We start from the raw sequence: 72,089 nt of genomic DNA, 5'->3' as shown, positions 1-72,089 counted from the left end.
ATCCATAATATGTATTTTGTTATTATATGTTTATATATTGGGCTTTTCAATAATAATAATAATAATAATAATAATAATAATAATAATAATAATAATAGCTCCACCATCAGTTCTTCATCTATTTAAAATACATTTTTTTAAAATCATAGCACCTGTACTTGTAGGAATAATTTACATCAATAAGACTATAGTAGTACACTGTACCGTTCTCTGTGATTGTACTGTGACTAGGGTGGGGACTAACCCCTGTCTCCAGGTGGATATAGACTATATTAAAAGGCAGAAGCGCGTTGTGCTTCTGTTTGGTACAAGTAATCTTTTACTAATCCAAACAGAGCCGTCCTGCGCCGATGCGGATCCCCGGCCCTCACCATCGCAGGCCTGGGCTGATTGGAACCAGCAGCCCAGAGATCATGGACGAAAGCCATCTTCCTCGGGCAAACAAATAAATGTCATCCCTTGGCACTGTCGAGTGCAAACACGGATGCAAACAGTGCGCGAAAAGGAAAAGAGTAGGTGCAGGTACTCTCCTTGCTACATTACATTTATTTGGCAGACACTTTTATCCAAAGCGACGTGCAGGAAGTGCATACCGAAGGTCATTGGTACAACTACAAAACACAGGTCTGATAAGGTACGATACTCATTTTGTAACAGTTATTCATAGCCATGAACGCATTAAGTCCAGTTCACGCAGTGAACATTACTCTCTGACCTAACCTATGCTAAGTCAAACTAGGAGGCATGACAATCTACAACATCAAGATAATGACACAAAGTACAATATAAGCGCTGGTTGGAGGTGCATGTAACATGAAGGCACTATAGGAACAAAGTAGAGGGATTTAAGTGATAGAAATGATCCCAGATTGGAAGTGCCCCGCAGAATGGTGATAGTGAGCTGGTCCAGGTATAGTCTGAAGAGATGAGTCTTCAAACCACTGCGGAAGATTGGCAAAGACTCAGTGGCATGTTGGAATGCGTATCAGCGAATCATTAAGTATTACATTTTGAATTTAAACTTCATTTTTACTGGATAATGAAGTCTAGCACCATGTACTGTACTACTGCTGACCACAACAGTCTTTTACTGGGGAGAGAATATGGTTGGCCAGGGGTGGGAAAGAGTACGTGGAACTTTAAATAAATGGCGATACACAAGAAAAAGTCGCAGTACTCCAAGCGTAGAAGTGGCGGTACTGTGCAGGAGTAGAAGCGTAGAAATGGCGGTACTGCGCAGGAGTAGAAGCGCAGAAATGGCGGTACTGCGCAGGAGTAGAAGCGTAGAAATGGCGGTACTGCGCAGGAGTAGAAGCGTAGAAATGGCGGTACTGCGCAGGAGTAGAAGCGTAGAAATGGCGGTACTGCGCAGGAGTAGAAGCGTAGAAATGGCGGTACTGCGCAGGAGTAGAAGCGCAGAAATGGCGGTACTGCGCAGGAGTAGAAGCGCAGAAATGGCGGTACTGCGCAGGAGTAGAAGCGTAGAAATGGCGGTACTGCGCAGGAGTAGAAGCGCAGAAATGGCGGTACTGCGCAGGAGTAGAAGCGTAGAAGTGGCGGTACTGCGCAGGAGTAGAAGCGTAAAAGTGGCGGTACTGCGCAGGAGTAGAAGCGCAGAAATGGCGGTACTGCGCAGGAGTAGAAGCGTAAAAGTGGCGGTACTGCGCAGGAGTAGAAGCGCAGAAATGGCGGTACTGCGTAGGAGTAGAAGCGCAGAAATGGCGGTACTGCGCAGGAGTAGAAGCGTAGAAGTGGCGGTACTGCGCAGGAGTAGAAGCGTAGAAGTGGCGGTACTGCACAGGAGTAGAAGCGTAGAAGTGGGGGTACTGCGCAGGAGTAGAAGCGTAGAAGTGGCGGTACTGCGCAGGAGTAGAAGCGTAGAATGGCGGTACTGCCAGGAGTAGAAGCGTAAAGTGGCGGTACTGCACAGGAGTAGAAGCGTAGAAGTGGCGGTACTGCCAGGAGTAGAAGCGAGAAGTGGCGGTACTGCACAGAGTAGAAGCGTAGAAGTGGCGTATGCACAGAGTAGAAGCAATGGCGGTACTGTGCAGGAGTAGAAGCGTAGAAGTGGCGGTACTGCACAGGAGTAGAAGCGTAGAAGTGGGGGTACTGCGCAGGAGTAGAAGCGTAGAAGTGGCGGTACTGCGCAGGAGTAGAAGCGCAGAAATGGCGGTACTGCGCAGGAGTAGAAGCGCAGAAATGGCGGTACTGCGCAGGAGTAGAAGCGCAGAAATGGCGGTACTGCACAGGAGTAGAAGCGCAGAAATGGCGGTACCAGCACACTTCAGGCACTGAACGCAGCAAAGGCAGATATTTCAAACCTTTTTTTGTATTTCCTGGGGATACAAGATGCGTAACTTTGAATAACCTGAATCAAGAGTTTGCACCCAGATTGGATTCTGTAGCTTGGAAAAAAATTCATGTTTGCTTTGAAAAAAAGAAAGAAAAAAAAACATAATGTGCTTCCACCCGCATTTTGATAACTTCTTTCTTTTTGTATTGTCATGGCCTTGGTGCGCAATTTTCTTCTATTCTTAGGTTACTATTCATGAAAACATGAAATTGACAGCATTGGTTTATATTTTGACAGCACTGGTATATATTTTGTTCAGAGGAGGATTCTGTACAATATGCTCAAGGTGGGAATTGGTGCTTTTGATGCAAAGCATTAGCCTGAGTATATTGAAGACTTCTGCCGATTTGCGTAATAAGAGTCTGCACTCTTCTCCCACTATATTGAATCAGCATTGCTCATTCATGCACTCTTCTGACTGACAGAAAGACAGATATTATTGAATTTCAAATTTGAAACTGCTGCTAAATAAACTTAACGTGACGCAGTCTATTAAGAAAATTCCACCGAGGTTATGCATAAATTCTCAATTTATCTGACTTCAGTGTTCCAGGCTCACAGGTTTCTATTAACGGCTCCTGTCTGATCCTCCTATTGTCTGTCAGATTTCATTTTTCATTTATTTACCGTTGAAATTTTAATTATACAGTTATTCTCCATCCAACATGAACGGTGAATTCAGGTGCATTTTATTAGTGTCATTTAATCTCAGTAAATGAATCAACTTGTTCTTTGTTTCAAATCGCACATTTTGCGAATTAAAGTTGCAGTGTCAAATCATAGCTTTGAGCAGCAATTTCAGAAGCACCTTCACGTTATATCGGGAGTTTCAATGCTTATCACATTACCCCTTTTTATGAATAATTCAAAGCTTTTCAATTCCTGAACTGGGCAGACTGGCGGCAGCTGCATTTTTCTCATGCAGCAGATTAATTTTAAAGAACAAACATTACATTACATTACAGGCATTTTGCACATTCTTATTGAGAGCGACTTACACAGATTTTTACATTTACATTGCATTTATACAGTAGGATATATACTGCAGCAATGCAGGTAAAGTACTTTGGTCAAGGGTACAACGGCAGTGTCCTACCAGGGAATCTAACAAGATCACAAGACCAGTTCCTTACCCATTGTACTACCCTGCTGCCCAAGAGACAAATAAGAGTAAGTTGCCTGTCAGTATATTCCAGGGCTGAGTATTGTTCAGATACCTCAAGATATGATACGTATCCCAATAGAGGGGTCAGGTCAAACTCTGAGTTTTTAAAACTGAATCACATATCACTGAGGACAACGTCACTGAGTACAACATGTGCTTACTGTGAACAGTAAAATTTACTTAAGGAAATAATATAACACCAGCCAAAAACATTGAAAAATATATTGAATATCAGTGAGTTTCCACATAATACATAATGAACAAAATGAAGAAAGCAGCAGTGAATACTTAGCTTTAATTTCCACACCAAATCATTTGTATTTAACCCAGCATTGTATTTAACCATACCTCATTGGTAAAATACATGCTTGTGTATTCACTGCCGTATCATTATTTTGAGCACAGCCCTAGTACCTGCAAAGAAAACGGGACTCAGATGCTCACAACGGCAACATTTTCCACCAGTAACGGACCAACAGAAATCCCTCCAATTCACGCTTAGTGTGGTTTGTACTCAGGCAAGCAACATGTGACCAATTCTAGGTTTGGTTATTCTATTGAGCCAACCTCTCTAACATATAGCCACATATTTAGTCATGGAAGGTACATCCATCTGCCACAGCCATTGCAGGCAACTGACATCAAGTTGGGCATGCCATCAGAACCCACTGGTTTCTTGCCTTTCGCATGCCTGCGTGGATTCTCTGTCTCTGTCTTAGTAGTCATGCTGCCATTGTAGAACCTACCTGGCTGGGGTTGAATTTCCACCTGTACTAGGTGGAAATTCAGAGTGTAGCATAGTGGGTAAGGAACTGGGCTTGTAACCGAAAGGTTGCAGGTTCGATTCCCGGGTAGGACACTGCCGTTGTACCCTTAAGCAAGGTACTTAACCGAAATTGCTTCAGTATATATCCAGCTGTATAAATGGATACAATGTAAAAATGCTATGTAAAAGCTGTGTAAGTCGCTCTGGATAAGAGCGTCTGCTAAATGCCTGTAATGTAATGTAATACTATGTAACTTTCTATCCATTGCTCCTCCCTATTCTTATTTCCCCCTTCCACCTGAGCCAAACCTGCCCCACTTCCTGTGTCACATCTGAGCCCCTGTCCAGCATTCCAGCACACCGACCCACCCCAAAAACAATAATGATAGCAAATACATTAGAATATAATGACACTGGATTGTGTAATAACAGTGGCTAATGTAATAATATCGTACGATGTAATAACAACAACAGTTGCACTTGTGTCATAGCTTCCTGGATGATGTAACAAAGTTGTTGAACACAGAACATAATAATCTTATATTATTCAGTGGTTATTACTTTAGCAGGTGAGTAATGACTTGTCTGACTTGTAATATAATTTCAATGAGTACTGTAGTAACTAATCAAGCACACTGTCTTTTTGTTTTAAATTATTTTAAGTGTCACATGCACACACATCCTAGGGATTTTATAATATCTCCAAAGCACAGAAAACCATGCTGGATTGTCCAAAAGATTATTGTTTCTGTGTTTTCTTTTTATTATATTAGCTATTCATAGAGGATTCAGCCACAAATCTGACCCTGACATGATCCTGTCATTTTCTTCTTTTTTTTTCTTCTGAAATGAAGTAAATCAAATATTAGGAAATGAGATTCATCCACAGTGAGTCTTACATGTGAGTAGCCAGTAGGCATACAAACAACAACTTGTTGGATAGATATGAAAACAGTATCACAACAGTTTTGTCCAGCATTCTTGTTTCGGAAAAATTTCTGAGTGCAGGTTTTAGCTGTCAGCCCATACATTTTGATTGATAAAAAGAAGTCCTAATGAAAAGCTCAAGTAAGTAAATTAATTACTAATGTGTTTGCTGCAGCAATAACACACCTTATATTTGCCCTAATTCTACTTAGCACACTCTCTACACACTAGCCCTCCTGTACTCAGAGATGTGACCCCTTTGGGAATGGCCCCTTGCTCTCTCCCCCCCTTTCCAGCGCCCCTGCTTCTAGCCATAATTATAGTCAATCAGGCCTGCCCAGCATTTTGCACATGATCCTGAGCATGCTGAGCTGTTAATTGCTTAATTAACTTTCCTATTTTTGGCCACTACCTCTATATGTTCTTTATGAGGAAAAAATGCTAATGAATTTGAGAGCTGAAAGAAACGAACAAAGTGTTTAACTTTAAAAATGTGTACACATTAGTACGCCATCACAGTACTTCAAAGGCAGAAACCTTCTGCTGACACTATTGGGGATTGTACATATTGATTGTGCACGTAAATACCACGTTCTGCTGTGATGGCTCGATGAGGAAACACAGTGCTAAGTTACACAAATGAATCCAGGAAGCAAAGCGTATCATAGTTTCGGGACATGGCTTGTGTGGTTTCTGTGAATCATTGGTTTAGCTGAAACTGCTGGAATTCAAATAAAGTACTTTCTTTAATAAGCTGTTGAAATTGAAATAATTTAAGCACAGTGAAGTAAAATGGAGTAATTTGATGAGGAGGGGTGGCTGCACTAAAAGTTGACACACGTGTCAACTGGGGAAAGCAATGAAAAACCAGTCCCTTGATGCAATCAAATTCAATTAGTTTAAGAGCATAAGCAATTAAATCAAACCAGCCTTGATTTGTTTTTTATTCAATCAAACAAGCCTTACAGCACTTTAAGACTGAAACATTCAAGAAGAAAATGACCTGAAAATTGTGGACAGGAGGCGGGAGCTTTTTTTTTTTAAAGAGCCAGCAAACTTACCCTTTCCAAAGAATCTGTCTGCCTGTCTCCAACTTCACAATCCTTGTTGTTTTGATTGATAAAATAAAATAAAAGAAAGACATAACTGTAAAATAATAAAAATAGTGTCAAAATAATATAGTGAATACAGGAATATCATCAAACTGAATTCATGCAACACCCTAGGATTAAAGCTATTCAATATCCCAGTGTTGTCTGTAACATTTAGGGCCTATGGAATGTATAAAAACCATGATGTGATAATGAAGAGGAGGTAAACATATGCTGATAGGCCATACAAATCACCTGCTAACATTAGAAACCATTTATATGTTATTTGGTTAGCCACTGTACCTCTGCTTCCTGAAGAGGACACTGGTCAAAACACTCACAAAACGACATGCTGCTTCTTTCTGACAAGTGATCGTCGTGGTTTCTGGCACCACTAGCATTCTTTCATGTCCCATGGCATAATATTGAACGTTCTTTTTTTTCACAAAAAGACAAAAACAAGTTGTTAGTCTCATGTTTACATCATTAAAACAAAAAAAGCTGAAAGTCAATTACCTTCGACCTGCCAGGACCACAGGTTGAAACTGCCGTGCCCGAGACAAAATTCCCTCTGTGTGTAACAGGGCCGAGGAGAATGTACCTGATAGCATGATGGTGCCACCCAAACAGAGCTCTTAGAAAATTTTAATATTTTGGAAGTGTACTAACCTGTGAATCACAACTAAGATTGTCAATCATTTGATGAAAACTCACTCTCATTGCCATGGTGACTTATTGTCACTGTATTTCAATAAGGTGCGCAGAAAAGACTTTATTTTAGATATAACACTGGATTAAACAGGAGGGTTTGATTGGTTGGTTATTGATTGGTTATCAGTTCAAATGTAAGCTCTTGTTTGCCCTCTCACCACCCTGCATCGTAGAACTTCCTGACTCACAAGTTCAGATCAGCAGGCTGTGGCATTAGGAAGGGTGAAACAGGAGCAGCCCCCTCCCCCTCCTCTCCTCCCCTCCTATCCTCCCTTCCCCCTTTGCTCCTGTATCTTGTAGTACGCTGTCCCTTCAGCACTTCGGGAGTTTCAGTGACCTGGGAGCGCTGCAGGACCACGGACAGCGCCAGCCCCACTGGCTGCCAGTCATCACAGCTGCTTCCCATTTCCTAACTGTTGGGCTCTATAAACGGCCCAGCTGCCCCGGCCCGAAAAAAAAGTGCCTTTTTCACCACATGGTGTATCTGTCAGCTTGTGTTTGGAACTTTTTGGACCCTTTCTGTCTCCCCATTTTAACAGCAGTAGTTTTTTTTTTTTTTTTGTTTGTTTCTTTTTTTTTTGTTTATGAGAGCGGACAGTCCGCCTTTATTCAGACAGGGAGAAAGCAGCAGAGAGGGCTAGAGAGAGAAGGGATTATAGGTCAGAAGGTGCTGTGTGGGGGGGGGTTATAATGACTTGCGAATAAACTGTCCTGCGGACTGCGCCACACATCTTGTCTGCCATGTCTTTTTGTTTCCGTTTTTAAATTCTTATTTTGTGGGCCTTTCATTCATGTTCAAGGAGCGAACAAAAGGCAGTAAGTGGTAGTAAACTAAGCTCGTGTTTGTTTTCTCCATTTCCCGCGTGACATGATGGCCATCCTCAGTACTGTACCACAAGGCTTTACAATGCATGGTAAAGGCAGACTGTGATACATGGATGCAGTGGTGCCAAACCAGGAGTAAACTAGATACTTAAAACTGAGCAGCTATGCTATGGTTTGTATGTAGATGTCGCTGTCCTCTCCCTGCCATGCAGTGCACCCAATCTCCATCGGACGGCTTCAACATACCGCTAGATGCCTCAGCAACTGCGGAGAGACCCGGCCTCGCTCTAGCCCAGGGACACTGAAGTCTGGGCCTCGAGGCCAGTAGTACTGCTGGATTTCATTCTTCCTCTTCAATCAGCCAATGATTTAAACCCGGGACACCTGGTGAGTTCAATCTCTGACCAATCAGTGGCATTAATCGATCAATTAACAATCGGGTAGAAAAGAAACCCGGTAGGCCAGATTTCAGTATCCCCGCACTAGCGTGTCGATGCTCGTCAAGGCAGGCTGGCGGAGCAGCTGAACTGGGGCATGCGCTGTCAGGACGCTGAGCTGCGAGTTGTCGGAGTTAGACTAGTCACTTGGCGGAGCAGGGGTGTTAATGAGAAGGATTCGTCACACCGCCACTAAACGGGGCTAACTTAAAAACAGCAGGGGAGAGGAAAGCTCCAAGGGGCCGCCTCGAGAAACACGTCTGCTTGAACACATCTATTTTTCAGCAGCTTTGTCTGGGATTTGCAATTACCATTTTGTTTTGGTTTCAGCAACCATAAACTTTCTCAAACAAACTTTTCTTCACTTTTGGACAGTTTGACCTTTCCTGGCAAGCATGCAGCTGACATCAAGCTCCAATTAGACATGTTGTATAATTGTCAGGTATGGTAAAGTGATTTTCAATCATGCAACCAACAGGAGGCTCTAAATTATGAAATGTTTCATTGTCATTTCTGTCACCTGTGCATCCTTTTTATTCAAATTCACTTTGAAATGAAAGCTATAATAAGACATGAAAAACAACAGTTCTTGCCTATTATTCAAAGATCAGGTCAGATTCCCTAGAGGTGGTTATGGTATAATATTTTTCATCAAGTAAGCCTCTGAGGGCCATTTAATGTTTTCCAGCCAATTTCTGTGTTGTATTTATTATTCAAATGGAACTGGTGGTCATTATTGAAAAAATGTAATGGGTGAGTGTGTATACACAATACACGTGCAAAAAGAACTGAGGAAAGAAACTGCAAATGTGATGTCTGTTTGTGTGTGTGTGCCAATTATAAGCATGAGGGAAACTGTAAATGCTGGGTGCAAGGGCGTAACTTTCGAGGGGGGGGGGGGGGGCAGAGCATAGACACCGAGAACCGCAACTGTCAAGGGAATGCCCCCTCCCCCCTCCTAGAAATTTTTTTAAAGAACAGCCGTGAAATGTTCATTTCTGGTTAATTCTATCGAGGGAATACTTCAGACTACAAATCAGTATATTCCAATCACAACATGAAATCCCCATCTTTCTCATCATTATGCTATATTATCAAGTGGTTATTTACTCTGTTTTGTAGAATTGGAGGTTTATAACCCCCTTATCCCCAAATAAATTATGCCCATGGGTAGGTGAGTGAGTTTGTGCACACTAGAAAGTTGATGCTTGTACGTATGCATATGCATACTAGACTACTGTGGGCCTACCTACCTATTCGGCAAGTGGGCAGCCGCCTAAGTACATGAAGACTTTGACAAAGAAATTAGTATGGGGCTACTTCAAAATCGTTGGAAAGGGCTGTGTATGAGACTTGCCTAGCAATGTGTTAATGCCTGCCGCTGTTCCTTTTAGCTTCGCAGAAGGCTGCCCATGTCCCATTTCAAAGGTCCGTGGCCTTGACTCATAAAAAGCGTGCTACATTAGCATGCCGTCTGCGCAGGTTTTTGTTGCAGCTCTTTTGCTACCATGCTGAGCAATTCAGGAAAAAAACAACATCTGAGACAGAAACAATGGAATGAATTTCAATGTACGCGGGTTACAAACATTAGGCTACATGTCTGTAACCGAAGGCGACCAACAGAAAGTCGGCCTATTCATTAGTGCAATCTTCTGGAGTTTTTACACCCACCGGGTCCGGTTATAGACTGCATTAAAATATGTCCTATTAATAGGCTAGGCAAATTCTAGCCTAAAGGCAGAGATAATTCAATTCAAAATGACACCTAAAAGAGTTAGTATCAGACAGGAGACAGGCGAAAATATAGTTTTTTTCATTTGACCATTATTTTAATAAGCATATCCACATTCCCTTATCTTCATTATATAATTCTGAATGTTGGCATTAAACACTGAATTTTAAAAATTTCCAGGACTTACCTTTTTATTCCACAGAACAGATGGCGCTAAGCTAATGTTTTGTAATAAACGATAGGCTATTATAAAGACAAATGGTAACGGAAATAAATTGATACTAAATAATATAGACACAGAACCACGCCACATTCCAACCTAGCTAAAAACTGATCACTGAATCAGGTGATGCAGTCTGAGCAACTCTGGGCCGCGGCCTGGGGATGAGACAGAAATGTAATTATCGGTAAATTAATCAATCTCGACAAATCTCCGCCAGTTAAACGGAACTTCAAACTCCTGGTCCTTCAGGAATTCAAACAGCTTCTATTTCTGCCGCATCATAAACCACGATGACAAAATTTTAATGATGCTGAAATTCAATATTTATATTTTTAAGCAGTATAATTTCTCCCTTCATCTGCGTTTTTTTTCTTCTTTTTCTTGTGGAGGCTTTTCCTTTTTTCCACCAGCTGCCAAATGCTTGTTGACGTTATGTCATCCTAATATGTGGGAGCTGAAATGAGAGTTCAGCCTCGTAGTTGCATTTCGTTCATTTTAACTTTCGCAGTAAGTATGAGCATTAAGTAAAAACACCGAACCGCACAATTAGCTCCATGCACTGTCAAAACAGATCCTTATCACAGATTTTTACCCCGTTCTCACCAATTAGCAGATGATTTCCAGATGCAGCTAGAGCCTAATGCAAATACAAAAAGTTAGCACAAGGTGTTCATTACTTGCAGAGGATAGCGTTGAAATATGACAGTATTATCACACTGTGCCATCGTGCCCTGCAAACACCTAGCCTTCTAAATAGTGCTCATTGTGTACAATAGTGTCATCACACAGCAGCGATATGTAGAAGGAGAAAATCTCTCACACAGCATAGTTGTAAAAAACATGTGGTATATTAAGACAAGTGTGTTCTTTGAAGGCTAACATCATTCTGTCTTTTGAGTTACTGGAATCGCCAGAAGACTTTCTTCTGTTCCATTGAATCCATCTCCCCAATCAAGCCACTGGTGATATACTGGAGTGGGAAAGAATGTAACAACATATATGTTTGTCCTTGGTTCTGAGATACACGCATCTAGTGCAGACCTGGGTCAAATACTTGGTATACACATGGTATTTCACCCAGGTATATCTACTCATACAAAGTATTTGAATGTATTTGGAAAAAATTCCAAATAGATCCCTGAAATAAAATACTATAAAAATATTGTGTAATGTTACTTCAAACATGTTACATTTTGATGACTTTCAAATATATTTAAATAATTTCTGAACATATGTCCAGACACATTCTTTAATTAATACTGTATAATTTGATGCAAAAGTATTTTAAAGTCTGTGAAATGCTTCAAATACCCCCTTGGACCCAGTTCTGGTCTGGTGTTTCACACAATGTAATAGGAATGAATACTGTAAGATTCCCTGCAGCAATTAGCTTGTACTGTACATTGTTGTAATACATTTCACAGTATGTTTACTGTAATAACCATTACAGTACTGAAATTATTATTGTTATAATACAGTACTTAGATGTATTTACATTAAGCATACTGTGAAGTGTATTAATTCAACTTACAAGCCAACCGCTGCCAGCAAGTTACTGTATATATTTTTAATTAGATCTTTTACTTAGGTCGGATTATATCCATCGGATTATATTATCTAACCCACTTATTCTTGGCCAGGGTCAGCAGGGGGCTGGATGCACTGGATGAGAGGCAGGAATACGCCCTGGACTGTTCATCAATCCCTTGCTGGGCACACATGCCATTCACTCACACCTACGAGCGATTTAGAGTCTCCACTCAGCCTAATCTGCATTCTTTGGACTATGGGAGGAAACCAGAGTACCCAGAGAAAACTCACACAAACACGTGGAGAACATGAAAACTCCACACTGAAATCCCACATGGCCCTTCTTGCTGTGAGGCAACAGTGCTATCCACTGCACCACAGTGCTGCTCATATTTAATTATACATAATTAAACAATCTGGTCTGTAAGGGGGTCTTCTGGGTAGGATTTGATCGCCCCTGTAATGTCCTTGTCCTTTGACTGACAGGTCTTCAGACTTAAATTAAAATGTAAAGAAAGTTTGCATTATTTGAATTTTGCCAGGGTAGATGCATGACCACACTAAAGAGAATTTGCAAATAGCAGAACTAGAGCAGAATTTCATTTATGTAAGCTTTTTACTGTGAGAAGTTGATTGGCCTTCAAACATGGCAAGTAAGATGACCAATTCAATTATCCTTTCATTTTTGTAATCAGTCAAGGAGAAGAAGATGGTACTTCAAACAATTTGATGTTTTCTGTTTGCATTTTAATTATAATAGCTCATAATTAAAGGTAGTGTCAGGTAGTGTATGGAAGATTAATAGTGAAATGGACTTTGCATTTACAATTTAGCCATTTTCAAATTGTCAGATAAAGTTGTTATAAAAATGAAAATGCATACAGAATTGTTGCATTTGAATTATGTCATGTCATTTTTGCTAACATCAAATGAAAATAAAATGCAGTTGCCGATTTGCATTTTAATTTAAATTATGACCAGATTATGCTTCCATAATAAACCTTTATTGTGTGATGTAGTATGATCACACAACAAACATTTGTTCATGTTACTGCCGCCTGCTGGTACAATTTAGAAATGGTCACTAGGTCTGGGAAGGCTTGTTACAGTCAACCATGTCTACACAAACACTAATGTAATTCATCCGGGCAATGTTTACATCAAGACAACAACAAAAAACCACCAAGTCCTTTCCCATATGATGAAAGTATCACTATACTGTATCTGCACATTATAAAAGTTTCTGCGATAAAAAAATGAGACCTTGATCATTTAGAGCTACTTTAATTACAGTTACAAATTATACTACAAAATAGCTGAATAGGCTTAAATGTGTGTCTTGTTGGATTAGGATACTTTGTTCTTCATGTGAAATATCTTCTTATTTTTTTCAACAATTGCAAATCCATTCATTTTTAAATTATTATTGCAACGTAGAATTCAACGTAGGCTACGGTGCAGAACAGGGTGTGAAAGTAGGCTATAATTGATGTGTGATGGCAAAAAAAAAAAAGAAAATAAACCAAATTTTAAGGACAGCAAAGTTAGTAAATCCTTTTGTGGCCGGAAAACTTTGGCAGTCAAATAGGCCTATTACTGTATTAATATTCACAGCAAAAATATATTTACTGTAAATTTCACCCACCATCAAATTTTGACTATAATGCTTTGCAGATCTGCATGTGCATACTGTGCATACAGGGTCTACAGTAAGAATTTGTTCATTATACCGTAATATTACAGTGAAAACTACAGAAATCATTTACAGTGTATGTAAGCAGGTGAGATGTTTATAACGTGCACAAACACTTCATGAGCAGGATGTTGCACACATACTATCACAAGCCTATCATGGAGACGTGGTGATCACGGTCAGTTCTTACATTACTCAGAGAGCCTCGTGAAAATTAAAAGTTATTGTAGGCACGGTACTGTGATTGAGCTTTCATGGCCAAAGCTCGCCCAATTGATTTCACCAGACATTATGTGTTAAATTCAGTTTCCAGAGCAATCACAAGGCAATGCGCGGTCACAAGGCAAGGCTTTCTGCCAGCTTAAAAAATAAATGAACCACTAAATTTTACTGTATCAATGATTTTACTAAATGTTAGTTATTTGTGATGTCATGCCAAAACTTTGATTTTTTTTCTATGTGCAGTTTGAAAGTCCTCATTCAGTTCAGAAAATGACTCAACTGAATTATGACCATAACTGAACCATAATGCTGTTAGTGTTGGCGAATTAAACTGAGTTCTCACAACCCCAGCTTTGTTCAATGCAATATATTTTTTTTCATCATCAATTATAGAAGTTCATGCCACATACTTAAATTCTTACGAAGTAAGAATGGCACCAGAGAGCAATTTTGAGATTTTTTTAGAAAGATAGAGACACCTTCTGGAGTACCAGTGTTATTACAGTAAAGATTAAAGAAAATGTAATAATTAAAATGTATATTTCAATTTCTTGCGCTAACATCTGAACAAAGGAAACTGCAATCTAGTTACTATTTAAAACCTTACATTTAGCGGATGTCATCGACGACAATGTCCTGATATTGTCCTCTCACATAACATGAATTATTGAAAAAAGACATACAATTCGAGTAGCAAGGAAATGTTCAAACACGTCCTCGATTGAGCAGCTTAAGACAGCCACAAGAAAAGCATGGTACAACCTAAAACATATTCATAAATAACGACGATCTATGCAAATGATACGGTAGCCTACACAAAACCACGGCTTCTCTCCTCTATGCATAAACCGACGCGTGCAGCTCAAAAGGCGTCGCAGTGCTTCCACAGTCACACAAAAGCAGGCCAATCGCTGCTTACGGTCTATGTCAGCAGCTAACAATTAAAATCAGAGCAGAGATATACAACGGAGGCCTTGTGGGAAATAAATCCAGTCATATCCCTCACGCTCGCCGGGAGTCTGGCTTTAACAAGCTATGCATAAACCCTCAGTTTGCGGGAGGAGTGCCCCCCTCCCCTCCTTCTGCCCGTAATCTTCCTGGTGAATCTCAGCGGCGAAACCCTGGGGCAGTGGAACTTGTTAATTGAGATCTGGATCCTCCAGGGGGGTGCCTGAGAACTTCAAACCCGCCATTTATTTATCTAATACTTTATTAGCTGGTGTAGACCGCACTCGGAACCCAGCTTTAATTAGGCCTGTGTGTTTTTCTTTTCCTTTTCAGTTGCGCTTGAATTCAGAGAGAGAACTGCCTCTAGGATTATGGAATTACAGGAAATGAAGTGAGAACAAGCCCATTCAATAATATGGTTTTCATTCCCTTTCGTTGTTCAGTGAGTCGCATACTATAAACTACGTGGGGTTTCTGTACTGCGCTCTAATTAACGTTAGCCTACAAGAGCCCCGACGCACGATGACGAATGTGTCTGTGCATGCAAATGAGTTCATGCTCTAGATTTAGTTCATGATTATATTTTTATTGTTTAGTGTAAACCGACTGTAATTTACCTCGTAAAATGGCGTCTGCCAAATATTAAATATGAAACCCACAAGAACAAATAAGACAGCAAGACTACTGTGTACACTCACTGTTTTTCTGGACATTTCTACAGATGATTCACTTAAGTTGTGACAATGTGATAACTTTTCTATACCGAGCAGAGAACAATACTTTTTATTAGAATTATATGTCCAATCCAAATGCTGGTATGAAACCCAGTAATAACTTTTCAGCCCAGTGGTATCTTAGCAACTACGCTGCAGCTACAGATGATTTTTGAAGTTGTGACAGAAACTGCACCAGCTCTGTCCAAATCACAAACTTGGTTTGTATCATCACATTTAAGACAACAACCAGCTGAGTGTTGTTATGTTTCCTGGCAAGTAGTTTCTAATTAGTTTGTCTTAGTCTTTCATTTTGTTCCAGAGAGATCCATATTTCTTTTGACTAATACAGTTATGCAATGCCAAATCTTTATATGCGTGTTTCTTTTTACCCTTTTGCTCAATAATACCCCCTCCCCCAAACCACCCAGCTCTTGTCCACCCCAAGCAACTCCAGCAAGTCACATTTAACAAGAATCTGACGAGGAAAGAATGTGTGTGAATGTGTGAGCGATTTTCAGTCCGTAACATCGCCTGCCAAAAACAGCATGTTCTTTTAGCTCTTTTGTCATATTAGGAGGCAAGGAGCTATGCAGGTGTAATAAATATGAATCTGCACTGTGAGAATTTTGCATTGTGATTGTGTGAATCTGCATTTTAACTTTGTGAACTGGCACACTGTTAGAAGGCAGCTGGTCACTATCCCTTAACATCACACTGTACAAAATAATTTCAAACTGTGTGTGGATATATATATATATATATATATATATATATATATATATATATATGTGTGTGTGTGTGTGTGTGTGTGTGTGTGAAAAAGGGCTTTACATTTGAAGCAACTAAATCACAATTTAAAAAAGTCAGACAAACAGGTGAGTCATATTCATTTTTGAGTTGAATGCCAATTTTCAGAATCTGTCAGCGATGAAAGAGGTCTGACAATCAACACTTTGATACGTGAGTTTCCAAAGCAACATGAGGCCACTCACTGAATTACAAAGAGGCAAAGTACTTGGTGCCAAAACTGAAGGTGCATCGGGAACAAAAAACTGCATCGGTCCCTAAATTATTTAATGCGGCTGGGAGAACAGTGTTGAAAATAATGACAACACATGCCAAGTGTCATCATACTGCATCAGCAAAGAGAAACAGTGGACACAATTCAAAGCTCACCTGCAGGGAGTTGAACTGATGTCCAATCTTAACAGAAACTGCATGTCGTGAGCTTTGCAATGTTGGTATTTATAGCATGGCCACCTAATGTATAAAGTATAATTATTATTATAGATGAGTATTCCTCCTCCACCTAACTTTACAGTTGGCACAATGCATTTGGGCAGGTAACGTTCTCCTAGTATTCACCAAACCCAGATTTGTCCATCAGACTGCCAGATAGTGAAGCATGATTCAACACTCCAGAGAATGTGTTTGCACTGCTCCAGCGTCTAGTGGTGATATGTTTTACACAGCTTGAGCCGACGCTTGGCATCGTGCATGGTGATCTTTGGTTTGTGTACGGCTGCTCGGCCATGGAAACCCATTTCATGAAGCTCCCAACAAACAGTTCTTGTGCTGATGTTGCTTCCAGCGGCAGTCTGGAACTCTGTAGAGAGTGCTGCAACCAAGGACAGCCAAGTCTAACGCACTTCTGCCCTGTTCTGTGAGCTTGTGTGGCCTACTGCTTCATAGCAGAGCTATTGTTGCTCCTAGACGTTTTCAATTCACAATAACAGCACTTACAGTTAACCGGGGCTGCTCTAGCAGGGCAGAAATTTGATGAACTCACTTGTGGGAAAGGTGGCATCCTATGACAGTATTAAAAATCACTGAGCTCACCAGTATGAACCATTCTACTGCCAATATAGAGATTGCATGACTGTATGTATGCTTGATTTTATGAACCTGTTAGCAATGGCTGTGGCTGAAGAAGCTGAACTCACACATTAGAAGGGGCATCCACCTACTTTTGGCCATGTTATGTTCTATTGTGGCTGAAATGTCCATATCCAAGTTTGAAGGAAATTTCTGAAAAAAACTTTTAGAATGGTTTGCTAAGTCCCAAAGAACAAATAAAACAAAGGCACTGAGACAGCAACAGACTGGGACCTTTCAGATTCTGGGACTCAGCTGAAGTGAAGTATTCTATTGGGGATTGTGCAAAAAAAACCCATCATTAAGACTACAGTGATGGATGGAGAGTAGATAGCTGTTAGCACCGAAACACATCTCTTTAGTCAACTGATGTTTAATGTGAGCCGGCTTTGTTGAAAAGTGGATCAGATGGAATTATGTAAATACAGTGCGGTGAGGATGATATGAGATATGTGTGAGTCAAATATAAACAGCTTAGAGTTAATTATAGGCATATTCATTACTGGAATGCTTTCAGTGATTATGTTTCAACGTCAATGATTTGCACTCCTACCTGTCAGCTCTCAATATGGTAATCTAATGTAAATCTGGTCTATTTGATTGACCTTGATTTTTTTATTCAAAACAAATAACATTTCTATGGTTCTTTACTGCATTGATTTGTTTACCCAAGAGAAAGTCAATTTGCTTCCCCTGAATCCAAACAATTTTACATCCATGACAGAAACATTTTCTCTATTAAGTACATAAGTGTTAGTTCTAAGAGGAGATGTCTGGCACATTTTTATGACTATAAATGACTAGAAATGTTTAATTATATCTGGTGCCAGGACAAATAAACAGGGGAAACATGCTAATTTTCCCATTAACTAGCTAATTAGAATATATTGGACACATATTCTATATGCTCGCCAGATGTTCAGCTCTGTTAGCTCTGGCTGACTAACAGTGAAAGATTTGTCTCTACCATTTTTGAATAAAATAAAAATGCATATATTATTGTTGTGACACCGTAATATCAAACAAAAGTTCTACATATGCGCAACAGAATAATTTGTGGGCTTGTCTTGCCTTTACTGTGCCATAATAATATTATTCTTTATTGGCTGTAGACCAAGGCATTGCAAAAAAAAACAAAAAAAAAGAGTTGAGGTCATATTTTGACTTTTCACATTCCGTTTAGGCGCCTTTTAAGTGCCGCAGCACCTCCTTCTGTTTGCTCATCCTTGAGCCCCCCTCCCTGCGTAGCCCTGCAGCGCTGATGGCTGAAATTAATGATTAAATTAAAACTCCCAGCCTGTTCAGGAGTCGCGGCGCATGTACAGTCACCCGGGGGCGGAGGGGGGGAAGGGCACCTGCACTCTTCCCAGGAGGTGTAAAGAACAGAGGAATGTTCTTTTTTTAAACACCAGCATATCCATAAATCTGATTTAAATAAAAGAACGGAGTTCTGGCGCTGCAAGGAAACCAATTTTGAACGAGCAGTGGAAAAAGGTAAAGAACAAGATGTGATCGAGATTAGTTCTCAACTTGGAGTCATGACTAAATGCAAATATCAGTTTTGTTTTTGTTTTGTTTTTTTCATGAACATAACATGGTGTGCAGAAAGGGTTTACCTCCAAGTCAGTGTCAAGGACTAATGTTGATTAAATCTTGGCTGAACTCTGGCTGAAAAGACCAAGAGTCTGGGCATGACACCTGAGACCATTAAATATTTATCCTTTTCAAATAGGTTTTAATAAGCGCAACTGCTAAACTTTTCAAACTCATTTGACCTTTTACAGATTGTGTGAGGATTTGAAGAATTTGAAGAGAAGCAGCAAGGTGATAAGCCAGCATAGTTGTGAAAACAAAGCCATAATGTATTACAGCACATCAGCCTCTCATGGGGAATGTGAGTCAGCTTTCAGCTCCCACAATAACAAATATTTCAAAATGTATTTACAATTTTATGGGAGACTTCACAGCGATGTTTCAATCCACTATGTGGTTTTAAATACAGCGCTGCACAAAATATTTTAAATTTAAAAGCACCCCCATTTTATTGAGATTAATTAGAAGTTTCTGGAAAAAGTAAATAAGTATTCCGGAATCAACCAAAGGCTTGTTAAAGGTTTAAAAAGGTTTAAGGTATAGCTGAGATTTCAATAATTTCCCTCTTGAAACAGACAAATTGGAGCAAAGGCATATTTCTAGATAGCAACTGCAAGTAGGGACAGCCCACTCTGATGTAAATAATGGCACTAGCTAGTGATGAAGCAGGGTGAGCAACGACTATTAAAAAGGGTGCTAGTAGTTCAGTTACAGTATAGACAGTAAGTTTACTAACAGATCTTTACAACAGCTCCCTATGGATCCAACTATCCATAATCAATGGCTGCTGGTTGTTTTTGGTGCCTCAGTAGAACAGTAGAATGATATGGTATAATTGTTTAAAAAGGCACACCCGCATGCCGCCCACTAGGGGCATTGTGCGAAGGGGTTAACGCTGCTCTATTCGGAAATCGTCGTTTTAAACACATTTTACTTAATCCCCACTTCTGCGAGAGGGTGGGAAGCTTAGAAAAAGAGTGCATTTTTAATCCGCGCTCACAGGGAGACTGTTAAGATGTGCGTGGCATTGTGGATAATGCATGGGAGGGTCCGACATTAGAAAACATGATTGAACCTCTGAAGTTCAACCAGGTCTGCCTCTGCTGTTCTCTGAGGGAATGTGATTGGCCCTCCACCTGTTACTCGCATGAATAGACATGGCTGTAGAGACTCCATTGTTCAAGGTTTATTTTTTTAAGGAAATATTTTGAGCACATCGTAGGCTACAGAAGTGGTAGTGGGACCAAATGTAGGTAACTGCAGGTCCTATAATTGTCGTCAAAACTGAACTAATTTGTATGTATCCTCATGTCACATTTCAATTTTTGCCTGTAGATGCAGCAGCATATGTATCACAGCTTAGGGGCAGTTTGGTGGAAGTGCAGAAAATTGGCTTCCACTTTAAGGAAATAATTGAGCCCCTGGTATGCGCCCTGAATCAGGCTGAGCTTGGCTCATATAAACAATAAACATTGTTATCAAGCATGCTTCACCTGCAGGTTTTTGAAGCATTCACTGGTGTTTATTCACAAAATGATCTTGGCTCACAGCCATATCACAGCAGCTGTTTGGCAAATGTCATTATATGGAGTGTTTTACTCATCTTAAATTTTGCTCATTGTTCATTTAATCGGGTGGTTGTTTATTAAAGAAATATCAAGGTTAAGCGCATTCATTGCTCAAGTGTGCTCGGTGGCAGTCCCCTGCCTGGGATTTAAACCTGCAAAGAACTGCACCATACCTCCAAGAATTCATTTTCCCTTTGTGAAACTCAAAGCACTTGAGCAGAGCTGCGTTTCATTCAAAGCACTCCCCGGCATCCACGTGCGAAGCTCACGGATGGTCTTTTGAAAACTCGGTCAGAGCGGGAGTGCAGAACGCATTGTTATCGTCACGCGCCCAGTCACATGCTGCAGATCGATGTCCAATGGAGACTTTCTGCCTGGCGACCGCAGTTCCGGCAGATGATTTGTCCCAGGCCGGCAAATGGGAAGCGCCTTTAGCTCCAAAAAACAGAATGTGCCCCGCAAAGAAACCTGCCGGTGCCCTTTTCACCTACGCTCCGTCAGACGTGAAGATTTAGCTCCGGTTTAATTAGCTTCTTTTTCATGGTTGTGTTTTGTTCAGATTCAAGGTGAATGCTATAACCCAGGAGGGTCCAATCTGATCAGAAAAGAGCCCGTGTGGGTGCAGGTTTTTGTTTTAACCCAGATCTAAGACACCTCATTCTACTTATCATTGTCTTGATTGAAGACAGTGATAAGTTAATTAGTTGAATCAGGTGTCGAAGTGCTGGGCTAAGGCAAAAACCTTTGCCCACACCGGCCCTTTCTGGATAAGACTGGACACCTCCGCTATAACCAGTCTGAACAGTGTCACAACAGAAATATAACCCATTTAACAATGTCCACAGATTTCTGACATTCTCTCCTTTATCAGCAGATTACCCTTCTTATACTGTCTGTGGTCTCCAGACTATTACCCTGCTGATGTGATAGCAAAGCTAAGGCTATGTCCCTTTTATTTTTTTTTACCTTTCTTCACTGGCTGCCCGCGTTCAATTCCCATCTCTGTCCCCATTCTAGCCTCAGACAGTGATCACACTAAGCACTCCGAGCAGACCTCTCAGTCCGGCCTCCTGCTGCCAGCTGGCTGTCCCATCTGCCCGAGCACCTGGGACCTGCTCTTCAAGGCCCCCGATGGTGGAGCGCTCTTCCCCAATCTGCCAGGAAGGCAGATTCACTGCCTGCTTTCCGTCAACGTCTGAAAACTCGCCATTCCAGACCACATCTTAATTAAAACAATTCCCTCACTTTGTTTTGCAGGTTTTTTGGGGGCAGGCACCTTGACAGTGGCACTTATTTTATTGCGTCTCTAGCTCTGGTGCTGTTGGCTGACTTATTATGTTAAATGTGCTCCTTGTAAGTCTCTGGCTAAAAGCAGCTTCTAGACAACCATATTGTAAATTGTGATGCCCACATTTCCCAAAGATGCGCAGAGCCTACTGAAGTCTGTAATTTAAACTCATGAAATACGTGACATATTTACATGGTTAAAATAAACAAGTATTGTCACTCAATATTCGTGATTTCTGCATTGATTCTTATTAATGTGCCCAATGGCAATCCTTTGGTAAGGGTGCTGTATTGAGTACACCTGATTTCAATGAATCCAAGGGCCGTCATGTCCTAGTCAGTCAAATACACTTCCTGTGTTTCATTGCAGGCTTAAGAGTCAGCCTACAGTAAACGTGCACTGTGTGGGAGGGGTCACAAAGCAAAAGTGATGCGAATGGAACAGTTTGGCTGAGATAACTACAGTTGTCCAGAGCCCTGGCAGCCTTTTGAAGACCCCTCCACACCAACTAGTCATAGCAACCCTGCCAACTGTAGCCTTCCCTAATTGGGCGATGCAGTAGCCAATTATGAACTGCAGCATGGGACTCTGGGCCACAGACAGCATTTACATTGGCACGGTCAGTCTTTTTGTGTGGATCATAGAGCATATCACTGCACCAAAAAGAGACTGAAACTAGGGCTACACAACTCCAGCCCTGGTGTGCCAGTGTGCATGCTGGTTTTTGTTCAAACCAGCTAGCATGGCTTAGTGGATTAGCTGTAGTGCAGCCGTTCTCAAACAAATAATTAAGAGCAGAAGTTGGAACTAAATCTTAAAATGGATCAGCCCTCACTGGGCACCCCTGGCTTAGACCAGTTAACGTTGACAGTGAATAACTGGTGTGTGCCACCGCCTATTGTTCTGCGGTGTAGCAACATCTTCAAAGTGCAATAAAAGTCATTGATATTCTGACAAACTGAGCAATGCTGACGGCGATTGGTGGATACTTTCTGGGAATGTTTCCAGGTGCCCTGTGGGCATTACTAGGAAGCGTAGCCAGAAGGTAACTACCAATCACTGTCAGCATCGTTCAATTTGTTGTTATCAATGTATGATGTGATTGGTGGATTTGGCTTAATTACCTAGGTCATATTGATCTTCAATTACTGCAACCAGGTCAACAAACCAATTCATAACCTATACCTTTGAATGTCCATATTAAAACTGCACAGGCTATTTATGCTCCAAAGAATTCTTAGGAACTTAATTTGCTGTGTGTTCAAATGAAAGCTCCGCATAAAGAACAGTGGATAATGGAAGTGGCATTGATTTCATTGAGCTGAAGAAGCGCTCAGATTCTCTTGATATTGATTGGATTTGGCAGGCGAGGGGAAATGAGGCCAGAGTCCGTCTGCTCTTTCTGGGCGATTTAACGCACAGTTGTGAGGGTGCGGAGGGCACCTAGCCTGCTGCCGCTAATTGCCATAAATAAACGTTCTTGGAGTTCTTGGAGACTCCCATTTTAACTTTCTACTAATCTTGCCAGGCAAAATAGCACTGCTGATTCATTTGTAATATGACTTCAAGCATACTGCCATGAATTTCCAATAAATCTGCTGGATATCTATAACACAGAACACAGGGAAATGTTGGCTTCAACAGGTGATGATAGATCTGTGAATGTGAATATCTTAAATTATTTACTTGTCCATGTGCACCAAGATTATTGTAGTTTTCTCTTTTCTATTAGTTTTTATTTCTTGAGTATTGTTCAATTTCAGTTCCCTTGCAAATTAATTTCAGTTTACTTTTAAGTCCTCTGAGTTAGTTCTTATTTTGTTTTTATTATTTAAGATCCATGTCTGTATGATTAAGAGAGATCATTTCAGCCACAACATGCATAGTCAAAAGGTAAAAATCAAGTAATGTAACCATGTGCATAACAGAAAACTGACTTTGTTAAATAACTTTTTCTTTAAAAAAAAAACAATGTGTTGAATGTAATACCTGGCTTAGCTCAGTCTGTTTAGCCCAACACAGACCTGCCATGAGGGCTAACGGCATTTTTGTTTTGACAAACCTCAAACGCTGTATGGTTAGAGTGACAATAATGTACAGGGTAGCATATTGCCACCTAGTGGCTATGACTAACTAGAAACCCTACAGGTAGGCCAAAAGTCACTCAACCATGGTAATTCTTTGTATATAAAAAAACCAAATCAAAAAGAAAAATACATTTATTTTGTTTAGTTTTAGAAGCTTTTAAGATTTTAGGTTCAGTTTAATTTTAGTATTCTGGACAAGCATGCTTATGATTATTTGTTTCATTTGTTTCATGGAGAGTTTTCTTTTTTGTCTGAATTTGCACTTAGCATATCCAAAGGCTATTTGTAAGAGTGTGTGCATTTAAACAGAGCTTAAAATAATGCATAGTTCTGCATTTGAAGTACTGTTTTGAATTACCATACTGAAACAAGAAAAGACTGCTTTAATTTCCTTCATTCAACCAGGGATAATAATAAAATATGGATAAGAAAGCCATTGACTGCACTCCAAAGTTTCCCCTTAAACCCTTAAGCCCAAGGTTTGGGGGCAGGAAGTGTCACGCCCTAGGCAGTGAGGGTTTTGAGTTGTGTTCCAGAATGCCATTTTTTTTACCACCCCTCAATCCCACAATCCCTCAGGATCTGGAATCAGTGTTTGATGACATAATGGCACGCGAAATAAAGGAGAGCCCTCAACTTGGAGCACAGTCGCCATTTTAGAGAGGAGTCATCATCGGAGATGAGTTCAATGAGTTGTGGAGTGCACTGGTCACACCTGCATGAGCAACGGCAATGGTTATTGTTGGATACTTTACAACTACTAAGGGGATGCCATGACATGTCTTATTTACCCTGGATTCAAATAACACTCAAGAGATTGGCTGTTAACTGGCGAGATCTTGTTTTCCTTGTGCCCCTTTTCATCTCTATTGCTTCATTCAGACAGGTAGAAAGCAGAGAGGGCAAAAGATGGGGAAGGGACCACAGCTGAGAAAGTATCATGGTGGGAATGGTGGGAAATCAACCCCCCACATATATGGCTTACATATATGACTTGAGAATTGAGCACCCTACAGACTGTGCCATACCTGACTCACACTCAGAGGTGGAACATCCAGGTTTAGAAAGTTAATGTCCTCCCCAGTATTTGGTCCTGGATTTGCTAATTAGCACAAATCTTTAGCTAGGACTAATTAGTGAAATCAGCTAAGTTCTGAGTTCCTGGGTGGAAGAAACGCATGGCAGGACTTTTTCTTTCTCACCCCTGGACTTTTCACCTCGCCTCACACATTCTGATTCTTACCATTTAATAGAAAAGGATAGAAATAGGTTAAATATAACCTATTTAAAAAGTTGGGCTTCAAAGCTTTTATATTCATTGTGCATGAAACGCGAGGCTAATCACGACCTGTTACAAAAAATATCCCGGGGGCTGATCTGGCATATGATTCATATTCGTTTTTATTGTCGTGCAGAAGTGAATGAGGGATCTGGCAGGAGAAACGGAGCGGGACACAAACGGGGGCGTTTTCAGAAGAGTAGAGTGGAACGGGAGGGTTGGCAAATGTCCTGCCGGCGTGGTAAAGGCCACTTCACGCGATTCGTGCAAAGAGTTTGTTCGGTGGCGTTCATTCGGCAGCGAATTTGGCCCATCTCCTGGTTCACGTTATTACAAATCTTCTGACCTTCGGGTCAGCCAGGACCCCCTGGAGGGATGACACCTGAGTCTCCTGGGTCAGGATCTCGTCCTTTAGCCCATTCTGAGGAGACCGTTACCCACAGGCCAGTGTGGAACAGGAAGTGCATCACTCTATTCTGCTCTTTTGCCTAAGATGTCACAAAGTGCTTCAGGACAGTATGGCAGACACTGATCATAGTCGCATGAATGTCCAAACTGCACAGTTTGAAGAGCCTTGTGGATACAAATGTCTGTGTGTATGTCAGCAAGGTGAGGATTATGTGAATTATGTTTAATTTTCCAAACCCAGGAGTTAACCATCAACACCCTCATTTGATGTCCAGCACTCGGAATACTGAACACAAGTGCATCGAGAGTTAAAACACCTCACTTATCCAATATGTAAAATATATTTATTTGATTTAATTTGGTAATTATTATCAAAGATATCAACTATCAATTGAATCACTGAATTCGTTGATAGGCAGAGAAAACTGTTGGATCAACCTTTATGAAAATGTACATCTCACAATGAGATGAAAATGATTACAACAAATGTGCACGTCTAATCTAAATACGACGTTCAACTACTGTACCTTAAAACAATTAACAGAAGTTACAGACATGAACACTCACACAAGAAACCAACTTGTTTGTCCCAAAGTCCAAAAAAATTCAAAAACCTTAAGACAACAGGATATTAAAAAAGAAAATGTAGACCGCCAGGCCTAAATGCCCACTTCCAACTTACTGTTACAAACCATCTTCTTATGTTTCCAAAAACTGACATAACTAAAAGAAAGTGCCATAATTTATCTAGTGAACAAGAGAAGAGGGCAGGGGCCCTCTGACACAAACACACACACACACACACACATACTCATTCACACCTGAGATGGCTAACCCCCCTCCAGTTCCTGCTCTGTCTTATCTCCAGGCTATGCTGGCCGAGCACTTTGAAGCTTCCTATGGCTGAATGGTGAATTACATGTCCGACAAGTATAACACAAGTGCCATCAAATAAAATAAAGAATACATTACAAATGACATAAAATGCACAATTACTAATACAGAACAATCCCAAGATGTGCTCTTAAATTCATTTTCAGAAAGGTCTGGGCAAAGGTCAGAAGCAATTGCAAATATTCAATCTGAAAGACATTAGCACACACACCAGTAACTCCAAAGCTGTCTGAGAAAATGGGCATAGGCACACGTTTAATGTGAATGTACCGTTATTTGATAAACGGACGCAATGCAACTGCATTTGTGTAATGTAGTTAATGTTGTGCAATAAATCTTTATATGGACCAATATACTGCTGCTGTCGGATCAATTAGAGTGCATGTGTGCATAATAATTAAAATATGATAGTCAATGTTGTTAAGCATAATGATTCAACCATTTAAAGCATGGGTTTGATACAAAATGTATTTTTTGTTCTGGCACATGTACTGCAGCAAACAGGATTTGTTTCTTATTTTGTCTTATCAGCTCAGGATGCAAAACAGACAGGTGGATTTGATTAGTATAAATGCCACATTAATTTACCCTCCCTCGCATTCTCAGGCCTCAAGGTTAAAGCAATAAAAGCAGTACAGCACAAACACACAGCACTATGCTTATTGTATTTTAAAATGTTATAAAATATATCTTAAAATACCTTTCCCCCTTTTTCCTTACAGACAATAACACATTGATACAATCCCAAAGCATCAACCTATGCATCCTATATATGTTTATACATCAGTGCCCCAGTGCACATTGAAAACTTCTTTTTAATAACGGGAATAAAATTGAAATGGAATTATTTGTAAATGGTTTGCAGCACATAGCTTTTAAAACAGTCTGCATTTCAACAACACGGCTGCGTAGTAGGCAAGCAGACTTTTACCACTACAGGGCCCGAGAGTTTATGAAACTCAGGTTTATGAGGTCTTATGAACTTATTATCCTATTAAGATCTTAGGGTTCCCACTGAAATCAGATGCATATTTCCCATTACATTTCAATGCCATTTTCAGGATAAAGGTACAGTTTTCATAAATTTCATTTTTCTGCAATGGTCTCGCTTGCTTTGGGCTACAGGTCTACTTTTGTGTGTTGGACATACATTAGGGCTACTTTCAAAAGATTGCATGCATAGAACCACAAACTTCACTCTTTAGAGATTTTTCACATATTATATGCCCAAACTGGTGAGATGTCTACTAATGCTGTTTGTATTAACATGACTTCCTGCTCATCATTACAGTAATGTTAGGTCAGCGGTTCTCAGCCTCGGTCCTGGAGGACCATTGTACATGCTATATGCATTTTCGTTCCAATCACAAGTGCGCTCCCATAATTTGAACACACTTTTTTCTTAATTAGGAATGCTAATGATGAATTCAAGTACCATGTTCACATTTTGGTTATCATGCTATTTTGCAGACAAGTATGTTCATAATTTTTCCCTTACATTTATTAACACATAATACATATTTTTCTCACTAATCTTTTATTTGTTTTTGAATTCTACATTATTATCAAATGGTTAGTTTTAGTGTCTAAGTGTCCACATTTTCAGTAATTTCTTTACCTCTCTTTATGTAATAATTTGCTATATAGAACTGTGTGAATATGAGACTTTTATTTGATATTTTATGTTACAAAATGTAGGATTGTTGGAGTCTTCTGTTGAATGTACATTCAGGCCTTATGATGTGGGGGTATCAGAAGTGACAGCTAGGACCACAGGTTGCTATGACAACTTTTTGATTGATTGTAGAACATGGTAGAACTTTGTATGACATATTTACACCTGTCTTCATGGTAGCTTACAGTTTTGAGAAACAAACCTATTTTATCTGACAGATAATATGCGGTTCTCCATATTTATTGAACATTGAACTTTTAAATTAAAATGTGATACGTTAATATTGTTAATATGTAATATCTTTACACATATTTCGGTATGTGAGACCAAAATTATGTATTGAAACCAGATATACCGTCTGCATGGTAGCTTCTGTTAAAAGGAATACAAGCCACGATACAGGGTGGCATTAAATAGTACTGTATTAATAATACCCTTTAATGTCCAGCAGGTGGCATGTATGTGTTGCACAGTTCTGATCCTGGTGGCCAAAGCATTTATAATTTTACATTAGATTAAAAGCATTCAGCGGACGTCCATTCGTCTATCCATCCATTATCTATACTCGCTTATCCTCATACCTATGGGCAATTTAGAGTTTCCAATTAGCCTACCTGCATGTCTTTGGACTGTGGGAGGAAACCGGAAGAAACCCACGCGGACACGGGGAAACAAGCAAACTCCACACAGAAAGGCCCAGGCCAGATTTAAACCCAGGACCTTTTGCTGTGAGGCGATAGTGCACCACCGTGCCGCCCATATTTAGCAGAGAGATTATTATTATTATTATTATTATTATTATTATTATGCATAATAGTAAAAAAAAAAGTACATTTAGCTATTTCATTGATTGATTTTTTTTAATAACAGTCCCCAAACATTGCTCCTTACATACAGCATATCATGTGTTTACGCAGGCACTGTGCATTGTGTCCTAAGATGCTTGGAAAGACAATCACTTCTTAAGAAGAAGAGAAAAGGACAAAGAAGCACTGTGTATGACCTGCCACACAATTTTAATCGCCTCAATCTCCAGAAGCTCTAAGACCTGCGTGGGGCATGTTGAGACATAGCAGCGCATCCATCCACGGAGGATACGCAATGTAAGAGCGCTCTCCTGGGCCTTGATCAGATATTGTGCTCTGCGATGTTGACGGAAACACACAAAGCCTCTCGAGCTGAATCGTATTGAAAAGAAAGCAGACAAGTTTCCTGTGACATGTACTGTATTTTCTCAAGGATATGTATTTTGCCTTTGTTCAACATCAGTTACTACAAGCTTTCTGTTTGACACCCCCAAAAATAGTTGCTGCGATTTCATTTTGCTCACAAAACTCAAGACCTTTCATGTCCGCTATCAATCCTTTTGTGTGTATCTTTGCTTCTGATGAATGGGCATTTGCTAATTTTCAAAATAGCAAAGGAGTTTCTCTCTTTGCTCACCATCTTGGCAAAGCTTCCTGTTTTCGGAGAAGCCTCATATTTATTTGGAGGTATTAGCGTTACCATTAGCATTATCCCCCTGCGCCTCTGCTAAGAATAAGCAGGTATAGATAATGGACGGATGGATGGATGGATTAGCATTAGCACTGCGGGCTTCTCCTGTGGCACAGCAGTAGCAGTTTGGCCTGGTTTTGCGTGGGTTTGTGGTTTTGTTCACACCTCTGATGTGTGACATGTCTTTCTTCACAGCCTCTATGTATAAAAATGCAAGAACAGTAGAGTGTGGTTGCCAAGCAGATCCTCCTTTGTGGGGAATCTGTGTCAGCGAGGACTCCTTGGAGAAGCAAATCAGTACCAAAGGGTACTGTACCAGAGGATTTATTTGCATTTAGCTGAACTGGGCATAGACCACTCAGCTAAACAGTCCTGGGGAAAAAGAAAAATTGAAACAGGGTTACAAAAAATTTAAGACCACAATAACTAGACTGGCTCAAATAGACAGACCAGTAAATGGTTTGATGCAATGAAATGTCTTGACCACAGACCCTCCTGCTCCTCATAATTTTCATGGTTCTACGGATGCGGTGGGAAAGCAAACACGAATACGCTTTAGGAACCATTTTAGTCCCTGTTGTGGATAGTTCTGGCTCACTTTCAGTTCCTACAACCTGGTGAAAAAGGGGTTGAACACACCACATCACAGACTCCTAGTAAATTTCCAAGATGTGTCCCAAAACAGTACAAGAAAACGACTGGATTAAACCGAAAATGAACAAAGGAGGAACGGGTTGCAGGGCGTTTGTTGGGCAATCAAACCTGGCAGAATAGGTCCACCTGGGGTGCATGCCAAGTTTGAAACCTCTGCCTTTATTTGCAAAAATTGGTCAGTTTTCAAATTGGAGAGCAAACAGGCCTTTAACATGTTCTCTGAGAGGAATAATTTCCGCCTTGGCCTAAATCATTTAGGAAAGAGCCAGAATTCTGAGTTTTGGATACAATGTTTCAGGCACTCCCCCGCACTAGAATGCCAAATTGCAGGCTCCAAGTACCTTTCCAAGATGTGTCCAAAAACAGTAAATGGAAATGGGAAATGTCTTGAATACATTGCAATTGGACTGAGGAATTATGCAGTGCATGAAAGTTATTTGGCCCTCATACCCAGCAGACTGTATTTGTTTGGGGTGCAGAAAATACATCAAATGGGATCTACTCCAGAGTCTAACTATACCAAGTTCAAGTCATTTGCCATAATAAAACATTGCAGATTTTGGGTATCTAGCACCTGTCCAGGCCGTGTCTAAATGCACCATATGAAAATGACTTGCAAATATTGCAAATGAACAGAGGAAGTTACATTTTTTTACATTACATTCATTTGGCAGACGCTTTTATCCAAAGCGACGTACAAAAGTAGACAACTGCTGAACACGGGTTCAGTGTGGGTGCAGGAAGTGTGGGGTGCAGGAAGGTTTTTGAGCTTGACAGATTAGATTAGCATTGAATTTGACAGATTAGATCCCTTTGGGTTGAACTAATTACATGTAATGTTGTGAAGCTCTAGCACTTTTCCAAGTTGTGTCCAAAAACAGCATATGAAGATAACTTGAATATATTACAATTGAACAGGGCCTGATTTTTTTCTGTCTGTCAGTTATACTGGAAATGGACAGTTAATTTGTAATATATATGAATGACATTTTATGTATTTGGCGGTCTGTCCTCTTAGTTACAGTATATGAATGTCTTGCCTTTTATATATTGGAAATGGACATCTTGACCTAGAACAGGCACATTCTTTGAGAGGTGTTCATTTGAGACGCTGCATATCATCCTGAACACTATTTCATCACCCCGGATCCATAATTTGGTTGTCCTTATTGGAAACGGACAGTCCGTTTGCAATGAAGGTGACTGGTACGATTACGATGGCTCTGAAGTGCAAAAACAAAAAGACAATGCGAAAACAAAAACGTGCGGCTGTAAAATGAAAAATTCAGACATACAAAAACAAAACAACTACAAAAAAAATAAATAAAATACAGCTCTGAAGTGCACATCACAAACGTATGAGTGCAAGTCCAGCATGCAAACACAAAGAGTTGGGCTTAATCATGTGATTGTGTCATCAGTGGTAATATTTGTTAAATTATATTTCTTGAATTGACACTAACGTTAATTTCTAAATTCACTTTAGCTTATTTAGCAATGACCAATGGGGTTGCCAGACGTCTGGCCTTTGACCGGAATGTCGGCTTTTAAAATGATTTGCACGTGTCCGGTTTGTGGTCCCGGCTGGTCCAAGGAATTTTTGAAAGAAACGTAACAGGTCATTTGTAACAAATATGCATGTCTGTGACTCCTTGATCTGACACTGGTTTCCAGGAGGTAACCCGAGTCGCACCTCATTTTGGAGGGGTTTCCCCATCTCAAGTCAGTTACGAGGGGTTTCCCCATCTCAAATCGGTCACGAGGGAACACCTCTCTGTCCACGGTCAGTTACAAGACTAATGCCATGTATGTGTCTCCTTTGTGGGAGAGAGAAGAAAATTATCCAATATCTTTGCTCATTAACGGATGCTTATTTATTATTACAATATAAACAATTAAAACTATGTTATCAAAACAAATAACCAAATTAGCTATGACCAGTTTCCCCAGCTCTATGTCCCAACCTTATCTGCTGTGGCTAAAAATTGAAACTGATCTTAGCATGAATAAATATTGACCCAGGCGGCTTTCCACATGCTAGCTGTAGAGAATGAGCGACAGAGAGGAAAATGGGTGATTTGGTGATTTTTAAACCGATTGGTTCATTTCTCCTGACCTTTGCTCTTTTGCCATGTAGCCTTGGAGGAGATACCAACAGTGCGAATGATAATAAGGCACACCATTTCCAGGGCCTCCGTTTCCTCCTCACCTGATAGCTTGAGGCTAATTCCTAACAGCCAGGTACCAGCACTACAGGACAGACCACTGCTGCTGTACTGGCTGTCATATCCTTTTTCATAGTCCCTTGTCTCCTGAGATTCACAGAAGTTGTTTACCTTTTCAGAAGTGAAAGTGTCACATATCAGATTTGTCTGGAAACAGGATATATCCTAGTCAGCAAACACAGCATAGCCATCATTCTGCAGGACAGCAAACCTAGAGCAGACAGTTGGGGTGAGGCAAGTGAGATGATGATCAGCTGTTGAAAGAAAGCAAAATAGTTGGCAGGCTGCAATCAAAGCTGGTGCTGACTGAGGTTCAGAGAAGGTTTTTTAGAATGTTTCTTCAAAATTCTAAGTCAAGTGTTCTAGAACCCCATTACTTTCAATTGCCAGTCGTGACTACATCAGCCTTAGAATGTTCAGTTAAGAACATTCTAATCACATTTAGTCTTACACCTTAAAGGGTTAAAAGGCATAAGAAAGGGGGAAATAATTGGTTTCCTGCTGCTGTTCTTGTTCTAACGCACTTTGCTTCCCACTTTTTTCCCGTATCAACACAGCATTGCCGTAGGCTACAGTTGCAGTGCATTATTGTACAATCTGGAAGGTTCTTTTTTATCAGTAACACAATCCTGGACATTCTCAACAGGTCCACGCAAGCCACAGTGTTCAGATGCATGTGTTCAGCGGTGGATGAGCCAGCTTGGTGATTCTGGGTTTCAGCTAGCTGCAGTTTCAGCTCAGCAAAATCTGCGGGCAGTGATTTTCTTTTGTCTGTGCCTTTGTGTTTGTGTGTCCATGCATGCCTGCTGTGTTTCAGCTCTTGTCTATAGCCTTCCATTCTGAAGTGCTGCTGGTTATATCCCTGAAATACTGGTTTTTGTAAACTTTTTTGTAATACTTTTGTAAACTGATTTTACAATCTGAGACTTCTGTGATATTTTTTAAATGTGGGACTCTTTGTGGTGCTGTCTTACATAAAAAGGTGAGTGTGTGTGCATGTATGTGTGTGAGAGAGAGAAACTGAGTGAATGTGCGTGCGCATGTTCGCACACACGTGTACGTGACCCTGAGGGCTTATTTAATTAAATAAGCAGGGGTTGATTAGATTGGGAAAAATTACCTAACCTAATATAATGTGCCAAAGTACATTTGTTTTCTAAAAAAAAATATTAATAGCCTTACATTTTTAGTCATTTCCAGAATTTGAGTCATGGATCACAGTATATTAGTTTCTTCTTAACCGCACTTATCTGCTTCAGCTTTGGAGGTAATCAAAGGTATGGGTCTGGGAGTAGGGTGCAGGGCAGAAAACGGCTCCTAAATTTAATCTGAGGATTGCTTTTATTGCAGCAGCTTCTCTGCTAATATTTCAGGAATTCAGTTCTGTTTGTTATAAAGAGTTGCTTTTTTGCAGGAAAGCGTAATCCCTTTGATGCATTTTCTTTACCAAAACTTTTACGATTTGAGCAGAAATAACATAAAAACTGAACCCTGTACTGAAGTAAGACGACATGTTTCTAATTTAGTGTCAAATGGGGCCATATATCAAACAATAAGCATTAGACAGATTCAAATAGACTTAGCATCTCCAGGAATCTGCCAAATATTTACTGCATTTCAGCTCAGAGAACACTTTATTGTTTGTTTCTCCTTTGAATTCTGATTATTTAAGCAGATTATTTCAAACTGTGATGACTTATAATTTGCATATCCCTTCCAAGATTTGCTCAGAATAGTTCAGGCATACAAAGTGCTTTCAAAAAGAAGAGGCCAGTGGATTAAAAAAAAGAATCTGACTTTTTTTTTTTTTTGGAAAATTTCAAATGGTCTGGCATTCAGTCTGCCAGAGAAGCAGATTGGTCTTGGTCACGCCAGCTGGTGGAGAGTTAGTTAACGCACCTGTGTTGCGTTAACTAATCAGCCCAGGTGCTTAAAGGTGTGCTGCTCTCCACAGTTCAGGGCAGAGACTGGGAGCTCACACTGAGGGTGCATGTATGATTGGTGGTTCATTTTGGTCTTAGTTTGGTTTCTGAGTGCCCTGGACAAAGAAACTGAACCGCCAATGAAAAGTAGGAGGAGCTGGTCTGCTGAAAATTCGGCCAGCTACGGGCGGGGAACTGAAATAGTTGTCGCTTTGTTTTTACTTTCTTTTGTCTTTGTTATTTTAATTTGGTGTTTTAGTTTGTTTTTGCTCGGAACCCTTGAGGGGGAAGGGTGAAGATGTTCGTTTATTTGATTTCGGGTTTGCGTGGGTGTGCTCTCTCTCTCCATGTGGCAACCACGGTGTTTCCCAGAACTGCTGAATCTCCCTCCCCGGGGGTGTCACGGTGGCGTGTGAAAGGTGTGTTTTCTTAAGAGCCACATGCAATTCAAATCTAGCTCAGGCTAACTGGTTTCAGAAGCGATAGTGCTCTCAATGCATGGCAGATTAATTCATTAAACATGTCAGAGTAGGAGTGCTGATCTAGGATCAGGCCTGCCCTGTTCACATCCTAACCACATCCAATATGAGCTGAAAGGCAAAACTGGTCTTAGATTAGCACTCCTGTTCTGATATGCTTTATAAATATGGTCATTGTAGCCCAGTGGTTCTCAAACTCGGTCATGGGGGCCCCCTGTGTATGCTGGTTTTCATTCCAACCTCAACAGCAATCCCAGAATTTTAACAAGCTGTTAATTTTTCTTAATTGGGTGCTTTTCATGTTTTCGAGCTGGGGTTCCAGAAAGGGCCAGTGTGGATGCACATACCTGATCCTGATTCTACTAATCAAGGTGCTTAGCAATGACTTTCTGCAACCCCAGCTCTCTCTTTGTTCACCCACCCCCTGGGTGTTATATCCAACACTGATCTAGTGCAGGGAGTAGTATTACATGGGTAGTGTGGTCTGGTGATGGAAGCGCAGATTGGTTTGGATTGTATGCTGCACAATCCCCTTCAGACTGAACACTGCATTAATTTGCTCTCCTCCGGCAGCGAGAGTGACAGATACCGTGGTTCAGAGCTCCGGCTGCAAGTTCCCCTGGGTGTGGGGAATTGTGGGAAAGATTGAAAATAGCCCCCGGCAAGCTGCTGGCATTCTGCACCAAAGGCCCTCCATCATCCAGTTCATGCTTTTCTTTCATGGCCTTGACTCAGCAGTTGGGTTATCTATTTGTCATTTTTATTATTCAATCGAATATAAATCCTGCCTTTTAATTTCAATTAATCATTGTATTAATTTTGTTTTATGTTTTTTCTTTTTCTTTTCAGGGCTTGTTATAGATAACCTGCATGTATTCTGATGTTTGGTATTTCCAGGTGGAAATGGTACTATTCTGTAATCTTATTGACACTGCAGGGATTGCTGTCTACAACTTCCTGAATGTGAGAGCAGTGGGAGCAACAGCAAGCAGTCCTATTGTGTTTCACTTTAATCACATTTGCAGTGCCTGTGTAATGGAGTTTAAAATGCATTCCCGAGTTTAGTGGTGACTTTAACCAAATTTTACCTATCAGTTCTATGTGAATGAGTTTGAGCTATACTTGTTAAATGTGGCAACTGTGTCGGTGCACTGTTAGTACTGTGTGGTTTTTACCATCGGCAGACACCATTATGCGAGCTAAGAGAGATTGCCTGTCGCCAAACTTCATGTTGCAGGTATGTTCTGTTGTCAGAGTAAAATGTATCTCTGGTCCCTCACTGCTGAACAAGTGAGTGAGATCGCTGCCTTGTTTTCAACAGTTACACCTGCAATATACAACAGTTGACCACTAGAGGGAGGCATAATTACTTATCCAGCACAGCACAAATCCATTTTTTAAGAACAACTTTCTATGGACGTTATATTAACCGTTTGGATTGCAACTACAGGTAATAGAGCCTAAATGGTATGTTTTGTGGTTATTTATTAGTTCATTTTCATTGTAGTTAGGGTTGTATGAGGTCTTCTGTGGGGCTGACATTAGCATTCCCCCCGAGGTACCAACAATGGTGTTCACAAGCCAACCACACTGGAATCTTGCCTCCGCCCCCACTCTGGAAACTGACAATGTGGCACTGTTCATACCAATGCCGAAATCAGTTTGTCAGTGCCTGCCATCCATTAGCATCAGATGCAGCTGTGACATTTTATGCCAAGACCAGTTTCTTAGGAACTGGCGTTCTGGAGTTCCCATTTTACAGAGAACGCAGCTCCTATAAAGGCCTGGTTAAGTTGTCATTGCCATGACACTGAAGTGAAGGAAGGGGTTAATGCACATTGAATGAATATTGTGCATTAACTCTAATAATGCATCTGCAAATGTTGATGTGGATTCAGTTGACCCTATATAAACACGGTAGGATTATTCGATTTCATTCAAATGTAGCCTATGCTTAATTTTTTTATTTTTTTCAAACTAAGCTGGTCGTAACTCTGAAACTGGAAACTCCAGTCAGCACTGTACAAAAAATGCAAAGCTTCATGAATGAACCATTTAAACTGAAGAATTAAACTCACAACTTTCACCAGTAAATATACAATATTTACTTGCGAAAGCAATATATAACAAGATACACATTGAAAGTAAAGGCATGTTTTGCTCAGTAAATATGGCCAGGTAAAAATATTAGCCTGCTATAATAAAAATACTTAAATTAGTGCTTTAAAACTTCATGTGCGAATGTAATATGGGACCAAACCCACATTGGCTAGTTGATGGCAGGTGTTCAGGGAATGTAGGCTACTATTCCTCCTCTTATGAATGCACTGGCTCTTGTGGCTGTAGGCCGTAGGCCGGCAAGACTTCAGTAACGCCATGGAATTCAGTCAGAGGAATAGTTATGGCATTGTTGCTGCTACTCACAGTTAGCTGAAAGGGACAGGGCTGCCCCCTGTTATCTGAACATAATTTACAAGCAATAAGTACACTCGGCTTGTTCAATGCATGTGTAAACATCAGGGCAGTTAATTGTGTTATTGATTTGTCATTGTTTTCTCTCTCTCAGGTCAGCAGGTCAAAAATTGTATGAATCCAAAGTTACTGTTGGAATGCCTACATTTCAGTGCACATTAACTTCACTTTCATTAAGCTGAAGCTGAAGCTATAGTTTTTAACTTTGGGAATTTTGCTATTAACCCTTTAGGGTGTAAGAGTAAGATCACAATTATGTGAATAGAATGTTCTAAACTGAGTATTTTAATGCTGATGGAACAATCGCTACTGGTAACTTAAAGCAATGGAGTTCTAGAACACTAGACTAAAAAGCCAGTGTACTTGCACAAGTATGTGGGCAGGAAAGCCAGTGAGACCTATGTTTTTCCCCCTCCATATGGTTTTGATGGAAACTGCAGGCCTGTTCACCATCTCAGAATCAGAGCGACTGCAAATCGGGATCGATGCGAATGTTTGTGCAATCTACTTTGGGACAAAGTCAAATTCTAGAACACTGCCTTTGGAAAATTTGGAGGGAAAAAAACCTTCCAAAAACCCACTCTCCAAAGTGTTAAATGCCTTACAGTTATAAAAGCCAATGTTAACTTTGTAATGCTTCAAACGCATTTTCATTTCATGTGGCGGGACCATAACAGCCTATGAGAGCCTCAAAAAAAAAAATGACATAAAATCAGTCAATTTCTTACAAAAATGTCACCTGAACAGAATTAAAACTAAAAAATGCTAGGCAGAGGAAAAAAATTAAAGCTCACTGGGGTTCTCAAGCTCAGTCGTGGGTTTTATTTGTGTTTACTGCTTTCATTCCAGCTACAGTTTCAATCCCTGAATTATACCAAACTATTAATTATTTATTTATTAGCCACTTTCAATGTATATGTTTGATGGTCTTTTTTAAAAGCCACATTAGGTTAGAAACCGCTATGATCCCTATGAACAAATGCCACATATTTCCATTCCAGGATCAAATAAGGCTTTCAATTAACGTCCTACGTGGCAAAGAGTTATTTTAGAAAGAGGATTCATTCTGAATTGATCAAATCATAGACTGATAGGTGCAATCAGTGGGGTACTAGTGCTAAAAGGGTGGAAACCTGGTCAGTGGAACTAAACTATTTGTGTGCAGATGAGGATTTTGGCAAAGAATTACCAAAGCAAATGACAATGAGCTAAACCTTTATTGTGTTCATTTGTTAAGTTTAAGGGGGAATTAATTTGTGAAGAATGTATGCAGGTGTTTTAAACTTTATTGCAGAAAAGACCACCGTTTACACCAGAAGGCCCAGTGCTGAGGTTGAGAACCCCTGCTGTTAACTGTGAGCACGAAGGCCTTTTTCCAAGTGAGATCACAGCAGCTATCTCCAGTCTAGTCACGTGCCGCCTCCCAGCGTGTGAGGCGATTCGTTTGCTGTGTGTAAGCAGACGTGTAGTACTGTAGACTTGTTCAGCGCTACCATCAATCCAGATAGAAAACTGAAAAAGCCTGGAGTTCAACCTTGGGCCGTAGTCTGGGACCCCCTGCTGAATATCTATTCAGCTGATTGCATCCAGTGTGTACTCCAGTGAAAACTGTAGTGCTTCCCCTAACTGTCTGGCCAAACCAGAGAACTGCGGTATGGTGAGAGAACTGTGTAAGATCTAAAATGACTCACCATAAAGAATGAAATAATCAATACTTTTGAATTACACTTCAACACAGTGATTATTTTTTATTACCTTTGTTCTCACTTCTTAGGTGTAGCCTCATCAATACAAGCCATTTGGGATGAGGGGTAGTGGAGGGAGGATGGGTGTGAACTGGGGACTCAAAAATCAAAGAATATTGGCTTTGTACAATCAGCAGGCGAAAAAGGGAAAACAATACAATGGGATTTAAATGGAATCATGGTATTCAGTGTTTCCAGATTGACTAGTAAAGCCTGTATTATTACAGTGACGGGATTAGCAATTTGGAGGCAGAATTATATCTGGTATACTGTTGTACTTAACCTTCTTTACATAGAGTGTTTTACCCCTCAGTTGATCCAGTCCAGTCAAAATACACACACGCACACATCCAACTCCAATAACAAGCAGACAGATAAACAGCAGGTCTTACTAGTGAGCTTGGAAAAGGGCAATGCTAAGCAAACAAATAATGTGTTTGAATGATTTACCCAGCTAAAGAATATCCTTCACTTACATCCTGCTTCCTTACAGGCACACCCAGTGCTGCTTCTGTGTCACCTTTTGGAGTATCACAGTCAATGAAAACTGGAGATGTCATCAGAGCTTGACTACTGATGCATCACTAATTCGTTTCACGCCAAAAAAAAGTGTAGGTTTTCCTATGAAGACATCAGATTAGCACAAAAAGATCAAAGATAGATTTGCACAAGTGACCAATTGCTTGTGGCTAAACCTCACTTTCGGGACTTTAGGATTAAAGCGATAGGCCTCTGATTAACGAAGCTCCGCCCCTATTCACCAGCAAGGGACGGGCACGTATAAACACAGTTGCGCAGGTAGGGCATTCAGTCCTTCAGCCGCTACTGAAACTAGGGAGAGCTGGCAGCTGGAATACTGTTCACGGATAGAGCGCTCATATAACCACAATCACTCCGCCAGCACTGCAGATCCCTGCTCCAGAGTCAACACAACGTGCTTGGAATAAACAACAAAAGGTAAGGAAATAGTTTCCTGGGACATGGCATTTATAACTCAAAATATAGTATTACTACGTGGTATTTTAGTTTATTATTAATGTTTACAATGATTTTGTTTTATTTATTTATTTATTTGTTGATGGGTGGGGTGGGGGGTTCTTAAATGCAATATTGTGAATCTGATACAAAATCTGTTGTTTGCTGACTTCGAATGCATGCATGGATGGATGTTACTTGAAAGAAAAGGAGAAAACATTTTGGTTTTGTATCTGCTTAATGAAGTTACTGATTTGAAGGAAGTTCAGAGAAGAGTTAGAGAGCAAGGGAGAGAGAAATGGAGAGAATGCATTAACTTCAAATGAATTTAAATTCACTTCTGTTATTCTTCAGCCTCATCAAGAGCTTCAAGCAAGATGGGCAATCTGGTATCCGATCAGATGGAGGTATGAACCCAATTTCTTTCCATTCACATTGCACTTGCAAATAAATGTGAGATTAAAGAAAAGTATCTAGTGAACAGTGACTGAAAGTAAAAATAACATTTTGCACTACCAGTTAGGTATCTAGTAATGCAGTGTTTGAATCAAAATCTTAGGTCTGAATGCTAATCTTTGGACAATTTTGCTTTCTTACTGAAAATGAGTAATCTCATAAGACCCCGTTCACTGTTTATAAACACCGAGATATCATTTGAACAAAGCCTTTGTTCATATGCAGCCCTCTCTAACAGTTGGCAATATTACCTTACACAGAGCCATTAAATGAGTGTGCAGCAGTGTCAGTTCCTGTAAGTATTTTGATTTGATATCTAGGCCAGATATGGATTTGGGTTTAATAATTAATTTTTTTCAGAATTCTTGCCAGCTTAATGTATGAGGCTTCCAAGTAACATAACGCCTTGTTATGTACGCTTTATGAAGGAAGCATTGTGAAATGGATTTATAGATACTTAGATTTTCTTTTCGCTGATTTTACATCAAATTCATTGCTACCTTTCCACTGAAAATTCACTCGATGGTTCTCCATGTGTGTGATTGATTTGTGCCTTGGTTCTTGATTGATATAGTTAATTTGCATTAATTAACTGTTGTAACGATGTTGCACATGAACTCACTGGTCAGGTAATGATGTTAACCAGGTCTATCACTACAGCTTGTAATTTGTGTGGATGCACTTGGGTTCTCTTAGCACTGTGGACACATGGGTGCATCAGCTCATTGTATTTGAAGGCATGTATGCATTTGAGGGATTTAATAATCATTCCAAATGGGGGATGTAATCATTTGTGTATGCTCAGAACAAAAACAGTACATTTGATGTAGAGAAAAGATCTTACTTTCACTCTTGTTTCTGTCTGAACTCATTGGCAACACTAATCGAGGAATCTCACATTGACCTAGATTAACCCCTTAACCCTAAACATTTAAAAAGGCCATAACCACCAGGGTGCACTACTCTTAAAACAAGCCTTATGGTTTTGCGACAACACACAGCAGAGACATGGATTATGGAATTATTTGAAGGCCACATGTACTAACAAGGCTATGTATCAAAATTTAGGAAATATTTAGGAAAAAATGATTCATGGTATAAACATATCTGTACATAAAAATGCAACTCTACTGTTTATTTCCTAAAATTCACGTCCTCTAGCATCAAAATTATTGTACAAAGATCATGGCCCAATCTGTTTCCCAGCACTGCAAAAACTGTGCAGATAAGTAAAGCAGTGAAATTTTGAAAGGGGTTCCCAAGATTCCCCAAAACCTCTGCAAATTGCACATTTTGGATAATGTTTTGAACACATTATCTACACCACAAAACAAGTTTTCTTCACCCAAAATCACATATATAAAAAAAAAAATAACAGGTGAATCAAAGAGGAGTTTTTGAGTGTTCTTACAAGAATTAGCATTATGTTGAATACTAAAATACTAAAATAGGTATGTTAGCTGGCAGGAATTATATCAGTGTCAATCAATGGAACATGTTTTGTCCTTGTGAAGTTGCACAGACATAGCCTTAAAAGATGTCACTCATGACTAATGTCTAGGTGGACAAAGGGAGAGGAGGATCAAGCCTCTAATGCCTCTGCAAACAGAATCAGGTTGTCATGACTGCATTGCTAATGGGCTTGCTTGTTTTAGGTTCAGCCTGCCAATGCAAAGCTGGAAAATGGAGCGGCAAATGGTCATGTGAGCATCCCATCTACAGACGAGGGTGAAAATGGTATGTACTTGTGGATCAAATCACAGTCACCCAAAGGTTTTTTTTTGGTTCCAAGGGGTTCAGTTGTGAGGTGCAAAATGTCCACCTCAACTAGTTTGTGTGTAGGTTTCAAGGAAACTAGTTAGGATGTTCTTGTTCAACTTGAACATCTGAACTAAGCACAAAGCACAATGTCATTATGTTCTTCATAATCAGGTCTCTACTCGTTCATGTCAACATTTTTACTTTTTTCAGATTTTCAAAAATAACATGCGGTCTGTTCAGAAATCCCTAAAAATGGCAAATGCAAATCTTTCAACAAATTTGAATATAGGGACACATGGTACAATCGCCATCTCTGTTGTATATGTACATACCATGTCATGTGTATAGAAATGTCATTTCCAGCCATCATATAAGTAAATTTATTATGTTGGTTCTATTTAAGTAATGCATGTATCATAAGATTAATATGGGTGTAGTGTATTTGTTTTGCGCAGTAGAATAACTGTGGTATGGCAAATTTCTCTGGGCTGTTTGGTGGCACGGTGTGTAAACTTTGGGTGTAGCTGTCGTCACGGAAGAATTGCTGTTTGATCGTTCCCTGTGCAAATGTTGTTCCTGTGATAAACAATTCCCATGCAAGGATTTGCCAGAGTGCTGAGGATTTTGCGCAAGGGTCATACTGGCAGCAGTAGATGCTGCCACGAGCAAACGCAAGGTCATGTGTGCTCATATCTGTCATGCGGTCTGTTATTAACACATGGAGTTCCTCTTGTTCTATGGAGGGTCAAGGAAACAAGACCTGTGAGTCACAACAGGCAGTGCCACATGGTCACTGCAATTAGTCACAGGTTTTGTGAACTCATGCTAGTGCGTAATTAGCGGTTTGCAGGAATACCTGTGTGCCTGCCAGCCCCGGCTGGGAACTCCTTTGGTAAAGTTACAGTGCGCACTCCAGACTCCAGTGCTGTATTCCAGTCGGGCGTGGCCGGTCAGTTTTCGCACCATGTGGCACTGATCTGTGGGTATTGTTTGTTTGATACAGGATGAGTATGAGGCATGTCAAACAAGTATATTCCAGACAGAATGTTTAATTTGGGATTATTGTGAGAAAACCAAACAGACACGTATAAACAGACTTTGTAATGTGACAGTCAGCCGATGTTTTCATTGGTGATGTCACTTCACATATGATAGCTGTCAGTCTTTCAGTGACATTGAAAGTGACTTTTTATACGTGGGTATTCCCCATGTTGGTTCTCTTTGTCAAATATTTGTTTTTGTTTTGCTTCTAGCGTTTCATTTTCCTCAGGACTTTTGCATCAGGATTTGCGTAGTGCAATATGGGGCATAGCCCAGAATGAAGAAAACAGTAGCATTACTTGTCATGCACATAGAATCACTGTAGGATGAGCCTAACCAGGTTGACTAATCAGGTTGACATTCTAAACTTAGACTGCCCAGGTCAATTATGTGTTAATCAATTACTGATTATGTGTTTTGTTAATAGATTAATAGTCAGTAATTTTTTCTGAAGAACCATGATGTTATGTAGGGAGGCTCCAAATGGGGGCAGCAGTTCAAGTCAACTCAAACATCTCTGCCTGAAACTTGAGAATTAATCAAATTGCAGGAAACCAATCTCTCACACTGTAGCTTTCATTGCTCTACAGACAGAGGCTGAAAAATCTTAGAAAAAAGCTCGGAAAATTCTTGATTGAACATACCAATATTATATAATATCAATCATCCCTCAAAGGTTTTTTTGTTGTTTAGTTTTTGGTTTTCACTGCCGTAAAAATAATAATTTACGTATATTTTAATATCCCTTGCCAACCTGTAAAATCCAGTCCGTGCAGTCACATTTTGAGATTTTATTTTGTGATAGGGGTGGGCTTATTTTGAGGTAATTATTTCACCATTACAATTTTCTTTTCTTTTTTTTTTTTGAAATGATGGAAATTATGCTTCTTTTCTCTCTAATGCAAGCACTAGGGATGGCCTTAAATTTTTCCTTCTCATAGGGCCTGTCTCCATTTGCTCATGAAAGGAAACAGACTGTTTTGTCCTATAGTTCTTCTTTCTACATATATAAAATTGCATTTTCAAATGGTTCATGCTAAAGCTATTCTTGTTAAAATGTTTCAAAGGCATATTTACAATAGATTTCTTTTTCAGCCATTTAGGTGTTCTGTTTTCTCTTGATTAGGTGTCTAGTGAAGCACTGTTGAGGCTAGAAAAACAGAAATTTAAATGAGTTATTCATAATTTAAATAGGTGCACACAGTAGGTAGATCATCTGAAATTGTTCAACTGTTTTGTACATTGTAGAATTTTTCCCCAGGAAAGATTTCTATTGTTGTAGCTCCTGCTAATTGCAACTCATTGTTTTATACAACGTCTCAAAAACAGAACAATATTCAGTGAATATCCATGTGAACTACAATGAAATAATTAGCCTGTTGCGTGGACAGAGGTTAGATATAGTATGACTCATGACCACTGGAATTAACCTACATTTTTATATATGAAAAGTGACAGCATCCTCCTGCTTGAAAAAACTTTTCAAACTTACATGATCCAGTAAAAAATAACTATTTTTTTGGGGTTCAGGAGATATAAAATAGCTTGGATGAATTATGAACAGAGCGTTCCATTGCTCTGTGTTTTACTATAGCAGTCAAGAACACCTCCTCCCCATCAGCAAATAATACAATGAAGGTATTGTTCTGAATAATGCCATGTTTGTTCAGAGGTAACATTTGCTATGTTAGCAATGCGCTCAGAAGGGATGTGTGCTTCATCCCATTCTGAGCAAACCAGCTCCTCCTCCATTATGCTTTTAGTTGAGCGGCAACCTGCTGTTTATCCAATGGTCATTTTCAACAGTGGCCAATGAAACAACCAATTAGGCGCTACCCTCGAGGTCAAAAATCCCACGTGTTGCCAGAGAATGACCCTTTGGCTAAACATAATAGCACATTGTCTGCCCACTGCTGCATACTACACAGGGATTCCTCCCAACACGGGGATTGTCAAGTTGCATAATTGGCTTCCTCTCTCTCTTGCAGTTGCCTGTGAAGTAGCTGTAGAGCAAAGCAGTGAGCTCCCTTCCCCACCCACAAAAGAGGCCAGCCCCCCATCAGGGAATGAGGTGGATGGCGTCAAGAAGCACACCAAGGGCACCCCAGCAGCGCCAGAGCCCGTCGTCCTGCTGTCGTTCTCCAAGACGGAACCCCCCAGTACTGATGCCCCCGAGGATCCATCACAGCAGTCTGTCAGCATCAATGCCTCTGTTGAAGTGGAGGCCAGTCCCCAGGGTCTTGATCTCAAAACGGAAACGCCAACTGAGTTGGACTCCTCCCCCAAAGAGGAGGAGTCTAAGCAGAAGGGGGCAAAGAGGGCCAAATTCTTAAAAGTTTTTAAGAAGAAAAACAAAGGTGAAGTTGAGAAGGAGCTAACTTTGGAGTGCAACAGTCCACCTGAAGATCAGGAACCCTCTGTAGAAGCTGAGGTTCTGACAAATGGTCTCCATTCTGTAAGTATTCCCAGAGTAATACTCTGTGTTTTTCAGCTCTATTGCTGAAATTGAGGATGCATTTGTCTGGAGAAGTATCTCAAAATTTTTGCTCCCGTTTGAAGAATGACAGCTGCAGTTGATACGTTTACACATCAATTAGAAATGTATGAATGGAGAGGGAGAAAATTCAAGTGCTAAAAACACAAAATGCTATGGATTTATTCTGGTCATCAGTAACAAGAGGCAAGAATTTTATACTTTCCACATGTACACCACCAAATACTTTTGCTTAATTGAATTCTACCTTTATTTTAAAAATTTGATCAACTTGTGTAATTAATATATAATTATTGAGACATTTGTAATATTATTGTATATATGTACATAGCATTTAAAGAATCCCATCTCATTGTTTCTTTTAAATTTTTTAAACATTTTTCTTAAATTAAACGTCAATGTTCAGCACACTGTACTACAGGTAAGTGCGTGTGGGGGGGGGGGGGGGGTTGGGCAGGGGACGAGACGAGTTTTGAGATGTTTATTGACAACATAATTGACCTTTGTTTATATGTTACTGCATCAAATCTTTTATTCATTGAATGCAATATAACCAACCAAAAGAATACATTATGCTCACATTAATTCATGCTGGCAGACCAAAAACAATTCTATTTTAGTGAAAGCTCAACGTGCAGGAGAAAACAATGGTAGAATGTTTTTGATAGCAGTTTTATTTTTAGAAACTGCAATTTTATTTGCAATAAAATGAAGGCCAAATGCTGAGGAAAATGTAAAACCTTAAATAAATAAAATATAGTTTTAACCAAGTTAAATTTAGTGAAAATAATGCATATTTTTAATTGAATTTTTTTACCTTTATCTTCTAGCTATTGAGAATTAGTACAACCATTTCACTTATCTCTTTCCATTAATCACATGCACAGAAAGATCCAAATGTAATCATTACTCCTGATCTGATCATCTTAAAAATTTTCATCTCTAATTTTATATTTAAAGAGTGTAATCAGTCTATTCACAATCAAAGGATCTGAATTACTGTATTTAATATATATTCAAAATTTAAAAGATATTTTCAGTAGTACAGATACATGTAAAGTTGTTTGTGGAATTACTATTTACTATTACTATTTGGAATTACTATTTAACCTAAAATGTCTTTGGTGTAATAAGGGAGTATATACAGTATTTAATGGTAAAAAGAAGCGATGCATTTTATTTTACATGCTGCTTTCCTCATTATTTAACGAGTCTGTCCTTTCTGACATTAACAAAATTGCATATTGTTATTATAAAGGAGACAGGCCCTTTACTTGCAGACCAGACAGATCGTGTTGGAGACGAAGCTGAAACTCCAACAGAAGAGGCCATCAGCTGCCCTAATGTGGTAACAATCCAGAGCAATGAAGATGAAATATTGGATGATGATACACACAGCACACTGACAGAGGAGCCAGAATCCATTTTAACAATTACCAATGAAGACATTGCTGATGATTCAACAGCAGAACTTCTCAGTATTGAGGAGTCTTCAGAAGACATTATTCCTCAAGTACCAGAAGAAGAGACTGAAAACTTCCAGTTGATTGACGGGCTGGAATTGTCCGAGACTTGTATCTCTGAAGTATCTGAGCCAGTTGGGACTGTAGAGCCTGTTGAGGAGAACAGACTCAAATCTGATGAGGAATGTATCTCCCTGAAGCCAGATAATGACACAGTACTTCCGGAAGTCGAGACGGTTTTCCAGGTAGGGACCGAAAATGAAGCAGAAACTGGAAGCACTGATGATGCCACACAACTGCCAGAGGACGTACCCAACATCATACTGGTTTGCACCAGTTTGGAACCAGTCGTGACTGAGGCACTTGAGGTTTCATCGCTGGAACTAGCTGATAATGTGGAGACCACGTTAGAGACAATTGAAGAAGACATTGACATAATACAGCCAACAAGTGATTCCTTGCCATCTGAAATAATTGTGGAGACAAGCCTGAGCAATGAAGATGAAATGTTGGGTGATGATCCACACAGCACATTAACAAGAGAGCCAGAATGTTTGCTAACAATTGCCAATGAAGACATTACTGATAATCCAATTGCAGAGCTTTCCTGTGCTGAGGTGTCGTCAGAAGAAATAATTCCCCAAGGTTTAGAAGAAGAGGCTGAAATCTTGCAGAGCGATAATGTGGATATCACATTTGAGACTGATCCTAAATCTAATGAAGAAATCAATATTTGTATGCCTGAAAACAGCACAGAACTACCAGAGTATGATCCCTGATCATTAGAACCAACAGTGCAGCTAGACTGCAGTGAAGACATAAAAACTACATCTGATGTTGGTACTGAAGTGTCTGCAGAAGCAAATGACAGCTCCCTTAAGGAAGAGCCAAGTCCCCACACTGAAGGAGAAATGGAGACAGGAACTAATGAGATGGAAAAAATGCAGAAAGTATATAACTCAACAATTTTGCCAATGATTAATGAAGAAAAATGTGAATACACTTCATTTAAACCAGTACCTCCCAGTACTGAAGACTTTGCTGAGGAAAAAAGTCCTAAATCTAAAGATGAACTCGACTGCCCGGAGCCTGAAGACCACATAACATTAGCAGACATAGAGATTCCAGGTTCTTTGCCAAAAGAACCCAATGAGGATTTAGTAATCCCCAAAGACAAAGAAGTTGAGGTTCCACTGCCTTCCATTGTTGATGCATCTACTGTGGAGGAAACAGGCTTTTCACAGAATGTGACAAGCTCTTCTACTGGAATGGAAGCAAAAAATGGGCATGATGATGATGAGACTACATGTTTTCTAGTTGTCAAATCAGATTCCAGTTGTATTTGTCTGTTTGTATTGTTTGTGTTTATTGTTGTAACAATTCTTATGCTGCTTTCTTGGCCAGGTCACTCTTGAAAAAGAGATTTCAATGTCAGGTAGACTTTTACCTGGTTAAATAAAGGAGATTTGTCTCCACATTGGAGACAAACCCAAAATCTGATGAAGAAGTGGACATCTGTAAACAACCAAGAACTATTAGATGGTGAGCTTGATTCCATGCCTTCAGATTCAAAGTTAGGGTCCGATAGCATTAAAGATACTCAATTAGTATGTAATATTGAAGCTCTGGTATCTGCAGAAGATGAAACGCCTGACTTGGAGACACAAGTCTAGGACCCCCTTGAAAACGAGATGGTACATCTCAAGGGGTTATTCCTAATAAAGAATTTTCCTAAGTCCACAACTGAACCTGTAATGTAGATGGGTAATAAGGATGACAACCTGACACAAATGATGATGAGTTCATGTCAAATATTGTAGAAGAAGTTCCTGAAACTGATGTTGGACTAGCCTCTGAGGATCATACTTCTTTGAAAAATAACACAATTATCTCTGCAAATGACGAGAGATCAATCAGAATGATGTCAAAGTTAACTAACAGTACCAGAAGAAGAGCTTGAAGTCATGCCACTGACCACCCAGCCAGACTCACAAGAGATTGAAATTTCTGAAGTTTCTTCACCCGAGCCTGTGACGATAGAGGTGTTCGCTGAGGATAAAAGCCACGAAGCAGAAGATGAGCTGGAAAGTTAAACACCCCGTGTATCAATGTCTGTTTCATTGCCATCAGACTGTGTTGTGGAATCGGATCACACTGAGGTATTTGACCCCGCCACATCCTACCTCAGTGCTCAGGACTCTACACAGGGCAAAGCTGGCTTTCTAGAGGAAGAGCTCAACCCTATCATCACTGCAGACAAAATGGTGGACACCATTCTAATTCTGCAACAAGAAGTTGGAGGAGCACTTGATGTTGCTCTCCAGCTCTGAAATCTTACAGCTTCTGTCAGGGTATGGAGTATGTGCACACTCTTACATTACATTACATTACATTAATGTAATTCTTAGGTCTCACTGCACAGCTTTTGAAAGGGTTCAAAGAGAGTTTGTAATTTTTAATGACAAACACCAGCTTAGCCCTTTTTCTGACTATTGCTGTTCTAATTGCATGGCTACCTGAACAAAAGGCATTGGATCAAGAACAACCAACTTTGTGTGACTGTTGGTTTCAATGCAGAATACAGGGGAACCCAAATGATAAAGTCCTCTAAATGGAGAGCATTGGAACAACATCGATAGTTACTATCCCTGACCTGGTCCATCACCGGCCTACATCGATCTGCTTTTCTGTCGATTTGTCAGCTGCAAGCCATCATTGTAAATGCATTGGTATTACAATCATGCATTGGCATAATGGGTAGATGAGCGAAACTTAAAATTGTTACATTGCAGTGTTATTCCGAGCAGAATTTGATCATGTTCATTTATCAATGCATTATTATAATTTATTGTGTATTGTGGATGATGAACAACCGTCAGATGTGCAATAAATTCTCATTTTGATGAATTAGTCTGGCTTCTTCTCAGCATTTTTGTCTCATGCTTAACATGTTTTTGCAAACCTACAGCTCCACCCCATCTTTGAAGAGCATGCTTACTTTGACAATGTAAATATATGACTATATAATGACTAAACAATTATTGTGCTGTCATACACAATTGCGGTTGAATATGTTAACTATACATTTCTTGGTGGATTTTATCATGTAAAATATAATTTGGCATGTTGTTTGGGCTAAAAGTGTTTGCCAAATTGCAAATGGCAATTTCGCTTACTGTGAAAATTTCAAGCCAGCTTCCTCTGAGGTGCAAATGCTGAGTTAGTATATTTAAATAAATAAATAAATAAATAAATGTCAGCGCATTCATCTTCTTAATTTATTGGATTAGGATCTCACTTTTCTGCCTATGACTGTATATGGAGACATTTAATACTTCATGTCTCCAACACTAGCCTGTTGGCCATTGACAGGTTTCATCATGAATGGTTTCATCATCACTCACTATTGTCATCTGTATGAGAGGGCAGATTGGACCAGTGCATTAGCCATCATGAGCATGAATTTCAGTTTAGAGCATCAGATTCTCTTTTAAACTTACCTGGAATTCATGTATCTGCAATCTCTGCTCCAACAAACTTCTGATTTTTAGCTTGCTCTTTCCTCAGAACTCAGGCAGATGGTTGTCAGTTACAATGATCTATGAGGTTGGAACTTAATCCAGATACAAGTAAAGATTCAGCATTTCATCCATTTTGTTTGTTACAAGCTATAAAACCCGACATATGATCTTGCTATCATAAAACAGGTGCTGTTGATCATTATCTGCTATTAAAGGTTGAGATAATATTTGTCCCATTGCTGAGAACATCATGCTTATTGGTCCTTGAAATGAAAACTACACTGGGGAACAAGTGTCAATAGAAAAATAACATACTGAATGGGATATTTTTCAATTTCAAAGAGCAACTATCTGGTCATTTTATTTAATTAAAACAATTTGTTTCACTCAATTTTATGATACCATATTTGTTGTTTTGTTTTATGTTTTTCACTAACATTTGCATGGAAGTTCTTACTTTGCACTGGGTTGAGGGATATCAAAATCTCTACACAATAAAATGCGTCCAGTGTTAATTGTACTGTTTTTAATGGATCGATAAACATTTTCGAGGTTAGTTGACAGCACTGAAATTACATCAGACTGCTTTTGGGTACGCTGACATTTCTCAGAGCCTAGGGCATGTTCAGGCTACGAGGCCAGGACATTACTGAATGCTAATAGAGCAGCACAGATAAGGCCGCGCATTAATAAAAGGCTGATTGTTGACACGGCCCGGAGTGGGCAGTGGCATGGCTGGAATATTTGTGCTCCCGGTTTCAAAGCCGCGATTAACGAACGAGGGGGAACGCGACTCAGCTGCGCAGCTTTCCTATCTCCGTAAGAGCCGATTCTTTGGATTTGCCCGTAGGAGCCCGGAGCCGTAGAGGGGACCACAGCTGCGGAGAAGCCTTCGGAAGGTCTGTCCACTAACGGCACCCCAGCTGGAGGCGAAGCCCTCGAAGTCAACGGTGAAACTGTTCAGCAGGCGGACGCCAAAGAGCAGGAGGTTCCAGCAGAGGACAAAAGAGTGATGAACTTTTTCAAAACTCTCGTGAGTTCATTTACCCATTCGTCAGTGTGTTTGTTCGTTTCGCTGTATTTTGTCTAGAATACATTGCCATACAGGCTGCATGTTTGGCAATGGTCTTAGATGTATGTTTGGTCAATAGTATATTGAAGGTGTGGATGCGCCTTTTTTACACTGCTTCAAGATTACAAATAACCTACAATTTACATGTGAAAGTCTAGCAGTGGCTGGTAAACAGATGGTGATGAGTTCAGTTAAAAGATTACCATTTGCATTCACTCTGAAAGGCACATACTCTGAGCATGTAGTCCACATACTTGTGGCATCTCAACAAAAACACGTTGTTTAAGTATTTCATTTTACAGTAGTTTTTTTAATGCAATAAATCTTCTCTGCTTGTTGTGAGCATTGTTTACTCCATACAAGTTTTAAAGCAATACCAACTGAAGAAATATATGAAATTAGTACCCATAAATTAGTGGTAAAACATTGGGGTATTTTTTTGTTCTGTTGTTGTCATTGTTTGCAGCCAGCTGTGGATAAGACATTCTGCAGAGTTGAGACAGAAGATGATTAATCCAGAGCGCAGTGACCCAGGGCTGATGTCATTGTGTTGAGACTGTATAGTGCTGTCAGCGATCGCACTCATTGTGTGCATGAATACGTGCAGCACAGAGAGGGGAGGGGTGAGCCGGGGGAAGGGGGTAGTGGGCGAGGACGTCCCTCTGAAATGCATGCAACAGCGAGCGTAGGCAAAGGCCTTGTCAAGAGCTTTTTCCACTCCACATCTCAGTTTAGAACTGCCCCGTTTGAGAAGCTAAAACAGCCGGCCACTGACTGAGCATGCCTTGGCCTTTAAAAATGGCGGAACATGGCGCAAAGTATTGGCTCATAACAGAGTCCTGTGTGCTGGGCGTCTGAGATGGAGGAAGGGCAGGCCTACGCCATCCCCACAGCACAAAGGCAGGAACAATGGGGAGCATGTACATGGTGTGCAAGGGGTTGTGTGTGTGTGTGTGTGGCCATACGTGCACGTGTGTGTGAGCGGGGGTGCAGCAGATGCAAGATACAAGGCCCAACCTTGTCATCATTCCACTCTGGAACAGTTGAATCTGAGAAATCAGCTAATTTCAGTGGATGTTTACATTGTTGTGCCTACAAATAGCATAATATTCATGTATCTCAGTTCTCGGTATCCAGTTACGACCCATCCTTGTCTTTGGCAAACAAGGTCCTTGGTACCCACTCTTACTACTGCCATTCTCCCACACAGGAGTTTCGTTGGCAAGGAAGGCTAACCTGTGAGAGTGACATATTGCGCATCTTCCAGACTCATCCCGTTATGTGCCCTGTAGATATACTTGTATTCTGTCCCGTTTCCCTGGCATAGGTGGCCCCCAGTAAAGCTCCCAAAGAAGAGGGAGCCCCTCCCGCTGTCCCTGTCGAAGAGGTAATTCACCCTGACTCCCTCTAAAAGGCCTCAATCACGGAAACGCCGCTCATTGCCAATCATGCTTTCCGGATCTGTGGATGATTTTTCAAAAACATCATGCAACAAAAGTGTTGCATGATGGGAACGCTATATATGTTTTTTACTTTTTTTTTTTTTTTTTGCAAATCATCTCAACGACGCATGGCTTTCTCAATCGTTTTTCTGTTTCATGGCCTTCCGGCTTCTCCATGTATGTACGCGTGTGATGCTATAATGTCATCAAATAACCAGCCACTTTCACAGCGTCCCTCCTGTTCCATCATGATGATGGCCTCACACCGCCCTGATTGATTTCTCTCAGTTCGCACACAGATCATCAAACTCGGGGACCCCAGAGATGCATGCATCACGGAAATCAGGGGGAAAAAATCATTAAAACTGCCCAGTGTACTGATGTGTTTCGCTGTGGTTCTCTGCTGCTTGGGAAATGGTTAACACAGAGAGGTCCTGGATGTCTATATTACTCTTGTGCCCCTCCCAAGTAGTTTTTGGCATGATTGGGGACCATATGGAAGAGAACCAATTTAAAAAGCTCTGATTGGTCAACAGGTTGTTAACTAATGTTCATGGAGAAACAGGCCATGTCTCAAATTGAATGCTTGTGGACTAGTTGCATATATCAAAAAGCAAAAAAGCAACAAGCTAATAATAAAGACATAATGCTATCACAATATTGTTCAATTGTATCCGAATGTTCAATTATTAGTTGCCTGTAGCCCTGGTTTATGCACAACAAACCACTCCAAGCTGTGTAGTGGTGTGAACATAAGCCAATACAGGGTGGTTAAAAACTTTGGGTTCTGGTTGGATATGAACCAGAACCCCTGTAACCGCTACAGGGTGGTTAAAACCCTCGGCTTTGCCTCAGCGCCACAGCGCACCGCACCGCCCTGTCCTGGTTTGTGTTCGCACAGCTACGCAGCGCGTCAGCGTCTGTACCTCACGTGTCCGTGTCGGATCGCTGTCCTGTCGCAGGTGAAAGTCAGCGAGGAGCCAGAACCGAAGGCCCAAGCCGAGGCGAGCCCAGTGACCGAGCCGGCCGACACATCGATGGCAGAACCCAAAGCGCCGGCCCCTTCTGTGAAAGTATCCGTGCCCAGTCCTTTCAGCAAGTTCTTCAAATCGAAGGTGCCTACCTTATACCACATGGCACTGCTAGTAGTAGCGCTAGGAGTAGGTGCCTACCTTATACCACATGGCACTGCTAGTAGTAGCGCTAGGAGAAGGTTCCTACCTTATGCAACATGGCACTGCTAGTAGTAGCGCTAGGAGTAGGTGCCTACCTTATACCACATGGCACTGCTAGTAGTAGCGCTAGGAGTAGGTGCCTACCTTATACCACATGGCACTGCTAGTAGTAGCTAGAGAGGTTCACTATGCAATGGCATGTAGTAGTAGCAATAGGTGCTTGAAATAATGTGGCGGTTGTGAATGCAGTTGTATAAGTTGTAGCAGGTGCTTTTAGTGGTGGTAGTTGTACAGCAGTAGAGTTGTAGTGGTAGTACTCCCAAGAATGGTGAAGTGCTTTATTGCCAACCATCACAGCATGACATTTAGAGATAATGCAGAACATGTTTACAAACTGTTCATAAGGAACAGGATGCGTGAATAAATGAGCCCAGACAGAGCGGCGTGCTGTGGTTATGGCGGAAGGGTGTGCAGCTGTCAACGTGTGTCAATATTAATAGATGGTGGAGCACTTTTCTTCAGAATGCCCATTGCTAATGGGAGCAATTAAAATCTGAATCAGTCCAATACTGTCGAAAGATGGACCTCAGTTTTTGTGCGAGATTTAGAAGCAAGGGCATTGAGAGTGACACGTTTTTATCAGCTACAAGCGGTGGGACGCTAGAGCAGAGTTTGAAATCCAAGGTCACAGCTGAAACAGCTCATTCCTGACTTAACAACCTACATCTGAAAACCAAGTAATATTTGCAAAACGCATATATTTGAAAAGAATATTAAAGTAACTGCATATGTTGCTAGCATAGGTACCGGCATATTTGTTTGCTTAATGAGTTGCTTTTCTTTGTTTATAATCCTCAAGCAGCCTTCGAAGGGAGACAAACCAGAAACTACAACAAAAGTAAGTGTAGTTGTGTAGTTTAGATTTTTTTTTTTATTTCATTAATTTCAGCCAAACAGGAGTAGACAATTGTTTTCAGTGGGCTTACACTGGGCCTTGAATGGCCAGTGGAATTTGTACAGGGAACTCAACCTTGGCCCTTGCATCAGGTGGCCAGTTAAGATTATACTGATTACAATTTTCTATTTTTGGATCCTGTCAAGTTTTTTTTTTTGTTTTTTTTTTTAGTTTTTTGTGTTTTGAAGTTATTTTTAAAAAATATTACTTTGGTTTTACTGTATGTTTTTGCACAGACAATTTTTGTATGCAATGAAGGATATTTTAGGTACTCTACACAAGTTTCTGATGACCAACCTGTTTTACAATGGGTGGTAAGGGGCATAGAGGGGTTTACTGTATGGTTTAAAGCAAGAAACAATTCACGTAACTCCAAGCACAGTGATGTACAGTGATGTTATGCCTCCTGAGGTCATACCCATGAACACATTCATTTTATACCATTTATTCACAAAGAACACCTGCCCTGATAAGAAAATGAAAGTGAACATCAGCTTTTTTTTCTTTAGAAAGAAGCTCTGTTTCTCTTTTGAAAACAAGAAGAAATTTGTACACACTACCTTTTGCTGTAATATATTATGGTTCTGTTCTCTGTATGCATGCTGCTATAACTTCTCTAGATGTCCTAGTCCTAGATGCACCCTACCATGTAGCCCTCCATGTCATCACTAAGGCCAGGTTACTTGCGCACACAACTGCATGCATGTTGTATGAAAGAGTGGGCTGGACCTCCTTAGCCACACGTAGGCTTTGTCACAAGTACCTGTTTTTGTAGAACACATCATTCAGAAACCCTCCCCCTACTTTTGCTGCCTCCTAACTTGGAATGTATTTAAATACTGAACTCATTCTCAGCAGTAGATGCTTTTTAAAATCCCCCAACCCACACAGAAATAGCAAAAAAACATGTTTTTGTATATTATGCTCCATGGTCATGGAATATGTTACCGAACAAATTTAATCTAGACTGCCTCGTTTCTGTTAATGACTTGAAATCCAGGGTCAGCAATACCATAACTGAGGAGGGCAAATGTGTTTAATCCTTTTATTTGCTTGTTCAGTTTCTTCTGCAATGTATCATTTTACTTACTTATAAATGCAATGCTCTCAATTATACAACAGATTTTAATCTCAATGAGACGACCTGGATAAATAAAGTATAACTGAAAATCAGTTTTAAATTTGTGCTGGTACCTTTTGCATTCTCAGTTCTGGTGCAAGCTTTTCACTCTCAAGGTTAAGGGCCAGACAGGTTTAGATTCAGCAGGCCTGACCATGGGGGGACCATGGGGCACTGCCTGTTTTGAAATTGAAATTACTATTTTTTTCTATGTTGCCAAATGTTATTTATTCCAGACCAAATTTATGGATGAGGAGTACTGTAAATGTAACTGGAGGTGTAACATAAGTGTACAAGCTACTTTGGAGTTGCATGAAGTGTACTTTTGTGCTCTAAACCGCAAACCTGTGATCGCCCCTAAACCAGCCATTATAAAGCCGACAGGTTGTCAAAAACGTCTGTAAATATGTAAGCATGTCCTTCAATGCACACAAAAATCAGGCCGTCTAAAACATGCATTAAAACTGGAATTATTTTTTAAAACTAGAATGTGAACTACTACTTTAAAAACATTGAGTTTTATTTTATTTTTTTTAAACTATACTAAACTAAAATGAGTCATGTTACATACCTACCTGCCAAATATTTCCCATATCAAGTAAGTTTTTTGCCTTAAAATATGGGAGCTTGATATTTTGACAAGAACAGGCTATTCAGCATTGTCATTAACTGCAGTCTAGAGAGTATTCAGCACTGTGTTATGCCTGGACTTGACCCGGTGTATCTCTGTCTCTAGGTCATGGCTTGGCAAGCTGTTCCACGCATTCTTAATTCTTTTTAAAAAAATTTTAAAAGTCCTGATATCTGTCAGGGAATTAATGTATCTTTAACAAGTTAATTTAACTTCCGTCTGTGTTTGACTAGCTTCTGCCTAAGCCCCCTTGTTCTGCTGATAGAACACACCCTGAAAAGTCTTTTGTAGTTCACTTTGTTAATCCCTGCTTATTTAAAAGCCTCAATGCAGTCTCCTATTGCTAAGCCTGAAGAGGTCAATTGTCTTAAGTCTTTCTGCTTAACATCTCACACTAGGAACCACTTTAGTTTCCTCTCAAACCCCCCTGCCTCACCTCCCTTGAACAGGCCGTACTGGAAGTGGACGCATCGATGGCCTCCACAGCCTCTAAACCCCCCCCACCTCCCCCGCCACCAGAGCCACCCAAACTGGAAGTCAAAGCAGAGTTGGCTGTCCCAGCCATCAACAGTGCCCAGACAGAAGCACCCAAAGATGCGGCGAAGGAGCCTGAAGCTGCCAGCAAGCAGAAGCCCGCCAAAGGCAGCCCCTTCCGAAAACTGTTCCATTCAAAGGTGAGCCATCGCCAGCAGAGGGTGGTCTACCTAGTGACACAAAGACGGTACACGGTACAGGAGACGTAACATTTCTTGTTATGTCTCCTGTATCCATTACACAAAGCAAGTGTGCCGTTTTCTTTTTGACTGGTGACGGGACTGAAAGACCTCCAAACAAGCCAACTACTATCATGTCACCATTGGTACCAGCAGTTGGTCGATCGGTATGCAAATTTGTTTTACAGTGGTCTGCTAGCAGGAGAATAATTTCACAACCATTTTACATTCTTTTAACAGCTGATGCTCATCTTTCGTCTTGATTGTTCGCTGGAGGATCGCAGTACCGTCAAGTTGCTAAATGTTAGTGGACCGTCAGCTGTGCTGACAGCAGGCCACTTGTAGGCTCTGCGTGTTCGCTTGATGGGCTCATCGGGTCAAACTGGGTCCAGTTATACTGTGTCATCTGGCTTTGAACCAGTGATAGTATTTTTCCATGGAGACAAAAGTTCTTTTGATTGGTTGGAACAAGTTAGTGATTGACACAGCTTGTAATACCTCCCCCCATTAGGAGGCTTGTGAAAATCCCGCTTTCTCATATCGCCTCTTGTGCTGCTCGGTGCAGATGCATGTGGTCTCTGTTTGGAAGGCAGGGCTATATGCATGAGCCTGGTCTTTTTTTCTTTTTTTTTGAAGCAATGGGCAAAAATACATTCAAATCTATCTATAATCTACAATCAAAATGGCATCGGTTGTAGAGGTTGGCAGCCCACATCTGTAATACATATGAAATACAAACAGGTAAACACATACCTTACATGGCCAAAAGTATGTGGACACCTGACATCCAACTTCAAATACAAAATTATGGGCATTAATATGGAGTTGGTCCACCCTTTGCTGCTATAACAGCCTTCACTCTTCTGGGAAGGCTTTATACTAGATGCTGGAATATTGCTGCAGGGTTTTGATCCAATTTGATTTCCAATTTATTCAAAAGGTGTTGGATGGGGTAGAGGTCAATGCTCTGTGCAAACCAGTTGGGCTCTTCCATACTGATCAGAAGAAACCATTACTGTATGAACCTTGCTGTGTGCCTGGGGGCATTGTCATGCTGAAATAGGAAAACACCTTCCCTCAACTGTTGGGGAAGCACAGAATTGTCTAGAATGTCACTGTATGATGTAAACATAAGATTAGCCTCCATTAGAACTAAGGGGTCTTGCCCAAACTATCAAAAATAGCCCCAGACCAAGGGGTGTCCAGATAATTCTGCTCATATAGTGTATTTAAAATACAAATATTTGAATGATGACCACCACTCTCTTGTGGTGAGACAGATTATTTTGGATTTACTTCACTCTGCTTTGCTCCTGAAGGAGGAGGAGAAACAGCAGGAAGAGGAGACACAGCCAGTTGAGGAGGAGGTAACCGAGGTAGACAAGCTTCCTGTATGGCATTTCTTCTTTCTTCACCAGTTTTCTGTTTTTCCTAATAGATGGTGGTTGGGATGAGGCTCTACAATAACAACTCAAAGGATCCCGGAAAATGAAACCTGGGGCCCTGTGGTGGCACATCACACTAGAGCAATGGTTCTCAATCCTTTTTCTGTAGACCACTGAAACAGTTACTGTACAAAGACCTCAGTGGACTAAACATTCTAGTTTACATAAATAGAATGACACCTGCATATCTGAGAAGCATAATAAAGATTGTCGCATTTTCAGTCCACTTAGGGACTGAGTGCACCTGTTTGTGCAAAGCCTTTCAATGTCAACCCAGCTTGTGGTATAATGCCAGCTTGTAAATCTGGGACCATCTGGGAGGTTGATATTGACTACCTGAGATCCATGGACCACATTTCGGCAACCACTTGCAGAGTGCATGTACTAGAATAGAAGAATAGAAACGTTGACCGTGGTCTGGAATCCAATCCTGACCATGTTGAGGACCCCAGGAAGATGCACTGGTGCCCCCAAGTTTCCCTAGGCAGGCAGGACTGCAGCTGGCACACTAAGAAAAAAAAGCTTCTTTTACTTGTCTCCATTGGGGAACCATTTTAGTTCCTTATGGAACCCTTAATGGTAGATGTTAAAAGTGTGAAAGCTTCCAAACGGAACTATTTTGGCTTACCAAAAACCCTTGCACTAGATGGGGTTCCTCTATGGAGACACAAAGAAACATTTTGTAACTCTTTCTTCTGAGTGCAAGGAATTCCATTTTCAACTCATTATACAAGAGCACCTCCTCTGGGTGACTTCACTACAGTTTTCCTGCACTTGGTTGTCCAGTGCAGCAACCGCTCAGCTGGAAGACTATGAAGTCAACACAGGTGGTGGCTCATCCCAATTGCCTGGAGGACATGTGTGCTAATCCCTGCTCTTCCGACTTCACAGACAATATACTGACAAATGTCTGCGAACATTACACCTGAGTATTCCAGATTGGGAGAAAAGCATGGAATAAAAATGAAATACAACCCAGAAAAAGAATCTAGCATTCATTAGAAAGGTCAATGATGTTCTTTCTCTGTGAGACTTCACAAAGGCTCATAGCGGCCAAAACGTTGGCTGCTTTTATGTCTTAAACATTTTCTAATGAAGCGGTATAGCGGGAGCAGAGTGTTCTGGGTACTACTTTTTCTTTCTCCTGGGAGACCAGCGGTTGCCAGAGTAGTTTAAGTTCACACACACACACACACGCACACACACTAACACACATATGAAAGGTTCATTTTAGAAAAACTGATGATAATTTTATGTCAGAAAATGGGCCCTAGCTTGATTCATAGAAGAATGATATTCACAAAGTCAAGTGAAGCCAAGTCAATTTCCTGCATGTTCCTTTTTTGATGACGTCTTGGTATTGGCATGACAGTTACTGAAGCATAATCATTCTCTCCTATTCTACAGTTCAGGTGGTGGGCATTCACTTCTTCCCTCCCTCTCAAAATGCTGGAAGTAACCCACAGTGGCCAACCATAGCCCACAATGCTCATTCTCTTTTCCCGTTTTCTTCCCTTGTTGTTTAATATGGGCGATTCAAAGGCGAAGTCCGCAGAGGTCCGAGTTTCACCAGGTCCATCTCCAAAAGCAGAGAAGAAATCAGGAAAGTCCAATCTCATCGCCTTCTTTAAGCCTACGGTAAGGGGACTCCTTGCCTACTCTTCATCACAACTCGTCTCTCTCTCATTGTGGTGTTCGTAGTGATGATTAGTCTTGCTGTTAGACAGACTGAAGGGATCACTGAAACCTAGAGGCTTAGAGACAGAGATTTACATAAATGCCATGCTTACTGTTAGCTAAACTTGAGGAAATGCTGTACCTGTGCTGTACCTGACTGAAGGAAGTGCAGTGCTTGCTGTTAGTCTGACAGATAGGAATGCAGTACTTGCTGTTAACTAGTCTGAACACAGTGCAGTGCTTGTTGTTAGCCTGAATAGAATTAGTTGTTAGCGATAATGAAGGGAATTCAGTGGTGCCAGCCAGACTTAAGGAATTGCAGTACATGTGATGGTAATGGAATGATGTGGATTTGAGGTTCTGCAGAGTCTGCGAGTCTCTGTGGTCCAGGCATGTAGCTTCAGCATTCTGGCCAGCTCTGCCTCCGCGGTAAATAGGAGACGCCAGATCCTTTTGCCATAACATCACCGGTCGCTTCTCTAAACGGGTGTGGTCATTTGCGCTGGTAAAACTCAGACCTAACCGCACTGCATCTCACTGCTGTCTCACAATCCTGACAATCTGTTAACACATGGCCGTTCCCATTGCTCATTCCCCAAAAGACAGCTAAAGACAAAATAATTTACGGCACATTAAGAGCACTGCAAAGCATCACTAATTTGACGTGCCTCTTTGAAATGTCATGTTTTCACAAAATCAGTATCAAATGGGTCAGTAAAAAACATCCTCATTCACCAATTTAAGTTAGTCTGCTAACTACTACTGTAACTCTTGTGCACGTCAACAATAAAAAATCACCCAGAAGGAAACACAGAGGCTCTGCAGTCAACAGGAAGTCATGGTGTTGCCATGGTGCCATTCTGTTGTGGTCTCATTATCTGTATTCCTTAGTTTAAAAACAAAAAGAGAAAGTGCAGACAACTGATATCAAACAATATAGCTCAGTAGTGGGCCCTCTGATGCAACAAAATGGGTGCCTGAATTCAGATATCCAACACACTGGTCTGCAGTAACTGTCTGGATTTAGTAAAATAACCCGTTCTGACAGGCTGCAGGTCACTTCAGCAAAATGATTTATCATTCTTGTCAGTAGAACAAACTTTTCACTGCAGGTTTCCTCAAAGGGTGATGCAGGAATGTCAGAATATGCCGGGTCCATCCATACTGAATGCAAGTTCTTTTTTCCTTGTTCCACTGAGAACAATGTATGGACAGGATAAATTTAGTTCAACACAAAGCATGTACACCAAAATATAGCTCGTTTGTCAGTGTGTATTCTTGCATTGCAAGCAAGCTATCCAGTCCCCAAGGTTAATAATACAGACGGGTAACAAATTAAAGGAAAAACCTGAATAAATGAGTGGAGAAACATAACGAACGCAGATGCTTCCATACAGGTGTTCTGCATGATACAATTAAGCAATTAACATCCTATAATGCTCTGTGTCATGTATAAAAATGCTGAGCAGGCCCAGCTGACCTTAATTTTGGAGGAAGACATCTAAGTGACTTTGAAAGAGGCTTCATTATTGGGGCACGAATGGCTGGAGCTTCACTCACAAAAACTGGCTATTATTTCAGTAATAACATTAACTACTTAGATCTATGGGGAAAACATTATTAAATAGGGTCAGAAATTGTGGTCGAAAGCATACATTCAATGACCAAAATGCTTATGCATTAGTGTGATATGTAAGGAAAAACCAAAGAGCAATTAAGGTGACCGAGAATGTCAATGTAGGACGTGATCAGACTGTGTCAGCAAGAATAGTCCTTCAATAACTACATAGAGAGGGATATTATAGGACAGTTGCAGTGCAGTCTACAGAGATGTGGAAAAAGTGATATGGTCAGATGAGTCATCCTTCACCATATTCTCAACAAGTGGGCGAATGCATGTGTGGTGTGCATCAAGAGAACAGTACAGGCCTCAATGCTCGACCCCTACAGTAAGGGTGACTCTTTTATGCTGTGGGGGATATTTTCCTGCCATGGATTGGGTTCACTTGTCTCCTTAGAGGCAAGGGTCACTGCAAATCAATACAAAGTTATTCTGAGTTTCACCTTTATCCTATGATGAAACATTTCTATCCTGATGGGTCTCTTCCAGGATAACAATGCTCCCATCCACATGGCATGAGGGGTCACTGAGTGGTTTGATGTGTGTGACAATGATGTGAATCATATGCTATGGCCATCAAAGTCACCAGATCTCAGTCCAATTGAACACCCAAGAAAGATTTTGGACCGATGTGTTAGACAGCGCTCTCCACCGCCACCATCAAAACACCAAATGAGGGTTTATCTTTTGGAAGAATGGTGTTCCATCCCTCCAGTAGAGTTTGAGATTTGTAGAATCTATGCCTAGGCACATTGAAGCTGTTCTGGCAGCTTGTGGTGGTCCAACACTTTACTAAAACACTATGTTGGTTTTTTCCATAATTTGTCACCGTCTGTATGTGAGACATATTTGAGAAACTAAAATATAACTGTATGTAAAAACACAGAACGAACAAAAGAAATAGTAACTCCAGCCTAGTTGCCAGTGATGATTCAATAGTTTACTTGCAACAGCTGAACATCCCACTAATAATTCACTTGTAATTGAAAGTGACACTAAATATGTGTGTCGTAAGTATAAGTAGACATTTATTCCTAAACATTCCACTTAAATAGTATCAGAAGGCAGGTCTATTCAATCTAACCACAATAAGTGATAAAGTTTTATTTCTTCAAAAATATTTGGGAATAAATGTAAGTTACTCCCAAGACTAATTTTGTGCAAGGCATGTAACAAGTATTATCTGATTATATTTTTTTCTCAGAGCTGTGACAGTGAATAGTCCCTACACTGAATGGAAGCCACAGTCCACCCACAGAAATTCCAGTGCTTTTTCCATTCTGCAGGCCAAACGGCTGCTGCTGTAATCTCACATGCAGAGATCTGAGGGGCTGAATCCACTGGCAGCACAGAGCTTATGCAGATGTCAGTCTCATTTGAATACAATGCATTGCAGAGCTAGCAACCATGTATTTTGAACGTCTGGCTCTAGAAAACTTTATGAACCACCTTAATTTTGCTCTCTAGTTATTTATTTGCTCACCCTGAACAATACAGCACCCTGCTACTTATTGAAAATAATAGCAAATCAAAATGAAAGGACTTCACAGACACTGATTTTTCAAAGAGAAAACAAATGTATAAGAACATCCTCAATATTACACAAAGGACGTTTTAATATATGATTTGTTTGGTACAGCTTTAATCCTCTATTGCCTTTTAAGTGTATGGAGTAATTTTACCTGCACGTAATTTATATGATTTACAGCATAATGTGTGGTCCTCCTTCTTCATTAACCTCATCCATGCCAGTGTAATTCCGTGCCCAGCACCTAGTTCTACTCTTATGTGCCATTGACCGAATCACACCTGCGTCAGATACTTATTTGCTAAAATTCAAACAGTTCTACTGAACCATGAGCATTCAGAAAAACTTTTTTGAAGCCAAAACTTTCAATCATGTGTTCCGAATATTGAATATATGAAAATAAATGTTCTCTAAAACAGATATTTCTTTTAAAATGATCAATAATCTGCAGGAAATTGATAATTTCTAATGGATTCCAAATAATTATTTGACCCTGGTTTGGAGCTGATCATTTGTAGAAATCCTAATGTGCCAGTTCAATGTGAGGTGGGCTTTGTGTAAGATGTCTCTCCCGAATCTGTCTGCTCAAGACCCCCGACACCAAGGCGAAGGAAGGTGCATCGGTAGCCGCGCCTGCCGTTACCGTGGATACCGCCCAGGCCGCTGCAGTGAAGGCGGAGCCCAAGCCTGCCGCTGAGGCGGAGAAGAAGCCGGAGGCCGCACCCGCGGACGGGAAGCCCGTCTCCCAGGCCTCGCAGTCGGGAGAGGACGGCACCTCCGGCCCCTCCAAGAAGATGGAGAAGATGAACTCCGTCCACACGTTCTTCAAAATCCTGGTAGGCCCCAGTTGTGCCTCTGCCCATGGTCCTCCCAAGGGGGAGTTCACCCCAGGTCCTGGCTAGCTGTGCTCATTAAAGATCCTGTGGCACTTTCTAAAGAGTGGAGGGGTACATGCAAAAACTCAAAACTGTGTATTCCTGCCTTCCTTACGTCTGGAAGTTTCTGACAAGCTGCCATATTAAGTTATTCCCCAAATTATAAAGAGGTCAAGGAAGGAAGCATTATTTTTCATTACTTGCCTCTTCTGGAATATGATGTGCATATGCATCCTTATACAAACTTTTTTGTGATTTCACTGACCTTGTGAGCCAGACTGACACAGCAGCAGACATGGTATATCTGAAATGCAGGATTGATTCCTTTGGCCTTGTTTCCTCGTCTCCCCTCTTCCTCCTTCCTTGTGTCCTTATTATGTGTTCAGTGGGAATCAAGGAAGGAACCAAGGTAAGGAACTAGAAAAGCTGATAAAGTATTTGGACTCACCCAGTGCAAATTCCCACAATACCAGCTCTACATGAGGGCACCTAATCATCCCTTTCTACGTGTGACTGGCTAAACAGTTCCTTGCATTCTCTACCCACAATGACTCCCCAGGTTGTCACTCAATTAGAGAACTGAGTTCAGTAAAGGTAAACAAATTAAAATCATACAGACCAACTGAGAAATTATGAACCCTACCTCAAAATACTGTTGACTACATTTTCTCAGAAAATGGCCACTAGCTTGTTTGTTAGTATCAAATAAAAAAAAAAATTGATGTATTAGCAAAACGCTGCCAAGGCTCATGTGAGGACCTACTTTAAGAAATTTGATGTGTCAATATATCAATTTACACACACCATTTTTACTTAAAAATTAAATAATATTCTATCAATCTGAAGTGCTGCTCCTGCTTAAAGGGGAATTTCCCTTCTCATCCACTAGATGGAGACCATCACTCACTAGAAAGCAAAATAATACTGTAGAATTGTCCTCAAGCTAATGACATAGCTATTTTGGGCAAGAACAAACTGATTTGAAAAGCACAAGGACATTTCCTGTGTGCTTATTTTACACATTATCTGTTCTCCAGAAAGGAGTATATCACGGCCTATATTCACTCTGAAATATTATGAGATAAAACTATAACCCATAAGTAATATTTTATTAGAAACCACTATCTGTACAAGCATTCAGCTGGATGAAATATTAATATAAATTTTTGGCTCTTGTATCCATTCTGGATTGTATCGAAGGTCAGGGTAAACTTTCTCCATTTCTTGGATATCCCTTGAATATCATCTTTAAGTCAAGAGGCACGTTGTGGGAACAGCCTTCAAGCATTACTCCAGGTCAAAAAAGAATTTGTGTGCGATCATTCATGACCATTTCAAGAAAAATTCTTATAAATCTGCCATTTAAATGCTTTCATTCTGAACATTCTCAAAATGTATTTTATACGTACTCTCCATGATGTTTTCTCATAACTAAATGATGACCATCAGGGGATGTTATCCATACATTTATGTTTTCCATGCCTGGAATAGTTTTTGTGTGACTTTTTGTGTGACAGAATTGGTTTTGAACAATTTAATTACAAGGCTGCTTGGGGAGCGTTCTCATCACGGCATTATGTTACAACCCAACAGTAATCTAACCAGGTTTTCCCCTAATATGATGGCAGCGTTTTGCGTTCGCTGCACGGTGGCCTCACGAACATGTTCTCTTTCCCACACAGGCCCAAAAGCGGCAGTCTGACACTGGAGTTCAGACCGACCCCGTGACCATAGTTTACCCGACCAAATAACAACACCCCCATGTCAGGAGTGCCACATCCCAAGTGCCTACTTTCTTCTTCCAGGGAAAAACAGACAGCAAATGTATATTTATACTGAAAAACAGGTTTCCTTTTCTCATCAAATGTAAGTGTGGATTGTGGAAAGTGGAGGCTTTGTAAAGTTAAAAGAAAGTTGTCGTGACTGTTAGTGTGGGAACTGCTGTTTCACATGGGGTTGGAGAAAGGGGAGGAGCCACCAGACAAAGAACTCATTGCAAGGTTACCTCAATGTGGAAGTGGAAGGTATTTTTGATTCAGGTTTTGATGTCAGGTTGATAGCTGATGTAGAGAAAAGAGAAAGCTAGCAGTGACCGGAGAGGTGTTATTTATCTGTTTAAAGGGACTGGGGTGTTTAAAGTATAGCTTATTCTTTTAAAAACAGGATTCACTTAAATAGTTCTAAACTCTAAGCTTATTTATCTGTGCTTTGTGGTCTAATATGACTTATTTTGTCTGGTTGTTGTTGTTGTTTTTTTTTTCTTTTTCATTTGTGAAAGAAAAGTCTCCCTTGGAGCATTAAAACTTTATTGAAATTGTGTTCAGCCAGCCTGCTCATTGAAGCAAATGAAACACATTGATGCTGTACATGTGAGAGGAGGTTTAATACTGAAGCCCTGAGCACCCTGCACATAATTCGCAGAATCTCTGGAGCAAAGATCTGTGCTGTGCAGCCTGGTTATAATCTCATAATGCTGAAATTCAATCTAGGTGTCACAGAAGTGTTACAGAAGGGCAGGGCCAATCAGGCGTAAACAAAACACCAAAGGCCTTCATTGGTTTAACTGCAATGCGGCTCCTTAACTCCAAATAATAACATTTAGACATTCCGTTTTTACGTTTAGTAAAGCATATTATCAGTTTGGCATGAGCTAAGATTAACCAAATATAATGTACACAAAGGAATGTAACACTTTTTTCTTTCGTTAAAATCTAAGGCAGATGCAGTGCATTTAAAATGTGCAACACAGATGTACCAAAAGCCAAAATTAGGAATGGGTGTCATATCACATTCAAAACTAGTACAGTTATTTTATAGAAGTATATACTCTCCACTTACCAGCAGCTTACTGTTCACAATAAACTGTGAACACAAGGTAACTGCAGACTAAGAGTTCCATTATAGAACCCAAATTATGGGCACAGAAACTGCATCACAGATGTTCAGGTGCTTTCAAAAGTACTGTGCTAATATTCATATTCACTTAAATAATATTAAGCTTTTGCTATCTACTCCAACACTCCACCATTTCAAGAGAGGATAGGACTTTTTGGCCATCGATGCTATTATATTTGCACAAATATTACCATTACCCATGAAAAAATACTCTCTTCCCCTTGAGGACAATGTCTGAACTTGAGGGTGCTGTAATATAACCTTATGCCAGGGTATTCATGGACCAGGTGAGACACTGGTACCTATATCTTTCGAGACCAACTTTTCATGATTTCTAAAGCTTTGTTGGATATTTATTTAAGACACTTAATAACCGTAACTCTTTTAACACATGTACTTGTAAAAGCATGTTTATATTGGCTAGGTTTGCCATGATCCTTAACTCTTTAATGTCAAGGAAATTTCTGTAGGCCTCAGCAGTGGCCGTCAGCCTTTATTATTTTGAATGCCATTTTTTATATAAACCTCGTAAATCTGACGAGATGAATTTCATGTTCTTAAGAGACCAAACTGAAAACTTATGGGGTTGTTCTGTCTGATGCCATCTGCAGTGAGGAATGGCCCATTAACTAATTGAGGTAAAATAATTCATTTGTGGGGACTCTGTACATAGCATATACAGTTTAGGAATATGTACAAGAAAATCTCATTTATCCATGAAAATGAACTGGCAACAAATACCCTAAACTGCAAATCTGTCCTTTTTCCATGCGGCAACTTATTCAAAAGAAATTAATGCTGTATAGTAAAATGCTTTTAGGCAGATTGCTCTGTCATACAAGCTGTATACAGAACAAAACTGCATACAGTTTGTGTCCTTGTCTACATTTTTCATGTTACATTGGTAATATATCTTCTGGGATTAATTCATACACATTATGATGCACATTATTCCAAATAAAGCCCTTGACAAGCAGATAATTATTTCTGTGTCACATGTTGATTTGAGGTCTGTTGGTGAATTACCTTAGGACACAAGAGCGCACCGATAACAGTCTGCCTACGATCACTCACTGTGCAGCTCAGCCATCTTTACCAGACGTACAAAGACCAGGTTCAGACTGAATGCAATTTGCTTTCTGGTTGACAAAATTAAATCTGCCACTTTTTGGAGTTAATGAGTCACTGAAATGATAAATCATGCTATGTAAATAATGAGGGGAAAAACTCTTTTTACCTCTGCTTAATTTAGTCATTCAAAATGAAGGGCACTGCAGTGTGATTGAATTCCGACCTCTAAATTTGCATGTGCCATCATAATAACAAGATGCTCAATTTGTGCTCAGAATGTGGGTTCTAAGACTATTGTGGAACCTGAAGCATTATGACTCAAGCCCCCTCCTATGGAAGTGCTGTTTAGAAAAGAGGTTCAGCAGTACACAGTCACTGCAGTAGGCACTGAGCTACATTTGCGACCCTCCAACATAGACACTTGCAAAACGCCCTCAACTTGTCTCAAATGCCGATGTGTTATCATTAAAATAAAACCAAAATGGTGAGTATATTTATAAAAATGTATAAAAATCATCTTATGGTAGTCAAAATAAGCTTAAAGGGATTGCTTCATTCTGTGCAGCTTTGAAACTGTAGCACAATATGGAAATTAAGTTTTTCCATGAATAGTAATTGTATAGCGTTCTACCATTGTAAAACCAAATCAATTTTGTCAAACTGTGAAATGAACCATTTTGAGCAAGACACACTTCCTGTTACACCACATCGTTTGTGCTTTCTTATAAGCAGCATAATGCAACATCTGATTAGCAAAAATTGACATCAACTACAAAATGCTGTTCAAATGCATTTTAACGTTGGCTATTCTCCCTCGGAAATGACCTCAGAAGCAGTCTAGCATTTGAACTGGGTAACTTATGCGGCTACAGGTATGGCTCCTATACCATTGTAGGCCACTGTTGTGCTCCTTTGCCAAGCAACATTTTGTGACCTCATTTCATCACCTGGGCCAAACTTAAAAGGACACACCCTAAAGGAAATCCTCGTACGATTTCAGACGTGCAGTCACAATTTCACGAAAGTCAAGCACAGTTCATCTCAACTTGATTGAGTGCAGCCGTTCAGCCACACACATCTGATCGAGTTACAAATAACCCTCGACGACCGCACCGCGGAGGCAAAGACAAATGACCTGCAGCGGCGAGGAAATCGCATTAATAGACGGCTTAATGACTGAGGGGCCGAGCGCACACACCGCTGGAATAACAAGCAGGTTAGTCTTAACCTCCGTAACACACCGTCAATCGCGGGTTGATTTCGGGGAATATTTTTACATTTATTAGCCCGAAACCTTAACCACCCCCCGCCCCCCCACCCTTAGTGCTTATGAAAAATCAGTGCTGGCAAATTGGATGTAGGCCTACGCCATTTTGAAACATTGCGTTCCCCTGGCACAGAAGTGTCTTTCATCTTTAAAGCTTAGTAATTTGTTTGATTCATATCGGTCAGCGTGGTGAAGCCGGCCTCCGGAACAATGTATTTTGGATGGCTCCATCTGAGCTCATCTGCCATTAGCGATGCGGCGCGGCTGCAGCCGGCATAACTCACACCGACTCTTTCGCTATTGGCGACCGAGCCTTCCTACATCGCTTCTGTAATGGGTGTGATCAGTCAGAATTGTGCATTTAAGTAATTGCCAGGATCGGGGTAAATGGGTAACAAAGAAAAAAAGCTCTGGCTCAAAGTAATTTTTTTCTTAAAGGCTTTGTTTCGGCTTTTGACGTGGACTCACCTTTACCGTGACAGCGACGCAACGCTAATGCCTCAAGGCGAATGCAGCCATTACTCCTGTCACCATCCGTTTCCATCGGCTACTGTAACTGACACGGCCCAGGGCTAATACACACTGCAGCTTTATTCTTTGCTATGTAAGAGCTGCTTTTAGCAGCTGTAAAATGTGCTTCATGAAGCAGGCAAGGAGCCCTGATGTGTCAAAAAATGTTTTCAGAGGGCTTTTGTCTTCCTTAACAAACTGTGCCATCAAAAGTAAAACATCATTGATCCCCCTCAAAAATACATGCAACAAGCATCTATCTCTTGTTGATAATAGCTGAGGGTAGTAGGCTTATACCTAGGCAAAACAGGTGTCAAGTGGTAAACTAAAGCAAACAGCCTTAAGTATTTAAATAGAGAACAGTATTTTAAAGTCCTTAACGCTGAAGTGAGATATTAGTACTTCAGAAGTGGAATGTTACAACAATCCAATGCCAAGGGATTAGAGCACATGACCAGAAGGTCATAGGTCATTTAGTCCAGGGTGAGTTGCTACTGTTTTATATTTGTATGAATGCTGATAAGGAGTTCATTCGGTGAGGATCCAACTTCGTAAAATGTACAGGGTGTATGCCTGAAAGTCACCCCAAACTCTTAAAAGTGGGGTAGCTAAGATCTGTAAAGAGGTGAACCTTGAGGAGAACTCAGGTAAGATTAAAAAAATGAATGTTATAAAAAGGAAAACGCTCTGCTCTTTCAACCGCAATGCATTTTAACCTTCCTGTGCTGGCCCTGTACTTTTTGTAGCTCTAATTGGGACATTTTCTTGAGGCACCCCAACCCCCTGCCCCAATTGGCAGAATTAGAAACCCTCCCATCCATCATCAAAGTGTTAGCATAGACTGATTCCGACAAGTAACCTTACTTGTATACTGCATTTACTTTCAAATAAAGACCAACAAAGTATTGTGTCAGACTGCAGACAAGATATTTGCAGTCTGAGGATTCATGGAATTGAGGGGAATTGAAAGGGTCATGCTACAGTACCACTGAGAGGAGGCAATCTTTTATTGAGACGTGGAGCCTACTTCTCACTTTACAAATGATGGCCCCTAAGGACTTGAATGAGGAATTACTTTTTAGCATGATGCTCTAACTGTCATTTGTGACGATTTGGCCTTCATTTCCTAAGGTGTAAATTTGACATTTAATAATTTTATGGCTTGGCCATGATACATTGATGTATTAAGTATAGGTGATCCAATATTTATTTCTTGGATGTGGATTTCTCGCTTCCTTTTCCCCTTTCTTTATATGGATTGTTGATAATTATGTGTTGTACAAAGAGGAAACATGATACGCCAAAAATCTCCTATAACACATGAATTCAAAATGATCTCAATCACCTGATTCTTGTCTCTTTTGTAATCTTAAATGTGCCA

General features: G+C 40.4%; 1 protein-coding gene across 7 annotated transcripts; it reads left to right on the top strand.

Annotated features, from left to right (window-relative positions):
* Nucleotides 1–34,355: 34,355 nt before the first annotated feature.
* On the top strand, nucleotides 34,356–68,844 carry bcas1 (brain enriched myelin associated protein 1). Of its 7 annotated transcripts, XM_064299218.1 has the most exons (15): nucleotides 34,356–34,723; nucleotides 39,902–39,957; nucleotides 40,330–40,382; nucleotides 42,087–42,168; nucleotides 45,222–45,688; nucleotides 51,562–51,744; nucleotides 53,111–53,170; nucleotides 54,188–54,340; nucleotides 55,260–55,298; nucleotides 57,556–57,780; nucleotides 59,139–59,195; nucleotides 60,807–60,902; nucleotides 61,299–61,370; nucleotides 64,681–64,926; nucleotides 66,648–68,844. In XM_064299218.1, the coding sequence occupies exons 3-15, from the start codon at nucleotides 40,353–40,355 to the stop codon at nucleotides 66,714–66,716; spliced, it is 1,779 nt and encodes a 592-aa protein (XP_064155288.1). In that variant the 5' UTR covers nucleotides 34,356–34,723; nucleotides 39,902–39,957; nucleotides 40,330–40,352; the 3' UTR covers nucleotides 66,717–68,844. The 7 variants fall into 7 exon arrangements, with proteins under 7 accessions (XP_064155288.1, XP_064155291.1, XP_064155287.1 ...); XM_064299217.1 differs by lacking the exon at nucleotides 34,356–34,723 and having other exon boundaries at nucleotides 39,212–39,957; XM_064299219.1 differs by lacking the exon at nucleotides 34,356–34,723 and having other exon boundaries at nucleotides 39,432–39,957; nucleotides 55,263–55,298.
* Nucleotides 68,845–72,089: the final 3,245 nt, after the last annotated feature.

Source organism: Anguilla rostrata, chromosome 11, assembly GCF_018555375.3.
Source record: "Anguilla rostrata isolate EN2019 chromosome 11, ASM1855537v3, whole genome shotgun sequence".
Classification (NCBI taxonomy): domain Eukaryota; kingdom Metazoa; phylum Chordata; class Actinopteri; order Anguilliformes; family Anguillidae; genus Anguilla; species Anguilla rostrata.
This window is presented reverse-complemented; position numbering and strand designations above follow the sequence as displayed.

Excerpts from the sequence above, each read along its gene's own strand:
- bcas1 (XM_064299218.1), top strand. The coding sequence starts at position 40,353 with ATGGGCAATCTGGTATCCGATCAGATGGAG. Across the intron at positions 55,299-57,555 it reads AACCAGAAACTACAACAAAA|GCCGTACTGGAAGTGGACGC; the intron begins GTAAGTGTAGTT and ends TCCCTTGAACAG. Across the intron at positions 57,781-59,138 it reads GAAAACTGTTCCATTCAAAG|GAGGAGGAGAAACAGCAGGA; the intron begins GTGAGCCATCGC and ends TTGCTCCTGAAG.